Raw genomic sequence first — 60,948 nt, 5'->3', positions numbered from 1 at the left:
ATAGAATTTTTAAAATTTATTTTTGGTGGCATTAGATCCTCATTGCTGCCCCCAGCCTGTCCTCTAGAGGCGGCACACGGGGGCCCCTCTCCAGCTGCGGCGCACAGGCTTCTCACTGCAGGGGCTTCTCCTGCGGAGCGCAGGCTCTCGGGTGTCTGGGCGTCAGTAGTTGCAGCTCATAGGCCCTAGAGCATAGGCTCAGTAATCGCGGTGCATGGGCTTAGTTGCTCTGTGGCATGGGGTACCTTCTCGGACCAGGGGCAGAACCGGTGACTCCTGCATTGCAAGGTGAATTCTTAACATCGGTTAAGAACATTGGACCACCAGGGAAGCCCAAAAGATAGAATTTTAAATATTCTCTGAGTGAGGAAGATCTTTCCAAGTCATAAAGAAACCATTTAAGAAAAGATTGATAATTTTACTTTATAAAAACAAAAAAGGTCTGCATGCACGAAGGAAAAAATCATAAAGCCAAAACTAAGGAGCATTGGATATGGAGTCAGGAGACCTGGAAAGTCCATCTCTCAGCTCAGCTGTGGCAGCCGCTAAGCCTCTGTTTTCTTCTCCATAATGCGGCAGAATCTCCCTGAAGAGTTTGACATGAAGATCCAAGGAGGATGGATACAAAGAAAGCACTTTGCCATCTCCCGAGTCATGGAATCCAATCATTCATTCTACAAATATCTGTTAAGGGATTTTCCCAGCAGTCCAATGGTTAAGACTCTGCCGTCCAAAGCAGGGGAAGCGGGTTTGATCCCTGGCTGAGGAACTAAGGCCCCGCATGCCACTAGGTGCAGCCAAAACTTAAAGACAAAAACCCCAAATGTGTGTTAAGTGCCTCCTGGGTGCTGGGCCTGTTGTCACTGGGATACAGCAATGAGCAAAACAGACAAAAAGCTCTGTCTTTGTGGAACTTCTATTTTAATGGGAGGAGAATATCAATAAACAAAATCATTAACTAAATTATGTAATATTTGAGAGGTATTAGTACTTTAGGAAAGTAAAAACAGTAAAGGATATTTGGGGTGCAGAGGTTGTTGGACTTTAAAATAGGGGATTACGGTAGGCTATCCTCAGGAGGTGATACTTGAACAAAGATTTCAAGGGAAAGAAGAAATGACCAAGTGGATATTTTGGTAAAGAACATTCCAGACAGGGGCCTTCCCTGGCAGTCCAGTGGTTGAGACTTTACACTCCCACGGCAGGGAGCATGAGTTCCATCCCCTGTCTGATCTGGGAACCAAGATATCCACACGCCTAAAGGTGCAGCATGTGGAATAAATAAATAAATGGCTATTTTTAAATAAAGGAATGTTCCAGACAGAGGAAATAGCCAGTGAAAAGATCTGAGGCAGGAGTATACTTTAAATTTTTTAAATTTATTTGGCTGAAGCAGGAGTATACTTTAAATTATTTTATTTTTTTTATTTGGCTATACTGGGCCTTAGTTGGAGCACATGAGATTTTTGGTTGTGGCATGTGCAATCCAGTTCCCTGACCAGAGATCTATCCAGAAATGGGCCCCCTGTGTTGGGATCATGAAGTTTTAGCCACTGGACCACCAGAGAAGTTCCCAGCAGTATGCTCGATTGGTATGGGAAAAGCAAGGATGAGCGCAAAGAGGTCCCAGAATGGACAGGGATAGATCATACAGGGCTTTGTAGGCTCTTGTAAAAACTTTGGCTTTTAATCTGAAGGAGATAAAGAGCTGTTGGAGGGTTTTGTTTGTTTGTTGGGGGGTTTGTATGTTTGTTTGTTATTTTTAGAGCAGTTTTAGGTTCACAGAAAAACTGAGCAGACAGTGCAGAGATGTCCTGTATACTGCTCTCCTCCACATGCACGGCCTCTCCCGTCTCCCACACCCTCCACCAGAGCGCGGTTATTGATTACAACTGATGGAGTTACATTGATACAGAATTATCACCCAGAGTCCACAGTTTACATTAGGGTTGCTCTTGGTGTCACACATCCTATGGGTCTGGGCCAGTGTATGATGGCAGGTATCCACCACTCTGGTATCATACAGGGTATTTTCACTGCTCTAAAAATCCTCTGTGCTATTTGGAGTATTTTGAGCAGAGCAATGTCATGGGATCTGTCCTTTTAGAATTCTGAGACCTACTGAATTTAAGGAAAGAGTTAAGAGGCCGCCCCCACCCCCCCAAAAAAGGGACTTCCCTGGTTGTCCAGTGGTTAATAATCTACCTTCCAATGCAGCGTATGTAGGTTCAATCCCTGGTCAGCCAACTAAGGTCCCACACGCCTCAAGGCAATTAAGCCCACCTGCCACAACTAAGACCTGATGCAGCCAAAAAAAAAAAAAAAAAGAAAGCAAGCCTCCAAATCCAAGCCTCACCTCTTGCACATTTTACCTGCAGGCCTCCTGATCGTCCTCGAGGCCGGTAGGAATCTCCTACACTGGCTCCTGGTCTGCGGCTCTTTGCACAGGAAGGCTGTAGAGTTCCAGAATTCCTGTAGGGGGCAGTGTTGCCTCACACACAGAGGTCACTTCATTACTTTGGTTTGTTCCCTGAACAGCCAGCTTTTCCCCTGGGACCTTGTCAGTGACATCGCTCGGGAGAAAAGTGGAGAGCCCCCAGTTGTCAGAGACACCCTCCGACCTGCTGCTCTTCTCTCACAAACCCTCCCTGCTTTGTCAGGACTGGCAGGGACCACCCAGTGAGGCTGACCCCTAGCCCCTGCCTTAGCCTCTCTCATCTCGCCTCTGGGAGGCAATGGGTGAGAGGACCACAGAGATGGGGTGGCCGCCTCCCTCCCCACTGGTGCGTTCCTGTCCTTGGCCTTCAGGTCTAGACTGATGTTCATTTTACCATTTAAAACCTTTGATAATATTTACTCCTGAATACAAATTGAAGGAAGAGAGGAAACAGGGTCACACACATTTATTCTGGTATCCCCGGCCCCCACCCTCCACCCTCCATGGGCGCCGGATGCTCTGCCTGGAACAGAGCCGTGATTCTCCCGTGTTCTTGGAACACGACTGGACCTGCTTCTCCTCCTGGAGTTGACCACTGTCTCCCTGGCCTTTCTAGCTAGAGACAATGTGCCGTCTTCACTTCCTCCCCTTCCCCTTTTGTCATCTCCCACTTCCGTCACGGAGAGCTGTCCTTTTAGCCTTAGCCCCACAAATCCACCCTGCCCCCGTCCACGCACAGCTTCACTGTGTTTGTGTATACACCCTACGGGTGGCGAATACTAAAGGCAAAGAGGGTCAAACATACTAAGAGAAAGGAGTGAAGAAGGCCGGTGTGTAAGGCAACAGGGAGGGGTGGAGACTGGTGAACTGGAGAGAATATCCATGAAACCTGAGCTCCAGCCAGGGGTTGTCTGTGAGAAGGCACCTCCGAGCGTGGCCAGGTTTTTCAAACTGTTGTTTCTAATGTGAAATGTACCGAGTTAATATTGGCAACTGACTTTTTAAAAGAAGTTCTACTTTAGTCATTCAAAACGCCCGAGAGAAGTGCAGCTGCCTTTAAAAAAAAATTGCTTTTTGGCTGAGCCAGGTCTTGGATGTGGCATGCAGAATCTCTAGTCGCAGCGTGTGGGCTCTGAGTTATGGCATGCGGGATCTAGTTCCCCAACCAAGGGTCCAACCTGGGCCCCCTGCATTGGGAGCACGGAATCTTAGCCACTGGACAAACAGGTAAGTCCCTTGGGATGATTAATACAGTTCCTTCTTTGGTCTCCTGAGTCTATCCTCTCTTACTTCCACGTACTTTGCTGGTACCCACGTCACATCAACTCCTTCCCCTGCCTGGCATCTCCCTTGTCACTGTCCCCTCTAAGTTCCCACAGGGTCAAGGGCAGATGATTTAGGAAGGCACCAGACTTATCACCCTCCAGTTGACTCCTAGGCCACTCCCCTCCCCGCTGTGCTGTCTCCTGGCAGACACATATCAGGCCTTGTCACCTCCCTTAAGGCCTTCCCCAGACATCAGCATTATCCTGTTTAACGTCTATTTGTGTGTTTCCCCCAGACTGTGACGGTCCTTGACACAGCAACTGCCTCTTCTTACTCACCTGTGTATATGGGGGCCATTTACTATTCAGAAGGTGGCTGGCAAATATTCATTTTTAATTAAAAAAAAAAAAAAGAATGAGACCTCCCCTGCTCTCTGCAACTAGAGAAAGCCCGCAGAGAGCAGTGAAGCCCCAGTGCAACCAAATAAATAACTTTTAAAAAATGAACGACAATGATTAGCCAAGTTGAACTGTCTAAAGGATGTTTATTTCCTTGTCCCATTTATGCACAATTAAGACTGAGCATCCTTTTGTTAAAGACCTTCTTTCCCCTCACTGGTCCCTCATATCCGCCTCCCCTCAAGGGCAAGTACTCTAGGATCCAGGGCAAGCTGGTCTCAGCCCCAGCTGGGTCTTCTACGGACGGGTCTCCGGAGTGTCTGGGGCTTCCTTAATCCTCCTTCTCTTAAGTTTCGGCTCTTGAGGAAGCTTAGAACCTGAAAAAGAGGAAGGTCAGAGACAGTGCTGATGACATCACAAATAGAGAATCTCAGCCTGTAACATTTGCCGGCTGTGGTGGGAAGAGCAGCAAAAGCACACCTTGCTTTCAACCTAAGTCCCTTACCCTTTTCTCACAGAAACCCTGTGGGGTAGGGAGATGGAATGACCCCAGTTTACAGCTGAGGGATCGCACGCAGGTGCAGAGTAAGGAAATGGGCTGCTCAAAGTCTAAGCCCGGGGCACAGTCAGGACAGACCTCCGGCTTCTGTGATTCGTCTCCACTCCTGTCTCCATTCACTCCCCGGTTTCCAGTACTTTGCTGCTGGGTTGTTTGCAAACATCATTGCCATCTTTTTACTTAAGAACTGACTCATGAAAAAAATAAAGAACTGATTCATGAACACAGTGCCCAAGGAACACCATGAAGGTCATATTTGGGGGGATGGTGTCAATTTCACTGATCTTTTCTTTTTTAAAAAAGAAATATTTATTTATTGTTGGCTGTGTCGCTTCGTTGAAGCATGTGGGATCTTGGTTGCCCCCTGTGGGTGTGAGAGTTTAGTTGCCCTGAGGCATGTGAAATCTTAGTTTCCCAACCAGGGATCGAACTTGCATCCCCTGCATTGGAAGGTGGATTCTTAACCACTGGACTGCAAGGGGAGCCCCTGCACAGGTCATGTTTAATTTCATGATAGACTCAGTGATTCACCCGGTCGTGGTGGCCCCACCTGGTAGTATGCGTTTTCTCATGTAACACAGTATGAAGAATGGCACCTCGCCTGAAAAGTATGCCAGTCAGAAATGTGTTTAACACAAATCCATGGGGACCCTTGACCTACAATCCTGCTCCGAGAGAAACAAGCTTCAAAGATGCCAAATGGAAGCAACAAGAAAAAAGCAGGAAGTGGAACAGTCTGCAGAACAGTAGCCTGACCTCTTCAACACGTCGGGGTGGAAGAAAAGGGAGACTCAGGTTAAAAGAGACTTAAGAGACATAACCAGGTGAAATGCACAGTTTGGGAAATTAAGTGCAAAAGGTATCTTTGACTACTGGGACAATTTGAAAATGGAGTATTTAATTCAGTGAAGATGTTGACATGGAAGGTTTCTATAATTATCTGAAAAAAGCAAGTTCAAGTCAAAACCACACATATAGCATGGTCTCATTTTGGTTTAATACAGGTGTTTATATACATGAAAAGCATCTGGAAAGTGGTAACTGTGGATGACAATGTGATGTTTATATTTTCTTATTTTTTGTTAATCTGTATTATCTAATTTTCTAGGATATGCTTGTGTTTGTAATCAAATGTTATTTTAAGAATTACAATTTCAGGGGCATCCCTGGTGGCCCAGTGGCTAGAACTGGGCACTCCCAATGGTGGAGGCCAGGGTTCCATTTCTGGTCAGGGAACTAGATTCCTCTTGCAGCCCACAAGCCTCTACAGAGTTCGCATGCTGTAACTAAAGGTCCCGCATGCTGCAACAAAGTCTGAGGGTCCCGAGTGCCGAAACGAAGACCCAAATAAAGAAGTTTTTTTAAAAACACTTAAAAAAAAAAAGAATCAGAGTTTCAAGCCCAACTTAACACGCCATCTGCAGCTTTTCCCTGTTACCTGCCACTCTACCCTCTCTCTCCACCCTTCACCTCCAAGCCCAGCCTGTGTGCTCACTGCCTCACCTCCACACAGAACTCCCTTCCACCTCTTTGTCTCCCCCATCTCTCTCCTTTTTCCTTTCTCTAAAGCCTGTCCCAAACCTACCTCCTTCCAAACCTCCGGATCTACCCTTTGCCCTATGACCTGAGATTGATCATTAGTGAAAGGGGGATGGTCATGCCCAGCTCTTCCGGGTGCTGCAGGGATGGGTGAAATTAAGAGACACGATGCTCCTGGTACAGGGAGATGCTGGCTCCAAAGCCTGAACCACACGTTGCTCATCTGATTCATGGACTGCCTGATCCAAATCATCTTAATGATACTGACTGCCCTTCATTCCATTGTATGTTTCACTTCCTCAATCTAAGCAGTAGGCCCCAGAGCCACGGGCCCCCACAGAGCCCAGGCACAGGTCTGGGTCTGGGGCTCCGGGCCCTCTTCACTGACCCATCCTCACTTCCCTGCTCCCTCTGGTCCAGCTGTGGCCACTGAAAAGGCCCTGAGCGCGGCCCCGGCTGGCCCGGCCTTCAGAGAAACACCCTGGGTCCAGTTTAGGACCACGCTGCGGGGTCCTAGGTTTCCCTGTGTGCCTTCATTTTCTCCCACAGGAGCTAAGCAAGAACAGCTACACGTGGCCCCAGAAGCCAGTTCCAGAAGGGTGAGAGGTAGGAGGTCTAACATCTCTCTGATCCTTAGTGCCCGGAATGGGCCTTCACAGACTCCAGCCTTGCTGGGCCCCCCTCACTGAAGACTCTGTCCTTTAAGCCCACAGCCTCAGTCCAGGGGCCGCGGTCACTGGACTGGCCTGGACTGGCTGGACGGCCTCCTTCCTGAGGGAGTGACCCCTTCCTTCCACCCGCAGCCCACCCAACACCAGGAGGGCACAGCCTGCTGCTCAGCCACTTCCCGAGAGTCCCTGCTGTTGGCCACTAGAAATGGCTCTGCTTCTGATTGTACGGGAGCATGCCTTTGTTTACCTGTTAGCTGGAAAAGGCAGATTTCCAGAGACCTCCAGGGGGAAACTGAGACGGAACAGGAAGGAAACACACCTAAATATGATTATTAGTCCTGCCTGTGGGTGATGGGTGACTTTTCTGTTTTATCCTATCTGGCAAATCCCAGGGAGAGAGGCGCCTGGCAGGCGACAGTCTATGGGGTCAGACACGACTGAGCGTGCACGCACAAACATTTCAGATTTCCTACAGTGAGCCGACCTAAGAGAAGGAGGGAAAAAGAGAAAAGAAAAAGTGGAGAAGGGGAAGGAAAATGGACAAAGAGAAATGCAGGGCAGAAGGGAAGATGGGGCGGCCGGAAGAGGACCAGGTCGGGCGCTCCCAGAGGCAGACGGGCCGCTCCTCCGGGCATACCTTTCCTGTGGGGGTCCCTGGCTCTCAGCTCCTTCAGCAGGCAGGCCGGGTGGCCCGGGGCCTGCAGCTTGGACAGCCTCTCCTTCATGCCACTGAGGTGGCTGCGGAGCCCCCAGGCAGTGCAGAGCTTGGGCAGACTGTCCTCCTGGTCAGCCAGCAAGGAGCTCTCCGGCGCATCCAAGGGGTAGAAGGCCACCTGCAAGGGGACCAGAGTGTTGAGGAGGAGAGAGGGGCCCACCTGCCAGAACCTGAGCCCTGCCCGCGTCAGGAAGCTGCTGCGGCCGGGCTGCGCCTCACGCTTGGGCAGCCAGGATGGAGTGAGGACCACAGATGTTGGGGGGCAGGGGGGGACCATGGGGATCTTGAGGCCAGGCTGCCAACTCTGTCTTCTTGGGTGGTTCTTTCCTTTGCAGTATCTCCTCCCTCTCGTTTTTGAGCATAGTGTCTTACATGTTTGTAATGAAACAATGGGACTTAAAAAAAATATTTGGCTGTGCTAGAGGAAGATCCCCTGAGGGAGGGCATGGCAACCCATTCCAGTATTCCTGCCTGGAGAACCCCATGGATGCTGGAGCCTGACGGGCTGCAGTCCGTGGGGTCGCAAAGAATCAGACACGAACAACTGAAGAAACTAAGCAGGCATGGCTGTGCTGGGTTTTAGTTGTAGCGTGGGATCTTTAGTTGTGGCATGAGAACTCTTAGCTGCTGCATGTGGGATGTAATTCCCTGACCAGGGATTGAACCCGGCTCCCCTGCACTGGGCAGAGTCTTAGCCACTGGACCCCCAGGGAAATCCTGGTGCTTATTTTCTAAAGTCCTTTGCAAAATTAAAATCGAGAGCCTGGAAACATCTTCAGAAAGGTCCTTGGCTGCTGAAACCTAGGAATGACTAAAATGGCAGCTCCTCATATTCTTAAAAGGAATCACTGAATCTATCCCCACATTCATGTTCAGAGAATGAAATAAAGACCCACAGAGAAAGTGAAAGTCACATCCAACTCTTTGTGACCCCATCGACCATACAGTCCGTGGAATTCTCCTGGCCAGAATACTGGTGTGGGTAGCCTTTCTCTTCTCCAGGGGATCTTCCCAACCCAGGGATTGAACCCAGGTCTCCTGCATTGTAGGCAGTTCTTTCCCAGCTGAGCCACAAGGGAAACCCAAGAATACTGGAGTGGGTAGCCTATCCCTTCTCCAGGGGATCTTCCTAACCCAGGAATTGAACTGGCGTCTCCTCCATTAGAGGAGGATTCTTTACCAACTGAGTGATCAGAGGATGCCATTATAGTTGCCCAGCTAGAGCAACGGGCAGGATAAGGTCAGAGCAGGGCTCTCCTTTGAATGAGATTATGTTCTATCCTTCCCATTTGCTGCATGGTCTGGATCAAGTTCCTTCACCTCCCTAGATTAGGCACCCTCCTTTATACACTGTGGACAATAATTCTAATTACCACCTAGGGTTACTTTTGAAGAATGACATGGGGACTTCCCTGGTGGTCCAGTGGCTAAGACTCTGAGCTCCCAGTGCAGGGGGCCCGGGTTCGATCCCTGGTCAGGGAGCTAGATCCCACATGCTACAACTAAGACCCAGAGCAGCCAAATAAATAAATAAAATTTAAAAAAAAAAAAGAAGAATGACATGACATGAAGGAACATAGAGTCTCCTAGTACATAAAAACTATTCCCTGTAATTATCCTTTTGGATAGTGCTTCTCAAAGGGTGCTCTGTGAAATATTCTAACCTCACAAACCGCCTGAAAAGTGGGATCCACTCAGAGTGCAGGAGAGAAATCAATGGATTCTAATGTAACCCAGTGTGAAAAGTTCATTGATAACAAATCTGAAAAGGCTACATACTGTATGATTCCAACTATACCTTCCAATTATACAGTCCAGAAAAGGAAAAACTATGGAGACAGTTAAAAGATCAGTGGTTGCCAAGGGCCTTGAGGGGAGAAGGAGGGGATGAATAGGGAGAGCACTGGGGATTTTTAGGGCAATGAAACTTCCTTTTTCCACTGTAATGATGGATACATGTTACTGTATATTTGTCAAAACCTACAGAATGTACAAAACAAGGAATACACCTTAATGTAAACTATGGACATTATTTATTAACAGTGTACCCATATTGGCTCATCAAAGATATGAATGTACCTCTCCAATACAAGGTGTTAATAATAAGGAAAACAGGAAAGAGTAAGCATGGGAACTCTGTGCTTTACCCCCAGTTATTCTATAAACCTAAAACTGCTTTTTTTAAAAAAGTCTATTTTAAAACATTCATTGAAGGAATTCCCTGATGGTCTAGTGGTTAGGACTCTGCACTTGCTCTGCAGGAAGCATGGATTCAGTCCTGGTCAAGGAACTAAGATCCTGCTGTGTGATGTGGTAAAAAAACGAAAACAAACAGCTTAATAAACAAACATTCACTGATATGGTTTCAGATTCAACATTGCAGTTAAGTAACTGCCACTTGCTGAGTTTTGGTGTCAAAAAAATATTCACCTTTATCCGAAAATGCCAATAAAATACTCCTCTCCTTTCTATTAATAATTATATATATATATATGTGTGTGTGTGTGTGTGTAAGAGGCTGGATTTTCTTATGTACCAAATCATTATATCATAAGAGACTGAGCAAAAGCAGATATGAGAAGCCAACTGTCTTCTATTAAGCCAGACACTAAAGAGATCTGCAAAAATAGAAAGCAATGTCACTCCTCTCACTAAATTTGTTTTGGAAAATACAGTTATCTCTCATAAAAATTATGTTAACATATAATGGGCTCCTTGATTTTAAATGATTAGCAGGTACGTATTTTGAATTTTTTCTTTAGCTTTAATTTCTAGTAGGGCAAATATCAATAGATGTAACCTATACAAACACATTTCCAGTGGTCATGTATGGATGTGAGAGTTGGACTGTGAAGAAGACTGAGCGCCGAAGAATTGATGCTTTTGAACTGTGGTGTTGGAGAAGACTCTTGAGAGTCCCTTGGACTGCAAGGAGATCCAACCAGTCCATTCTGAAGGAGATCAGCCCTGGGATTTCTTTGGAAGGACTGATGCTGAAGCTGAAACTCCAGTACTTTGGCCACCTCATGCGAAGAGTTGACTCATTGGAAAAGACTTTGATGCTGGGAGGGATTGGGGGCAGGAGGAGAAGGGGAGAGGATGAGATGGCTGGATGGATGTGAGTCTAAGTGAACTCCGGGAGTTGGTGAGGGACAGGGAGGCCTGGCATGCTGTGATTCATGGGGTCGCAAAGAGTCAGACATGACTGAGCGACTGAACTGAACTGAACTGATACAAACACATTTTGTGGGGTTATGGGATTCCCTAGTGGCTCAGAGGTAAAGAACATGCATGCCAATGCAGGAGACACAGGTTTGATTCGTGGGTCGGAAAGATCCCCTGGAGAAGGCAATGGCAACCCACTCCAGCATTCCTTCCTGGGAAATCCCATGGACCAAGGAGTCTGTCAGGCTACAGTCCACGGAGTTGCAAAGAGTCAGATGCAACTTAGCAACAAAGCACCACAAAAATTAAGACGGGAGAAGTGATCTGAGACTAAAATGTTTGCGAATCACTGTTTCGGAACAAAGCCTACCCGAGATATTTATCCTCTGGCCTTTGCTATGGTCTCCATAGCCTCCCCCAAGCTGGCTATGCCTCTCTGCCTGGCCTGGGTCGTCCCCACCTACGGCTCCTCAGGAACATCCCTGCTCCTGCTCAGGGTGTGGTGGTGGAAGGTGAAGCTGTCTCTGGCCTCATGAGCCCACTTTGTGCCCACCGGAGGCAGTGGAGTTTTCCTCAGGCAATGAGCATGGGAAGGAATAAAGAGTACTTGTTCCATCAGAGGGCTCTTCAGGAAATTTCCTGCCAGTCCAGTGTTGAGGATTCCGCACTTTCACCCCTGGGGGCCCAGATTCCATCCCTGGTCGGGTAACTAAGATCCCTCATGCCACATGCTGTGGCCAAAAAAAAAAAAAAAAAAGCACAGCCCTTCAGGCTCAGACCTCCCCCTACAATTCAGGAACGCGCCACCCAGCCCTCTGCCGGCCAGGGAGGAGCCTCACCAGGAACTTGGCGGTCTGGTTGTTCTTGGTATACTTGTAGAGTTTGCGAAGCTGCTTCGCCTCCAGCTCTGAGAAGAGGGAGACAAACCGCCAGAGCATCCTGAAAGGGAGGGGAAACGAGGCTGAGGGGGCGGGGCCGAGGCCGAAGGAGGAGGGACCAAGGCTGAGAGGGCAGGAGCCCAGCCCCTCTCGCTCCCGCACGTGCCTTAGGGCCAGGACCACCCGGGGAGATATGGACCACCCCTGCCCCCTGAATTTTTGGTTGGGCGCATGGAGGGCAGGATTCTCCAGGCCTTGAATCCCCTGTATTTGGTGATGAGCCCCACGGCACACAGCAGTTATTCTTTCAGAGTTCTTTCCCCGACTCCTCCCACCCCGATTCCAAATACGGAAAGGAGTACGTCAAGCCTGTATATTGTCACCCTGCTTATTTAACTTCTATGTAGAGTACATCATTAGAAACGCTGGGCGGGAGGAAGCACAAGCTGGAATCAAGATTGCCTGGAGAAATATCAATAACCTCAGATATGCAGATGACACCACCCTTATGGCAGAAAGCCAAGAACTAAAGAGCTTCTTGATGAAAGTGAAAGAGGAGAGTGAAAAAGTTGGCTTAAAGCTCAACATTCAGAAAATTAAGATCTTGGCATCCAGTCCCATCCTTTCATGGCAAATAGATGGGAAAACAGTGGAAACAGTGTCAGACTTTATTTTGGGGGGCTCCAAAATCACTGTGGATGATGACTGCAGCCATGAAATTAAAAGACGCTTTCTCTTTGGAAGAAAAGTTATGACCAACCTAGATAGCATATTCAAAAGCAGAGACATTACTTTGCCAACAAAGGTCCATCTAGTCAAGGCTATGGTTTTTCCAGTAGTCATGTATGGATAGGACAATTGGACCATAAAGAAAGCTGAGTGCTGAAGAATTGATGCTTTTGAACTGCTGTGTTGGAGAAGATTCTTGAGAGTCCGTTGGACTGCAAGGAGATCCAACCAGTCCATTTTAAAGGAGATCAGTCCTGAATGTTTATTGGAAGGACTGATGCTGAAGCTGAAACTCCAATACTTTGGCCACGTGATGCAAAGAGCTGACTCCTTTGAAAAGACCCTGATGCTCGGAGGGATTGAAGGCAGGAGGAGAAGGGGATGACAGAGGATGAGATGGTTGGATGGCATCACCGACTCAATGTACATGAGTTTGACTAAACTCCAGGTGTTGGTGATGGACAGGGAGGCCTGGCGTGCAGCAGTCCATGGGGTCACAAAGAGACCACTGAGCAACCGAACTGAACTGAACTCCTATCCCGGGGTGAGGAGTCCTTTATCCACTCAGTGCTGCCCTGAGTCACTAGAGGGTGCTGTTCTCCCCACCCCTCTTCAGCACACTCACTCCAGGATCCTGACCCTTCCATACTAAGGTGAAGGACTTAGGAGATTTGCACTAAGGAGTGACCTCGATTCTGGAGGGAGTGGCCCAGGAGAGAGGGTCGTGGTCTGGGTAGGGAGGCTGTCCTACTTCTTCCAGTGCTTGATTTCCCAGGCTCGGCAGTAGTGCTGCAGAAAGGTGTTGATGTGGTCCCCTAGGATCACCAGGCTCTGCTTCATGTACTTCAGTTTTTTCTTCTGGGGAAGGTCATTTGGCAGGTGCAGCTTTCGCAGGAACTTCTTCAGTGGCCTTAGATATTCTTTACACTGAGGAGGCAACAGGGGAAGTGAGGGGCCATAGGAGAAAGAAGAGACAGTTGGACAGCCCCACATAGCCAGCAGGTGGCCCAGCTGCAGCCCTTCCGACCCATTGTTATGAGAGAAGGCCACTTCCTTCCCAGGAGGGTATCCAGTGGGGCCATGAACTATGGATCCGAGGCCTGCCAGCTTCTGACCCAGGTCTCCTGACCTGTGGGGAACAGGGTACAGGCCCCAGGCTGGCCCCTTACTCACAATTTTGAAGGTGTCCTGGTCGAGGCCCTTGGCATGGCGCACAAGGGAGTCTTTGGCTGGGGCGGTACTGGAGCTCCTCTCTAAGCTGAGTGCGTTCGTCCCCTGGAGGAGGCAGGGGCAGCATTCAGCTGGGGCCTAGGGCTACTGCTCCTGAGAGGCAGAGCTGGGCAAGCACTGATCCAGACCCCAGCCAAAGCCCTTCTCCATTTTCCCAGTGACCTCCTCTTTGACCCAGCTCTCAGGCCAGTGAGCCCTGGGCAAAGGAAACCCATCTCTGAGAATCCCTGCTTAGAAAACCAAGAACACCTAATCCATTTCTTTTATAATATTATAGCTCTGTATACTAACTAACTTTGCAAAGTACTTGACAAACATTAACTCTTTTTTTTGGGTCATAAAGAAAGCTGAGCACCAAAGAATTGCTGCTTTTGAACTGTGGTGCTGGAGAAGACTCTTGAGAGAGTCTCTTGGACTGCAAGGATATCCAACCAGTCCATCCTAAAGGAGATCAGTCCTGAATACTCATTAGAAGGACTCATGCTGAAGCTGGGCACCAGATGGGAAAAAGTTAGCTGGGCACTCATGCTAACTTTGGCCACCTGATGGGAAAAACTGACTCATTGGAAAAGACCCTGATGCTGGGAAAGATTGAAGGCAGGAGGAGAAGGGGACGACAGAGGATGAGATGGTTGGATGGCATCACCGACTCAATGGACATGGATTTGGGTGGACTCCGGCAGTTGGTGATGGACAGGGAAGCCTGGTGTGCTGCAGTGCTTGGGGTCGCAAAGAGTTGGACACAACTTAGCAACTGAACTGAACTCTTTCTGTGTATGGTTAACTTCTTTTTTTTTTTTGAGGAGAAGACTGCACTGGGTCTTCACTGTGGCTTGTGGGCTTTATCTCTAGTTGCAGAGCTTGCTCTCTAGTTGCCGTGAGCATGCTTAGTTACTTCACAGCATATGCAATCTTAGTTCCCAAACCAGAGATGGAACCTGGGTCCCCTGCATTGGAGGGTGGATTCTATTTTAAAAAAATTTTTTTATTTATTTACTTTTTGACCATAGTAGGTCTTCATTCTGCATGTGGGCTTTGTTTAGTTGTGGCAAGCAGGAGCCACTCTTTGTTGTGGTATGAAGGCTTCTCTTTGCAATGGCTTCCCTTGAGGAGCATGGCTCTAGGGCTTGCAGGCTTCATAGGCTCAGGGGCTTAGTTGCTCTGAGGCAGGTGGGATATTCTTGGACCAAGGATGGAACCTATGTCCCCTGATTTGCAAGGAGGATTCTTAACCACTGGACCATCAAGGAAGTACCAACATTAACTCATTTTATTCTCCCACAGATTTTGTAAGGCTAGAACTCTTTATTTTTGGTTACAGATGAGCGGAGGGTACCCGAGATGCTTAAGTAACTCCTTGGGGGAAATGATCATCATTCATTTACTCGCTCATTCAGCAAACACTTATTGAGTTCCTAAGTCCCAGGCCCACTTCTTTGTATCCCTAATTTTTAGCTTCTTGCCAGACTAAGAGGCACTCAGGAAAGTGGGTGACAGTAATGGTGATGATGAGAAGGATCTTTCTGGCAGCAAGCTGGAGCAAAAGAAGTTGAAAATGAATCACAATGAGGTGACTTCAGAATAACACTTGAAGTCAGAGCACAGGATTAGATTGACATGAGATTTACACCTGCCTTTTAAAAAGCCTCCCAGAAAAGGGAGAGTAGCGACTTCCCTGGTGGCGTAGTGGTTAAGACTGCAAGTTTCCACTGCAGGGGACACAGGTTCAATCCTTGGTCAAAGAACTAAGATCCTGCGTGCCTCACGGGGGAGCCGAAACAAGTCCTGCCTGTGTTCAGGGGACACAGGGAAGTCCCAGGGAAAGGGAGGGAGAAAGATGCAGAGAGAACAGGACACAGGCTCCGCCAGACTCCAGAGAGAGGGAACTCTGGCAGGTCAACTGGATAAACACTCCATACAAACCAGACAGACCATGACCCGTGTACACACACACACACACACATACACACACACACACACACCAGCCTGTGAGTGTTCATAACTGACAATCGTCTTGCCAGGAATCTCCCCCATCATCTTGCCAGGTATCTGTGTTCTGGATAAACATCTGTCTGGATGAGTTAACCTTCTCTTGTTCTTTCAGTCCCTTACTGGTGAACCTCACCATTTTCCCCGCCGTCTTCTTCCTTGACACTCATCTTCTCTGCCTTCCCAAGCCAGCCCCTGCAGGGTCCTCCTTTCCCTCCCCCCTCACACCCCTAGGCCCATTTCACCTGCTCTAGGGGCTCCTCCCTTTCGTCCGCCTGCCCATCAGAGGCTTCCATCTCAACAGGAGCGCTGATGGGCTCCACAGCGGCACTCCCCGGGTCCCTCAGGCTTCCCACCTCCTGCTTCTGGGCCCCGAGTGACTCAGGGAGTGGCACTCGGAACTCGGGGCAAAACCATGGCAACGGCCAACACAGAGCCCAGCGCCCCTCCCCCACGCGGCCCGGGTTCCTCCGGGCGCCCCGGAGCCCGTCCTGCAAGCCAGCAGCTCGGGCCAGGCACACCCCAGACTTCGTCCGGGGCTCACAGCTGCCCAGGAGGGGCGGGCACGCCTTCTCCCAAGAGCACTGTCGGGTGCTGTCGATTTTGAACTTGGGTAAAGCTTTAGGAATAATTCTCCTGCCTGCGTACCATTCAAGCCCCCTCGGTTACAGAGTGGGCTCGCCTGTGGGCTCCCCCCTCCCCGAGAGGAGAGCGAGAAGAGGTTTCGTAGCAGTCATTTTCAGACCGGGGAGTGGGGTAGAGGATGCAGGGAGAACGTAGCATCGTTAAGCTCTCCCGGGATGCATCTTCTCTTCCATCGTCCGTAGCCTCCAGGAGGGAAGGAACCCACTGTGTTGGGTTGTGGGTGGATGGTGGTGGTGTTTTTAGGGAGTATAGTTGAATACTAGCCACCCTTGTACCTCTTCCCCGGGGTAGGTCCCAGGGGTGGTGGTGGTTTAGTCTCTCAGTCGTGTCTGATACTTGTGACCTCACGGACTGTTGCCCAACAGGTTCCTTGTCCATGGGATTCTCCAGGCAAGAATACTGGAGTGGGTTGCCATTTCCTTCTGCAAGGGATCTTCCTGACCCAGGGATCGAACCCAGGTCTCGTACGTCTCCTGCACTGCAGCTGGATTCTTTACCGACCGTGCCACGAGGGATCACGGCTGGGAAGCCCCGGGTCTCAGTCGTGATCCCATTTTCTGGAACCACCAGCCGAGAAGCACAGAATTCCCGTTATTTGCCTTGGGTCGGCCGCCACGAGGGGCGGCGCCGAGGTTCGGGTAGGAGTCCGGCCGGCCTGGCTTTTCCCTCCTGCGTCGCCCTCGGGGGAAGCCAGGCCGCAGGCGTAGAGGGGGCTGGCGGCGTCCGCGCGTCTCCCCAGCCGGCTTGTCCTGGAGGCGCTCCGGGGCGCGGGGCCACGCCGCCCGCTCGTCCCTAACGCGGCCCCTTGCATCCCCCATCAGCTCGCCGGGCGGGTCAGGGCGGTGGTAAGACCTTGCCGCCCCGGTCCCCTCACCTAACCAGCATCTTCTTCTTTGGGTCGCTGGACACCCTCTCCTGGCCGGTCCCTTCCTGTTTTCTGGGCCCGGGTCCCGTTTTCTCCACCCGTTCGGTCCTCTCTCTCCCCCGCCTTCGACGGCAGGGGTCAGCGTGCAGCCTGCCGACACTTGCTGCCGCTCGGTCTTCCCAGGCCTCTCTATCGCCATCTGGCGGCGGTACCTGCGACTGACAGGAATATTTAACAACGTTGTAGGCTTCCGGGGTGGCTCAGATGGTCAAGAATCCGCCTGCAATGAGGGAGTCCCAGGCTCGATCCCTGGGTCGGGAAGATCCCCTGGAGAAGGGAAATGGCAACCCACTCTAATATTCTTTGCCTGGAGCATCCCATAGACAGAGGAGCCTGGTGGGCCACAGTCCATGGGGTTGCAAAGAGTCGGACGCAACTGAGCGACTGCACTTTGACTTTCCTAGAGGACAAGGTAGGTTTGTTTCCAAACTGGAAAGTGTGCTCTCTGAACCTTAATTCAAGATTATCTTTCGGCTGTTTTAAGAAGGGTGATTATATTGGCAAGAGTGAGAGGAGAGGAACTCTTTGGCACACTTCTATTGGGAGTGGTAATTAGTTTTTTAAAAAATGTATTACAAATTTTTAAATAGGCATTTGCTTTGACCCATAAGTTCTGAAAGTGTAGGCGATCGGCCATGTCTGACTCTTTGAGACTCCATGGACTGTACCCTGCCAGGCTCCTCTGTCCATGGAATTCTCTCCAGGCAAGAATATTGGAGTGGATTGTCATTTCCTTCTCCAGGAGATCTTCCCAACCCAGGGGTCAAGCCTGTGTCTCTCCCATTGCAGGCAGATTCTTTCCCATATCTACTTAGAGGAATTAGCTCTATGGAGAAAAGATGTAGGAGAAGGAAGTGGCAACCCACTCCAGTATTCTTGCCTAGAGAATCCTGTGGACAGAGGAGCCTGGAGGGCTGCTGTCCATAGGGTCACACAGAGTCAGACATGACTGAAGCGACTTAGCAGCAGCAGCAGAGATGTAAATGAGGAAAGTTACAGTGGTAACAGTTTGGAAACAGCTGTCATGGATAGGAAAGGGTAAATAAACTGTGGCACATCTATACTTTAAAAAATACTACTCTAATATTAAAGTTAAAGTTACTTTTTCGCAACGGGTTTGCCGCCAGGACACAGGTGTCGTGAAAACCACCGTTAGACCTAAGCCAAAATGGGAAAGGAGAAGACCCACATCAACATCGTTGTCATTGGGCACGTAGATTCAGGGAAGTCTACCATGACTGGCCATCTGATCTATAAATGTGGCGAGATCGACAAGAGAACAATTGAAAAGTTCGAGAAGGAGGCTGCCGAGATGGGAAAGGGCTCCTTCAAATATGCCTGGGACAAACTGAAAGCTGAACGTGAGCGTGGTATCACCATTGATATCTCCCTGTGGAAATTTGAGACCAGCAAGTACTATGTTACCATCATTGATGCCCCAGGACACAGAGACTTCATCAAAAACATGATTACAGGCACATCCCAGGCTGACTGTGCTGTCCTGATTGTTGCTGCTGGTGTTGGTGAATTTGAAGCCGGTATCGCCAAGAACGGGCAGACCCGTGAGCATGCCCTTCTGGCTTATACCCTGGGTGTGAAACAACTAATTGTTGGTGTTAACAAAATGGATTCCACTGAGCCACCTTATAGCCAGAAGAGATACGAGGAAATTGTTAAGGAAGTCAGCACCTACATTAAGACAATTGGCTACAACCCCGACACAGTAGCATTTGTGCCAATTTCTGGCTGGAATGGTGACAACATGCTGGAGCCAAGTGCTAATATGCCATGGTTCAAGGGATGGAAAGTCACCCGTAAGGATGGCAATGCCAGTGGAACCACCCTGCTTGAAGCTCTGGATTGCATCCTGCCACCAACTCGCCCAACTGACAAACCCTTGCGTTTGCCTCTCCAGGATGTCTATAAAATTGGTGGTATTGGTACTGTCCCTGTGGGTTGTGTGGAGACTGGTGTTCTCAAACCTGGCATGGTGGTCACCTTTGCTCCAGTCAATGTAACAACTGAGGTGAGGTCTGTAGAAATGCACCATGAAGCATTGAGTGAAGCCCTTCCTGGGGACAGTGTGGGCTTCAATGTCAAGAACGTGTCTGTCAAAGATGTCCATCGTGGCAATGTGGCTGGTGACCGCAAAAATGATCCACCCATGGAAGCTGCTGGCTTCACAGCTCAGGTGATTGTTTTGAACCATCCGGGCCAAATCAGTGCTGGATATGCACCTGTGCTGGATTGTCACACAGCTCACATTGCTTGCAAGTTTGCTGAGCTGAAGGAAAAGATTGATCGTCGTTCTGGGAAACAGCTAGAAGATGGCCCTAAGTTCTTGAAATCTGGTGACGCTGCCATCGTTGATATGGTTCCTGGCAAGCCTATGTGTGTCGAGAGCTTCTCTGATTATCCTCCCCTGGGCCGTTTTGCTGTGCGTGACATGAGACAGACCGTCGCTGTGGGTGTCATCAAAGCAGTGGACAAGAAGGCAGCTGGAGCTGGCAAGGTCACCAAGTCTGCCCAGAAAGCTCAGAAGGCTAAATGAATATTATCCCCAATACCTGCCACCCCAGTCTTAATCAGTGGTGGAAGAACGGTCTCAGAACTGTTTGTCTCAATTGGCCATTTAAGTTTAATAGTAAAAGACTGGTTAATGATAACAATGCATCGTAAAACCTTCAGAAGGAAAGGAGAATGTTTTCGTGGACCATATGTTTTGTGTGTGGCAGTTTAAGTTATTAGTTTTTAAAATCAGTACTTTTTAATGAAAACAACTTGACCAAAAATCTGTCACAGAATTTGAGACCCATTTAAAAAAGTTTAATGAGAAAAAAAAATAAAATAAAATAAAAAAAAATAAAGTTAAAGTCAATGTAAAAAATACTTCACTACTAAAATAGTACTGATTATTAAAATACATGTCTGATTCTGCGACCCCATGGACTATAGCCCGCCAGCCTCCTCTGTCCATGGAATTCTCCAGGCAAAAATACTGGAATGGGTTGCGATCTTCTCCAGGGGATCTTCCCCACCCAGGGATCCAATGCGAGTCTCCTGCATTGCTGGCAGATTCTTGGCCATGTGAGCTGCGAAGGAAGCCCGGCTATTAAGATAAGACTGACTTTCACTATACAAATTAAATTTATATGAATAATTTAGATTAAGTATGAATTGAATTTTTAAATTACTACTCTATATTTAATGACGATGAAAACAAACTAAAACACCATGTATGGTATGATCCCATTTATTTTAAAATTTATTTTATTGGTGTATGTATTTACAATGTTGTGCTGATTTTTACTGTACAATAAAGTGATCAGTTATACATAGATATACATTCTTTCTCTTATTCTTTTCTCTTATGGTTTATCACAGGATATGGATGATAGCTCCCTATTTACCATGCTCTGTGTAATAGCTTGCATCTATTAATCCCAAACCCCTAGGCCACCCTTCCCCCACAGCCTCTCTCTGATGGCAGCAAGTCTGTTCTGTCTGTGAGCCTTTTTCTGTTTCGTAGATAAGTTCATTTGTGTCATATTTTATAATTAAAATTTTTTATTGTATCTATTTTTAGCTTAGTTTTTTCTTTTTTTGGCTGTGCTGAACCTTTGTTGTCGCACAGGCTTCTCTCTAGTTGCGGAGAGTGGGGCTTCTCTCTAGTTGCTGTACCCGGGCTTCTCATTTTGGTGGCTTTTCCTGTTTTAGAGCATGGGCTCTAGGGTGCTCAGGCTTCAAGAGCAGCAGCACGTGAGCTCAGTATTTCCGGCTCGCAGGCTCTAGAACACAGACTCGATAGCTGTGGCACCCGGGCTTAATGGCTCCGTGGCATGTGGGATCTTCCCAGACCCGGGACCGAACCCATGTCTCCTGCACTGGCAGGTGGATTCTTTACTTGAGCACCAGCGAAGCCCCTGTGCCGTATTTTAGATTCCACGTATAAGCAATATTCTATGGCATTTGTCTTACTGTTTCTGGCTTACTTCGCTTAGGATGATACTCTCTAGGTCCATCCATATTGCTGCAAATGGCGTTCTTCCCTTTTCATGGCTGAGTAGTATTCCATTGTGTAAGTATGTGGCACAGCTTCTTTAACCACTCACCTGCCAACTGACATTTGGGTTGGTCCATGCCTTGGCTTTCTGAATTCTGCGGCTATAAACGTAAGGGTGCATGTGTCTTTTTGAATTATGGTTTTTGTTTGGTATACGCCCAGCAGTCGGACTGCTGAAACATGTGGCTACTCTATTTTTAGTGTTTGAGGACCTCCATACTGTTTTCCATTTCCACCAATTTACATCCCCACCAATGCTCAAAATTCTCCAAGCCAGGCTTCAGCAATACGTGAACCGCGAACTCCCTGATGTTCAACCTGGTTTTAGAAAAGGCAGAGGAACCAGAGATCAAACTGCCAACATCCGCTGGATCATGGAAAAAGCAAGAGAGTTCCAGAAAAACATCTATTTCTGCTTTATTGACTATGCCAAAGCCTTTGACTGTGTGGATCACAATAAACTGAGGAAAATTCTGAAAGAGATGGGAATACCAGACCACCTAACCTGTCTCGAGAAATCTGTATGCAGGTCAGGAAGCAACAGTTCGAACTGGACATGGAACAACAGACTGGTTCCGAATAGGAAAAGGAGTACGTCAAGGCTGTATATTGTCATCCTGCTTATTTAACTTCTATGCAAAGTACATCATGAGAAACGCTGGACTGGAAGAAACACAAGCTGGAATCAAGGTTGCCGGGAGAAATATCAATAACCTCAGATATGCAGATGACACCACCCTTATGGCAGAAAGTGAAGAGGAGCTAAAAAGCCTCTTGATGAAAGTGAACGAGGAGAGCGAAAAAGTTGGCTTAAAGCTCAACATTCAGAAAACGAAGATCATGGCATCTGGTCCCATCACTTCATGGGAAATAGATGGGGAAACAGTAGAAATAGTGTCAGACTTTATTTTTGGGGGCTCCAAAATCACTGCAGATGGTGACTGCAGCCATGAAATTAAAAGATGCTTACTCCTTGGAAGGAAAGTTATGACCAATCTAGATAGTATATTCAAAAGCAGAGACATTACTTTGCCAACTAAGGTCCATCTCCTCAAGGCTATGGTTTTTCCTGTGGTCATGTATGGATGTGACAGTTGGACTGTGAAGAAGGCAGAGCACTGAAGAATTGATGCTTTCGAACTGTGGTGTTGGAGAAGACTCTTGAGAGTCCCTTGGACTGCAAGGAGATCCAACCAGTCCATTCTGAAGGAGATCAGCCCTGGGATTTCTTTGGAAGGAATGATGCTAAAGCTGAAGCTCCAGTACTTTGGCCACCTCATGCGAAGAGTTGACTTATTGGAAAAGACTCTGATGCTGGGAGGGATTGGGGGCAGGCGGAGAAGGGGACGACAGAAGATGAGATGGCTGGATGGCATCACGGACTCGATGGACGTGAGTCTGAGTGAATTTTGGGAAATGGTGATGGACAGGGAGGCCTGGTGTGCTGCGATTCATGGGGTCGCAAAGAGTCGGACACGACTGAGCGACTGAACTGAACTGAACTGAACAGTGTAGGAGGGTTCCCTTTTCTCCACATCCTGCCCAGCACTTTTTATTTGTAGATTAAAAAAAAAAAATAATAATGACCATTCTGACCAGCGTGAGGTGGCAGCTGCTTGTGATTTTGATTTGCATTTCTATAATAATTAGTGATGCTGAGTATCTTTTCACGTGCCCCTTGGCCATCTGTATGTCTTCTTTGGAGAAATGTCTATTTAGGTTTTCTGCCCCTTTTTTGATTGAGTTGTTTGTTATTTTCTTATCGAGTTGTATGAGCTGTTTGTTTATTTTGGACATTAAGCCCTTGCTGGTCACAGTATTTGCAAATATTTTCTCCCAGTTCATGGCTGCCTTTTCATTTTCTTTATAGTTTCCTTTGCTGTGTAAAAGCTTCTAAGTTTGATTAGGTTCCATTTGTTTATTTTTGCTTTTATTTCTATTGCCTTGGGAGACAGATCTAAGAAAATATTGGTACAATTTATGTCAGAGAATGCTTTGCTTATATTCTCTTCTAGAGGTTTTTACAGTGTCGTGTCTTATATTTAAGTCTTCAAGCCATTTTGAGTTTATTTTTGTGTACAGCGTGAGAGTGTGTTCTAACTTCATTGGTTTGCTTGTGGCTCTCCAGCTTTCCCAGCACCACTTGGAGAAAGACTTTTTTTTCCATTTGTATATTCTTACCTCCTTTGTTGAAGACTAATTGGCTTAGGTGTGTGGGTTTATTTCTCTATTCTCTTCTATTGATCCGTATGTCAGTTTTTGTGCTAATACCATGCTATTCTGATACTGTAGCTTTGTAGTATCATCTTAAGTCTGGGAGGGTTAGGCCTCCTACTTTTTTCTTTTTCCTCATGATTGCTTTGGCAATTTGGATCTTTTATGATTCCATATAAATTTTAGGATTGTTTGTTCTAGTTCTGTGAAAAATGTCATGGGTAATTTGGCAAGGTGGTATGATCCCATTTTTGTATGTATTTATATATAGAGAAAAAAGTTTTGAAGGATATACTTCAAAATATTGAGGGTGATTTTTCACTTTCTTTGCATATTGTCTGCATTTTTAAGAATGATGAATATACTTTACAATTGCAGTCAGAAAGAAAGGAAAGCTGTGTATGTTTTTAAAAACTACTCATAAGGGATAAGGAAACTTCCCTAGTGCTTCAATGGTAAAGAATCTGCCTGCAATGCAGGAGACGCAAGGAGGCGCAGGTTCAATCCCTGGGTTGGGATGATCCCCTGGAGGAGGAAATGGCAACCTGCTCCAGTATTCTTGCCTGGAAAATCCCAGGGACAGAGGAGCCTGACAGACTACAGTCCATGGAGTGGCAAAGAGTAGGACATGTCTGAGGACACAGCACATAGCACAGCATAAGGGATAAGTAACATCATTAAAAATGTAATATAATGCCAAGCTTACAAACAGAACGTGGGAACTTCACTGGCAGTCTGCTGGTTAAGACTCTGTGCTTCCAATGCAGGGGATGTAGGTTTGATTTCTGGTTGGGTGACTATTAAATCTCACATGCGACATGGCGTGGCCAAAAAAAAAAGAAAAAGTACACAAAAGATTGTCACATTATAACTCAGACTTAGGTAAGTGGATGTGAATATGGACCAAGGCTGGTAGAAAACACACACACACACACAAAGAAACAAAGAATATTTGTACATTTATTCCTCCACCAGCCCCAAACAATATCTAAAATTCAGAAGCGGGAAGTAATTATCAGAACCCCAAAGCTTGTTTGGCTCTACCTGCTCTCTACTCTTACCCTCCTCTTCCCTCCCACAGCCTCCAGCAAATCCTATACTCTGGATGACTGCCCTATTTTCTTAATGGTTTTATTATAAACCATTATGAAGTAGGAAGTAGCCTGAAGAGACAATTAAATCTAACAGCAGCCACGAATGCTCAATGCTCAGCATTAACTAAGACAAAGCAAAACTCCATTACCTTTGGGAGACACTCTTTAAAATCCAATTGGTCAGCATAAAATGACGGAGCGGGACAACTCTTTCAATAGAGTCATTCCTCCAATATTTAATTAAAAAAAAAAATGCTTAGTGCCACATACTTTAAGCAGGAGGGGCTGGGTGTGGAGAAGGGTGGAAGCGAGCATGTTAATTTGTCCACCCTTTACTTTCAGCAGGCTGGCATGTTCCTTGATTATATGGATCAGGGGTTAGAGAGGAATTCAGCATAGAATTGGGGCAAAGGTCGACAGAGTCCATGCTTCCGTTGATTGATGTTGTGGAGGGTCATAATGAAAAAACAGAATGGGAAAAACTAGTAATCTCTTCAAGAAAATTAGAGATACCAAGGGAACATTTTATGCAAAGATGGGCACAATAGAGAACAGAAATGGTATGGACTTAACAGAAGCAGAAGATATTAAGAAGGGGTGGCAAGAATACACAGAACTATACAAAAACAGATCTTCATGACCCGGATTACCACGATGGTGTGACTACTCACCTAGAGCTAGATATCCTGGAGTGTGAAGTCAAGTGGGCCTTAGGAAGCATCACTACGAACAAAGCTAGTGGAGCCGATGGAATTCCAGCTGAGTTACTTCAAATGCTAAAAGATGATGCTGTGAAAGTGCTGCACTCAATATGCCAGCAAATTTGGAAAACTCAGCAGTGGCCACAGTGTTAGGGGAAGCACGCTGACTGAAACCGCCCTCCCTGGCCAGGCACCATAGTAACCATTTGCATGAGCTGTTTTACGACAGGAGGTCCTGGTAAGGAACACGGAACTAATAAGCTGCCACCAACTGGAAGAGTTCAGGAAAGGTCAAAAGGAGACACCACATGTCCGACCACCTCCCAGAATCCTTCTCTCTGGCATCCATCTTGGCTGAACAAGGCGTGCACCACCAGGAAGGACCCTGAGTCAGAATGATTGACTAAAGACAACCTGGAAACTAATCCCATCACCATAAAACCCGAGACTGAGAGCACGTGGCAGAGCAGTTCTCCTGGGTTCCCTTCCCCTCCTGCTTTCCACCCAGAGCCCCTTCCTGATAAAGTCCCTTGCTTTGTCAGCAGATGTGTCTCCTCAAACATTTCTTTTCCAAGTGTTAGACAAGAGCCCACTTTTGGGCCCTGGAAGGGGTCCCCCTTCCTGCAACATCAAGACTGGAAAAGGTCAGTTTTCATTCCAATCCCAAAGAAGGGCAATGCCAAAAATGTTCAAATAAGTTAGCCACACAGTCATGTCCAGCTCTTTGCGATCCCATGGACTGTAGCCTGCCTGGCTCCTCTGTCCATGGAATTCTCCAGGCAAGAATACTGGAGTGGGTTGTCATTTCCTTCTCCAGTTCTGACCCAGGTCTCCTGCATTGCACAGATTCTTTACCATCTGAGCCACTAGGGAACTCTAAGAATGTTTGAACTACCTCACAATTGCACTTATTTCACATACTAGCGAAGTAATGCTCAAAATTCTCCAAGCCAGGCTTCAATAGTACGGGAACTGAGAACTTCCAGATGTTCAAGCTGAATTTAGAAAAGGCAGAGGAACCAGAGATCAAATTGCCAATATCCACTGGGTCATAGGAAAAGCAAGAGAGTTCCAAAAAAACATCTACTTCTGCTTCATTGACTAGGCTAAAGCCTTTGACTGTGTGGATCACAACAAACTGTGGAAAATTCTTAAAGAGGTGGGAATACCAGACCACCTTACCTGCCTCTTGAGAAACCTGTATGCAGGTCAAGAGGTAACAGTTAGAACTGGACATGAAACGATGGACTGGTTCAACATTGGGAAAGGAGTAGGTCAAGGCTGTATATTGTCACCCTGCTTATTTAACTGACATGCAGAGTACATCATGAGAAATGCTAGGCTGGATGAAGCACAAGCTGGAATCAAGATTACTGGGTGAAATATCAATAACCTCAGATATGCAGATGACACCACCCTTATGGCAGAAAATGAAGAGGAACTAAAAATCCTCTTGATGAAGTTGAAAGAGGAGAGTGAAAAAGCTGGCTTAAAACTTAACATTAAAAAAACTAAGATCATGGCATCTGATCCCAGCACTTCATGGCAAATAGAAGGGGAAACAATGGAAACAGTTCAGACTTCTTGGACTCCAAAATCACTGCAGATAGTGACTGCAGCCATGAAATTAAAAGATGCTTGCTCCTTGGAAGGAGAGCTATGAAAACAGTGTATTAAAAAGCAGAGACATTACTTTGCTGACAAATGTCCATCTAGTCAAAGCTATGGTTTTTCCAGCAGTCATGTATGGATGTGACATTTGGACCATAAAGAAGGCTGAGCACCGAAGAATCAATGTTTTTCAACTGTGGTGTTGGAGAAGACTCTTGAGAAGCCCTTGGACTGCAAGGAGATCAAACCGGTCAATGCTAAAGGAAATCAGTCTTGAATACTCACTGGAAGGACTGATGCTGAAACTGAAACTCCAATACTTTCGCCACCTGATGGGCAGAGCCAACTCACTGGAAAAGACCCTGATGCTAGGAAAGATTGAAGGCGGGGGGAGAAGGGGACGACAGAGGATGAGATGGTTGGATGGCATCTCTGACTCGACGGACATGAGTTTGAGCAAGCCCCAGGAGATGGTGATGGACAGGGAGGCCTGCTGTGCTGCAGTCCATAGTGTCTCAAAGAGTTGGAGGTGACTGAGCAACTAAACAACAGCAGCATGAGGATCATTAAGGTCAACATCATCATTTTGATTTCTGCTTGGGTAGGGGCTTTAGATTCTGTGGAACTCAAGGATGATTATCAGCTTGTTCTGTGCTTCCCTTGAGGGGGAACCAGGACTCTGCTTTATCGCTGCCCTGGGTCTTCGTTGCTGCACATGGGCTTTCTCTAGTTGCAGAGAGAGGGGGCTGCTTTTCTTTCCAATGTGTGATCTTCTCTTGTTGCAGAGCACAGGCGCTGGGCATGTGGCCTCAGTCGCTGTGGTGCACGGGCTTAGTTGCCCCGAGGCATGTGGAATCTTCCTGGACCAGGAATTGAACTCATGTCCTCTGCATTGCCAGGCAGATTCTTAGCCCCTGGGCCACCAGGGAAGTCCAGGCTATTGTTTCTTGACTGCGTTTCCTTTATCCTTGATTTCTCTCTCCTGTTTTAAGATCATTAATTACTGAGACCTGATAAAGGGCAAGCGCAGCCAGGCTTAGATGACAAAATACCTTAAGCCTAACTGGTTTCTTTTATGTCAAGAAAATCATGACTGGTTCTTTTTCTCCAGGGACCCCCTGCCCTATCTGCTTTTTCCATCCCCACCCCTTCACCCCAGGAGCACATGCTAGAGCTCACAAAATTCTATGCTGTGAATTCAGTAGACATGGAAAATGACTTGGGCATCTACTGCCTACATTTCCTCTCAAAGACTTGAAGATTTTCCCATCACTCTCTGTGCATTAAACAGTGACTCAGAGCCTTCTTATTCCCCCAAAGAACTCTGCTCTATTCCTCTCTTTGATAAGAACCCAAGAGCATCTGAGCATTGCCAGAAGAAGCCTCTTGATCTTGCTCTGAATAACCAATTATCCGATTAGAATTCTATCAAGACTTCAAGAAAAAGAGGGCCACTCAAATTCCTGTCATAGCTGAGGTGCTGAGTCTGCAAGGCTTGAGACAGTTCCCAGCTGAGGACCACAGCATCAGTACTCCAAGGCTACCAGGGTCTGAGTCACCACCAAAGACACAGTCTTTTTTAAATTTTATTGGAATATAGTTGGTTTACAATATTGTGTTAGTTTCATGTGTACAGCAGAGTGATTCATATATATGAATTCATATATGTTAATCATTTATATGTATATACATATATCCATTCTTTTTTTACATTCTCTTTCATTATAGGATATTACAAGATACTGAGTATAGTTCCCTGTGCTATACAGTCGGTCCTTGTGGGTTATCTATTTTATAGATAGTAGCGTGCATATTTTAATGCCCAAAAGAGTATCTTAAAAAATTATTTATTTATTTGTTTGGCTGTGCCAGATCTTAGTTGCGGCATGCAAACTCTTTGCTTGCTGCATGTGGGATCTCCCTGATGGGAGCCCATAGTTTTAGCCTCTAGATTACCACGGAAGTCTCCCGAAAGAGTATCTTGACATGGATTCACTGACAGTCTTGAGAGAGTCAACAAGTCCTTTGAAACTCTAATGAAGGACTTCCCTCGTGGTCTAGTAGCTAAGCGTCCATGCTCCCAAGGCAGGGGGCCTGGGGTTAATCCCTGGTCAGGGAACTAGAGCCCACATTCTGCAACTAAGAATTCACATGCTGCAACTAAAGTCTTGCAAGCCACACCTAAGACCCAGCGCAGTCAAATGAATAAATATAAAAAGAAAGAAAGAAATTCTAACTAGCAAAATATATGTGAGGCTCCACAGCCTTCATCAAGCAATCAGAGACATCTGTAGCCCCCAGAAAGTTAGGAACCAGTGATCTAAGAGGTCTATCCTAAGCGTATGGACCTATTTCTCAGCAGTAGTTTTTCAGATGGGTCTTTAAATCTGAGCTCATGGAAACACTCACATACTGAGAAATGCTAGAAACACAGTCTGGAGAGAAACAGAATGGAGGAAGAAGGCAAGGGATTTTTAGGACTGAAAAAAAAAGGAAAGTATTAGTTGCTCAGTCGTGTCTGACTCTGCAGTCCCAGGGACTGTAGCCCTCCCCGCTCCTCTGTCCATGGGATTCTCCAGGCAAGAACACTGGAGTGGGTAGCCATTCCCTTCTCCAGGGGATTTTCCTGACCCACGGATCGAACACGCATCTCCTGAACTTCAGGCAGGTTCTTTACCGCTGAGCCACCAGGGAAGTCCATTTTAGGCCTAACTAATCAATTCCAGGGAGAAGGCAATGGCACCCCACTCCAGTACTCTTGCCTGGAAAATCCCATGGACGGAGGAGCCTGGTAGGCTGCAGTCCATGGGGTCGCAAAGAGTAGGAGACAACTGAGCGACTTCACTTTCACTTTTTACTTTCATGCATTGGAGAAGGAAATGGCAACCCACTCCAGTGTTCTTGCCTGGAGAATCCCAGGGACGGGGGAGCCTGTTGGGCTGCCATCTCTGGGGTCACACAGAGTCGGATACGACTGAAGTGACTTAGACTTAGCAGCAATCAATTCCAGACCCAACCCAAGAAACCAGGGATGAAGCAGAAGGCTTGACCAAGTCCAGTAAAGCTGAAACTCTGTGTCCCCTGCCCGGGGCCTACATCCAGACATTAGCAGTGGGAAGGAAGCACCTGTTACACTAATATAAGGGTGACAGCCAGTCAGTACAGGCTGTGCGAAGCCTTCCTCACTGGGAAGACCCAGACACCTCTGCATCTCTCCATTGCCTCTCTTTTCAGAAAAATAGATCTCAGAAATATTTGGTACTTTTTTTTTTCATCCCTTCTATCTGATATTTACTATAGATTTCCATTTAATTTCACTTTTATTTTTTTGTAGCAATGTTTTAATTTGGGTTTTATGCGCTCTAAGAATATCTTATCAGGGCATCAAAATAACACTGCAGAATGGCACCCTGAGAACTTCAGAGCACTTTCTAAAGCATTGAATGGTATGTAGCCTTCTGTGGTCATGTCAAATTGCTGGGCCTGGACTTCCCTGGGGGCCCAATGGATAAGCATCCGCCTGCCAGCGCAGGGTTTGATCCCCGTTCCAGGAAGATTCTACATGCTGTGAAGCAACCAAACCCCTGAGCCACCACTACTGAGCCCAAGAGCTGAAACTACTGAAGCCGGCGTTCCTGGAGCCCGTACTCCACAACAAGAGAAGCCACCGCAAGAAGGCCGAGCATCGCAACTGGAGTAGCCCCTGCTCACTGCAACTGCAGAAGAGCCTGCACAGCAAAAAGACCCAGCACAGCCAAACATTTAAATATTAATTAATTTTAAAAAATTTATAGAAAGGAAAATAAATTGCTGAGCCTGATGATTTCCACTTGGCTGTCTCTGGAAGCTGTTCTTTCCTAAGATGGGATTCGGGGAAATGAGCAGGAGAGAATTGTGTGGTCAGTGAATATTAGAGTTGGGAAGGATTTGGGGAAAGAAACAAATGACACCCCCAAATTTCCAGCAAGTTCCCCCCAGACAACTTGCTCTCACCTTCTCTTTTTTTAGAGTACTGTATTTGTACCGCTCAGTTTCAGGACTGGAGGTTCATATCAGGTTTTCCTATCATGGTACTAGAAGTTCCTATCAGGTTGTCCAGACTGAGACAAATTCTGACGAGTACTGTACTTCAGCTCAGAGCTTGGGAATCAGAATCTCCCTCGAGGGCCTGGGAATCAATATTGTAACAGATGTCCTGGGTGATTCTGATCATCAGGCACATTCAAAAGATGCCGGAGTTGAATCCCAAATTGACCCTTGCTGGGTCCAGTTTGTCAAATAATGGACTCTCCAGCATTGTTCTAGAACCAGCCCTGACAGACTCTAACAGGTTCACCAGAGCCGATCAATAAATTTTCAGGAATTTTGCCAGCCGTTTGTTCAACACAGACATTAAATGCAATTGACAGCAGGGACTCAAATACATACTTGTACGCAAAGCAGCATTATTATCAATAGCCACAAGGTGGAAACACTCAAGTGTCCATCAACAGATGAATGGACAAAGAAAATGTGGTAGACAGATAAAATAGAATTTCATTCAGCCATAAAAAGGAGTGGATTTTTAAAAATTGATTGACATATAGTTGATTTACAATGTTGCATTAATTTCTGCTTACAGCAAAGTGATTTAGTTATACATATATATATCATTTCTTAAATTTATTTTTTAAATGGAAGTGTAGTTGATTTACAGTGTTGTCCCAATCTCTGCTGTACTTAATTATACATATCTATACATCCTTTTTTTATTTTTCATTTTTCTTTTTCGCTGCTCTGGGTGCTCGTTGCTGAACAGGCTTTTCTCTCGTTGTGGCAAAGGGGGGTGCTCTGTAGTTTGAGCGCATGGGCTTCTCATTGCAGCGGCTTCTCTTGTGGAGCACAGGCTCCAGGGCTCATGGGCTCAGTAGCTGTGGTTCCTGGACCCTAGCTTGCTTGCTCAGTTGTGTCTGACTCTTTACAACACTTTGGACTATAGTCCACCAGGCTTCTCTGTGGAATTTTTCAGGAGGAGTCTTTCCTGCTGAGCCATCGGGGAAGATTTCTAGGGCTCTAGAACACCAGCTTAGCAGCTGTGGTCCAAGGGCTTAGTTGCTCTGAGGCCTACACATTCTTTTTTCATATTCTTTTCCATTATGGTTTATCCCAGGAGAGTGATATAGTTCCCTGTGCTATACAGTGGGAACTTGTTTTTTATCCATCCTATGTATAATGGTATATGCATATTATATGTATATGTATATTAAGAAGAGGTGGCAAGAATACACAGAAGAACTGTACAAAAAAGATCCTTATGACCAAGATAATCACAATGGTGTGATCACTCACCTAGAGCCAGACATCCTGGAATGTGAAGTCAAGTGGGCCTTAGGAAGCATCACTACGAACAAAGCTAGTGGAGGTGAGGGAATTCCAGTTGAACTATTTCAAATCTTAAAAGACGATGCTGTGAAAGTGTTGCACTCAATATGCCAGCAAATCTGGAAAACTCAGCAGCGGCCACAGGACTGGAAATGGTCAGTTTTCATTCCAGTCCCAAAGAAAGGCAATGCCAAAGAATGTTCAAACTACCACACAACTGCACTCATCTCACATGCTGGTCAAGTAATGCATAAAATTCTCCAAGCCAGGCTTCAGCTATACATGAACTGTGAACTTCCAGATGTTCAAGCTGGTTTTAGAAAAGGCAGAGGAATCAGAGATCAAACTGCCAACATCCTCTGGATCATCGAAAAAGCAAAAGACTTCCAGAAAAACATCTATTTCTGCTTTATTGACTATGCCAAACCCTTTGACTGTGTGGATCACTATAAACTGTGGAAAATTCTGAAAGAGATGGGAATACCAGACGACCTGACCTGCCTCTTGAGAAACTTGTATGCAGGTCAGGAAACAACAGTTAGAGCTGGACATGGAACAACAGACTGGCTCTAAATAGGCAAAAGAGTACGTCAAGGCTGTATATTGTCACCCTGCTTATTTAACTTCTATGCAGAGTACATCATGAGAAACACTGGGCTGGAGGAAGCACAAGCTGAAATCAACATTGCCGGGAGAAATATCAATAAACTTAGATATGCAGATGACACTACCCTTATGGCAGAAAGCCAAGAAAAACTAAAGAGCCTCTTGATGAAAGTGAAAGAGGAGAGTGAAAAAGTTGGCTTAAAGCTCAACAGTCAGAAAACGAAGATCATGGCATCTGGTCCCATCACTTCATGGCAAATAGATGGGGAAACAGTGGAAACAGTGGCTGACTTTATTTTGGGGGGCTTCAAAATCACTACAGATTGTGATTACAGCCATGAAATTAAAAGAGGCTTACTCCTTGGAAGAAAAGTTATGACCAACCTAGACAGCATATTCAAAAGCAGAGACATTACTTTGCCAACAAAGGTCCGTTTGGTCAAGGCAATGGTTTTTCCAGTGGTCATGTATGGATGTGAGAGCTGGACTATAAAGAAAGCTGAGCATCGAAGAATTTATGCTTTTGAACTGTGGTGTTGGAGAAGACTCTTGAGAGTCCCTTGGACTGCAAGGAGATCCAACCAGTCCATCCTTAAGGAGATCAGTCCTGAGTGTTTATTGGAGGGACTGATGTTGAAGCTGAAACTCCAATACTTTGGCCACCTGATGCGAAGAGCTGACTCATTGGTAAAGACCTTGATCCTGGGAAAGATTGAGGGCAGAAGGAGAAGGGGACAGAGGATGAGATGGCTGGATGGCATCACCTACTTGATGGACATGGGTTTGAGTAAACTCCGGGAGTTGGTGATGGACAGGGAGGCCTGGCGTGCTACAGTTCACGGGGTCACAAAGAGTCGGACACGACTGAGCAACTGAACTGAACTGAACTGATGTATAATGGTTTGCATCTGCCAATTCCAAACTCCCAATCCTTCCTTCCTTGGCAAGCACAGATTTGTTCTTTATCTGTGCTTGTTTGTCTCATAGCTCAGTTCATTTGTGTCATAGTTTAGATTTCACATACAAATAATATCACATGGTATTTGTCTTTCTGACTTACTTTGCTTAGTATGATAATCTCTAAGTCCATCCATGTTCCTGCAAATGCCATTATTTTATAAGGAATAAAATTGTTATACTTGCTACAGGGTGAATCTTAAAAGCATTATGCTAAATGAAATGTCAGACACAAAATAACAAATATTGTATAATTCTACTTATATTTAAAAAAAAAACAGAAAGTAAAATAAAAGTTACCAGCATCTGAGAAAAAGAAGGAATAGTTAGAATTTCTGTTTGGGCTGATGGAAAAGTTTATTGCAGGAAATAGATGGTGATAGGTATACAACATCGTGAATATACTTAATGCCACTGAATTGTATACTTGAAATGGTTAAAGTGCTAAGTTTTGTGTAATATATGTCTTACCACAATTAAAAAACTTAATTCTGTAAACATAAAATTATTAACTTACATAAATTATATTGGAAACAATAATACTCAAAACTCAGCACTTCTTGATTATCTTTTCTACATTTTAGAATGATTTTTACCTGGGAGGTTTTTATGTCTGATTGTTTCTATTTGGTTGTTGTCGGGGTTCAGTTGCTAAGTTGTATCTCACTCTTTGCAACCCCATGGACTGCAGCACGCCAGGCTCCCCTGTCCTTCACTGTCTCCTGGAGTTTGCTCAAATTCATGCCCATTGAGTCGATGATGCCATCCAACCAACTCCTGCTCTGCTGCCCTCTTCTTTTGCCTTCAATCTCTCCAAGCATCGGGGTCTTTTCAAATGAGTCAGCTCTTCCTATCAGGTGGCCAGAGTATTGGAGCGTCAACTCCAGCATCAGTCTTTCCAATGAATATTCAGGAATGATTTCTTTTAGGATGGACTGGTTGGATTTTAAATAGCTCAACTGAAATTCCATCACCTCCACTAGCTTTGTTCATAGTGATGCTTCCTAAGGCCCACTTGACTTCGCAATCCAGGATGTCTGGCTCCAGGTGAGTGGTCACACCATCGTGGTTATCTGGGTCATAATGTAACTTTTTTGTATAGTTCTTCTGTGTATTCTTGCCACCTCGTCTTAATATCTTTTGCTTCCGTTAGGGCCATACCATTTCTGTCCTTTATTGTGCCCATCTTTGCATGAAATGTTCCCTTGGTATCTCTAATTTTCTTGAAGAAATCTCTAGTCTTTCCCATTCTATTGTTTTCCTCTATTTCTTTGCATTGATGACTGAGGAAGTCTTTCGTAATCTTTCCTTGCTATTCTTTGGAACTCTTCATTCAGATGCTTATATCTTTCCTTTTCTCCTTTGCCTTTAGCTTCTCTCCTTTTCTAAGCTATTTTTAAGGCCTCCTCAGACAACCATTTTGTCTTTTTGCATTTCTGTTTCTTGGGGATGGTTTTGATCACTTCTTCCTGTACAACGTTACGAACCTCCCTCCATAGTTCTTCAGGCACTCTATCAGATCTAATCCCTTGAATCTATCTGTCTACTGTATAATCACAAGTGATTTGATGTAGGTCATACCTGAATGGTTTTCCCTACTTTCTTCAATTTAGGTCTGAATTTTGCAATGAGTTCATGATCTGAGCCACAGTCATCTCCTGGTCTTATTTTTGCTGACTGTATAGAGTTTCTCCATCTTCAGCTGCAAAGAATATAATCAATCTGATTTCTAGAAAAGAATACCTAGGGAATTTCCTGGCAGTCCAGTGGTTAAGACTCCACGCTTCCACTGCTGGCGTTCAATCCCTGGTCAGGAAACTAAGATGCCAAAAGCCTCATGGTGTGGCCAAAAATAAATGGATGAATAAATAGAATAAAATAAAAGAATGACAGAAGGGAGAGGAAGAAAACAAGGGACACTGTATAGAGAGAAGCCAGCAAAACAGATGATGAGAAGCTGGGTCCCTGTGGGGTGATTTGGAAGCTGGGGATGAATGGAGATTACACTTCAAGTGGGAAAGGGTGGCCAAAAGGATTGACATGGATTGTATTCGTCGGCTGTTATGAGCTGCAACCCTTCACTAAAACCCTTCATATCTACACTACTCAACAGCCTCAGATGTTTCTTTGAATGAAGAAATCAAAAAGAAGCTAGGCTGTCTTATTTTTATTTATTTGCTTATCTTTTGGCCTTGCTGCCTAGCATGTGAGATCTTAGTTCCCTGACCAGGGACAATCCCAGGCCTCCTGCATTGGCATGGTGTGGTCTTAACCACTGGAGCTCCAGGGAAGTCCCTAGGCCCCTTATTTTGGGCCCTGCTGACAGTGAGAGATAAAGGGATAACTCCAAGATAAGGCAAGAGGAGACAGAGGAACCAGAGATCAAATTGCCAACATTCGTAGAGAAAGCAAAAGAGTTGCAAAAAAAATCTACTTGTGTTTCATTGACTATGCAAAAGTCTTTGACTGTGTGGATCGTGATAAACTGGAAAATTCTTAAAGAGATGGGAGTACTAGACCACCTTACCTGTCTCCTGAGAAACTTGTATGTGGGTCAAGAAGCCACAGTTAGAACCCTACGTGTATCAACTGACTTGTTCAAAACTGCAAAAGGAGTATGACCAGGCTGTATATTGTCATCCTGTTTATTTAACTTCTGTGTAGAGTACATCATGTGAAATGCCTGGCTGGATGAATAACAAGCTGAAATCAAGACTGCTGGGAGAAATATCAACAACTTCAGATATGCAGATGATACCACTCTAATGGTAGAAAGTGACAAGGAACTACAGAGCCTCTTGAGAGTGAGAGTGAAAAAGCTGACTTGAAACCCAACATTCAAAAAACTGAGATCATGGCATCCAGTCCCATCACTTCATGGCAAATAGAAGGAGGAAAAGTGGAAGCAGTGACAGATTTTCTTCTCTTTGGTTCGCAAATCACTGCAGGTGGTGACTGCAGCCATGAAATTAAAAGACGCTTGCTACTTGGAAGGAAAGATCACAAACCTAGACAGCGTTTTGAAAAACAGAGACATCACTTTGCCCACAAAGGTCTGTATAGGCAAAGCTATGGTTTTTCCAGTAGTCACGTACGGATGTGAGGGTTGGACCATAAAGAAGGCTGAGTGCTGAAGAACTGATGCTTTCAAATTGTGGTGCTGGATGAAACTGTTGAGAGTCCCTTGGACAGCAAGGAGATCAAATCAGTCAATCCTAAAGAAATCAACCCTGAATATTCTTTGGAAGGACTGATGTTGAAACTGAAACTCCAATACTCTAGCCATCTGATGGGAAGAACCGACTCACTGGAAAAGACTCTGATGCTGGGAGAGATTAAAGGCCAAAGGAGAAGGGAGAGGATGAGGTGGTTAGATAACATCAGTGACTCAATGGATATGAATTTGAGCAAACTGCCAGAGATAGCGGAGGACAAAAGAGCCCGGCATGTTGCAGTCCTTGGGGCTGCGAAGAGTCAGACGTGACTTAGCAACTGAACAGCAACAACCAAGATAAGGCTCAAAGGAAATAAATCAATCAGAAGTTACCACCATGGTGACATAAATTCCTGGGAATTTGGAAAAACCTTGAGAAGCACTTTGGACTTCTATTCTCTACAGATTGAAGATCAGTTTCCTCTAGATTTTAAGGAGCTGGAAGATCTCAGCTATCACTAGATTGCATTCAATTTTGTTAAAAAATTTAGAGTTATGTTATATTGCATTGCTTGACAAGTGAACATTAATACATTTTGATTTTTTTCTATAGTTAGACTTTGATTTGGAGTCCTGAGATTAGGAATATTTTGAGTAAATCCATAAAACGTAAGGCCATTATAGTGTTAAATTACCCTGCTTTTTTTTACAAAATGGATTTTGATGCCCATCAAGATCCGAGCCATCCAAAGAGTAAAGTAGGAACAGGGCATGTTAGTAACTTACCAGGAGATGACTGGCAGCACTAAACCAACACAGTGACGAGAGTTAATATTACCAGTGATGCCGTGTGCTTGGTTGCTCAGTGGAGCCAGACTCTTTGTGACTCTATGGACCGTAGCCCGCCAGGCTCTTCAGTCCGTGGGATTCTCCAGGCAAGAACACTGGAGTGGGTTGCCATGCCCTCCTCCAGGGGATCTTCCCGACCCAGGGATCAAACCCGCGTCTACGGCATCTTCTGCATTGCAGGCGGATTCTTTACCACTTGAGCCACCAGGGAAGCCCTCAGTGACGTCATGGGTGGCATCATATCCCAGGTGTGACGTATGATGAGAAGGGCACTTCAACTCCACAGTGTTTTTCAAAAAACCCACAATCGTAGTCTAAGCATGAGAAAAACATCAGACAAAACAAGATCGTGAGACATTCTACAAGTTATCTGGCCAGTCTTCCTCAAGACTGTCAAGGCTGTGAAAATTAAGAAAAGACCAAGAAACTGTCACAGGTTAGAAAGAACCAGGGAAGGGCTTCCCTGGTGGCTCAGTGGTAAAGAATCCTCCTGCCAATGCAGGGGACACAGATTTGAATCCTGATCCGGGAAGATCTCACGTGCTGCAGAGCAACTAAGCCCTCGAGCTGCAGCTACTGAGGCTGTGCTCTGGGGCCCGGGAGCTACGGCCAACCAGCCCATGTTCTGTGCTTGCCGAAGCCGGTGTGGCCAAGAGCCTGTGCTCTGCAACAAGAGGCCACTGCAACGAGAGGCCACTGCAACGAGAAGCCTGCAGGCTGTAACTAGGGAGTAGCCCCCACTCTCCGAAACCAGACAAGGGCTGCCCAGCAGTGAAGACCCAGCACAGCCAAAAATAAATAAATTAAAAAAAGAAAGAACCAGGAGACATGATAACTAACCGTAACGTGGCACTCTTGAGTTAGATCCTAAAACAAAAATTGAGAATTAATGGAAAAACTGGTGAAATCCAAATAATGCCTTGAGTTTAGTTAATTACATAACAATGTCTGTTTCCTACCTTTCACAAACATATCATGATAATATAAGATATTAATAATGGTGGATTTTGACTAAGGAGTATATAGAAACTCTATATAGAGCTACTCTCTATAAAACCTTTGCAATTTCTCTGTAAATCTTAAAATATTTCCAAATAAAAATTATTTTTAAAAATTTATTGAAGTATTGTTGATTTACAATGTGTTAATTTCTGCTGGACAGTGAAGTGATGCATATATATATGTGTATATATATATATGCACATTCTTTTTTTATATTCTTTTCCATTATGATTTATAACAGGATACTGAATATAGTTCCCAGTGCTATACAGTAGGCTCTTGTTGTTGAAAGTTTATTTTTAAAAAAATCTGAGACCTCCCTGGCAGTCCAATGGTTAAGACTCTGTGCTTCCAATGAAGGGAGTAAGAATGGCAAAGAATCATCCTCTGGTCAGGGAACTAAGATCCCATAAGTTGTGTGGCATGGCCAAAAATAAATAAATAAAAATAAGACTTCCCTGGTGGTTCAGGGGCCAAGATTGTGCTCCCAATAAAAGAGGTTCGTGTTTGGTCCCTGGTAAGGGAACTAGATTCCACATGCCACAACAAAGACCTGGCTCAGCCTAATAAATAAATAAATAAATATTTTAAAAATAAAATAAGGAAGGGGTTTAAGTGACCAGTTCCCCATTTAAAAGAACATAAAATAAAAAATCTGAATTACATAGCCTTGGTCTGACCCAGGGAATCTTATTTCCTTAAGTTTGGAGTTTTTCTATTTAAGGAAATAGAATTATATGGTTTATTTGTGCTACCTACCAGAGTATGTTTCAAGGAATCTTTATTTATCCCCATTGACAAAAAATGGGATTCTCCTAGGCCACAGAAAAGAGATGCATTTAGGAACCTGAACTCAGAAAAGACATTCTCACTTAAGCTGTTTCAGTTGGATCAAACCTGGCTTTCTTTCCATGCCTGCACTTGGGATGAATTACCCACGGTGGGTGTTTCATTTGCTAAACTGTAATATATTGAGATGGAGTGCAACTCTGTGCAGAACTCTGTCCTGAATAGTTGCATAAGAAAGGAAAATCAGGACTTCCCTGGTGGTCTTAAAAAAGATTCTCAGAACAATAACAATTTTTTAAAAAGTAAAATTAAAATATTGGAGAGAAGAAAAAAAACAACACGGAGGAGCTTGCCTGGTGGCTCAGTGGTGAATAATCCATCTGCCAATGGAGGAGACATGGCTTCCTGCTCTGATCCAGGAAGATCCCCACGTGAGTGGAGCAACTAAGCCTACGTGCCACAACAGCTGAGCCCGTGCTCTAGAGCCCAGGAGCAAAAACAAGAGAAGTCACTTCGATGAGAAGCCCACGTACCGCACACTAGAGAGTTGTCCCCACTCGCCGCAACTAGAGAAAAGCATGAGCAGCAACAAAGACCCGGCACAGCCAAAAGTAAGTAAATAAATAAATAATTTTTTTAAAAAAAGGAAAACAGATACAAGGGAAAGAAGCAAGCACATGCCATTTGGAAGGCATTTATAGTTAGTGGAAAGTATCATAACTTCATACAAATCCATCATCATAGTACAAGTGGGTGACATTCCCATCAGTGCACAAGTCCCCGTATTTCAGGCTGAATCCAAAGGGCTGGTGAGAAGCAGAGCACAGAGATTGAGAAGTGTTAGGTAGGAATAATTTCCTGAAATAAAAAATTTACAGGCCAAATATGATGGACCGGCAAAGCGGGATTGGGATTTCTCAGCAGAAGGGATAGCATGGGCAAAGTTATGAAGATGGTGAAAAAGGAAGAATTGTGTGCAGGAAAAGGGTTCACATTAGCATGACTGGAGCGGAGAAGCCAGATTAGAGAGAAGAGACAAGATTGTTAAGGAGGACGGCCACCGAAACCGAGGGCAGCATCTCCAGTACCATCTACCAGTAGAGAAGCGAGCAAGTTGTAGAAGAGGGATGGGGGACTTCTCTGGTGGTCCAGCAGTGAAGACTCTGTGCTTCCCAAGAAGGAGGCACAGGTTCGATCCCTGCTCTGGGAACTAAGATCCTATATGTTGTATGGCACAGCTGAAAAACTAAAATTAAAAAAAAAAAAAAAAAAGAAGAAGAGAGATGAGATAGGCAAGGGGAGTGGGACGAGAAAGGGACAGGAGAGGAAACACTTATAAAGGCCTTGGCAGAGGTATCTGAGTGCCTAGTTTCTCTGCCTGTTGGATAAAAGGGTGAAAGAAAACAAGATGTTGTGTTTATAGGATGAGCGTGTGTACCTTGAATGAAGTAGGGAGTTAATGTATCAGATACATATTGAGTACTTACACTGTGCCAGCCACTATGCTAGACTCTGGGAATGCAGAAGTGAGTTAAACAGAGCCAGGCTCCACCCTTGGGGAGCTTAACTGTCTAAGGGGAGAGAAAGATGTCAGTTAAGTACTCCCAGAAATGTGTAATTGTAGTGATAATGAGAGGAAGAACAAGGGGACGTGCTGATGAAAAAAACTTCAGATTATTAATTTAGTTTCCCAGGTTCCTAGATGCTGGAAGGGGAAATTTTTCTTTTTGGTTTTGGCCACACCACACGGCTTGTGGGATCTTAGTTCCCCAACCAGTGGACTGAACCTGGGCCCTGGGCCCTTGGCAGTGAAGGCACCAAGTCTTAGCCACTGGACCGCCAGGGAAGTCCCTCAGGAAATTTTTTAAATTAATTAATTAATTTGGCTGTGCCAGGTCTTAGTTGCGGCATGTGGGATCTTTGATCTTTGTTGTGGTGTGCAAGATCTTTTAGTTATAGCACGCAAACTCTTAGTTGGGCGTATGGGAACTAGTTCCCTGACCACAGATTAAACCCTGGGGCCACTGCTTTGGAAGGGTAGTCTTAGCCACTGGACCACCAGGGAAGTCCCTCTCCCTGGGAAATTCTTAACAGAGACTAACATTATCATATATCCTGGAAGAAATTTATCCTATATAAAGGCACTAACCATTTAGGTATGTATATTTTCTTCATGGGATTTTTTTTTTCAGTTTAAAATTCAACTTTATTGAAGTAAACTTTATAAAATTATAATTCAGTTCAGTCACTCAGTTGTGTCCGACTCTTTGCTACCCCATGAATCTCAGTACGCCAGGCCTCCCTGTCCATCACCAACTCCCGGAGTTCACTCAGACTCACGTCCATCGAGTCAGTGATGCCATCCAGCCATCTCATCCTCTGTCGTCCCCTTCTTCTCCTGCCCCCAATCCCTCCCAGCATCAGAGTCTTTTCCAATGAGTCAACTCTTCGCATGAGGTGGCCAAAGTACTGGAGTTTCAGCTTTAGCACCATTCCTTCCAAAGAAATCCCAGGGCTGATCTCCTTCAGAATGGACTGGTTGGATCTCCTTGCAGTCCAGGGGACTCTCAAGAGTCTTAATTACATAACTGCAATTTATATAATGTGAACTCATTTCAAGTGTAGAGTTCAGTGAGTATCAACAAATACACCCTTAGAACCTATAGAGCTACAATCCAGGTATAGAACTTTTCCATCACACCAAAATTGCCTTTCATCTTTCCCAGCCAACCTTCACTCCCTCTCCTCCTTCAGCCCTCACCCCCAGCCCCAGGCAACTATTGGTCTGCTTTCCATCATCATCAATTTTCTTTACTGCAGTTTCACATGAATAAATCATACAGGATGTACTTTCCATGCCTGGCTTCTTTTGCTCAGCGGAACATTTTTGAGATTCTTCCATATTATCACATGGATCAAGAGTCCATTCCTTTTTATTGCTGAGTTGTATCCTATTGTATGACTATATCAGTTTAGGGAGAGTTTTGTTTGTTTTCCATATGGCTATCCAGTTGTCCCAGTAATATTTATTGAAGAGATTCTTGCATTATCTACTGCTGGAAAACACATTATCTTACATTTTAATAACTTAAAACAATCCTTATTATTTCACACAATTTCTGTGGGGGCAGAATCTAGCGGCTTAGCTTGGGGAGTCTGGCTTAATGTTTCTGATGACGTTGCAGTCAAGATATCAGCCAGGGCTGTGTCATCTGAAGACTTGACTGGGGCTGGAGGACTCACTTCCAAGGTGATTCACTTGCATGCTTGGCAACAGTCTGGGTGCTAGCAGAAGGTTTCAATCTCTCACTATCTGGACCTCTGCATAAGGCTTTTCAGGTATCCTCAAGATGACAGTCATGTCAGACCTCTGGACTACAGAACTGTAGAGGAATAAGTTTTGTATTGTTTTAAGCCACCAACTTTGTGTTAATTTATTACTTCCCTGGTGGCTGAGTCAATAAACACCCGCCTGCTAATGCAGGAGACCGAAGAGATGCAGGTTTGAGCCCTGGGTTGGGAAGATCCCCTGGAAGAAGAAATGGCAACCCACTCCAGTATTCTTGCCTGGAGAATCCCATGGACAGAGGAGCCTGGCAGGCTACAGTCCATGGGATTGCAGAGTCGGACACGACTGAGTGACTAAACCAACACAGATCAGATTACCGCAAATAGGAGAGGAATACACTAGGTCGTAAAAAGCATGTGCCCTCTTTTTGTTGCCATTTTTTTTCTCTCTGATCGCTTGCTTTGGGGGAAGCTAGCTGCCATGTTGAATTTTTCCTTTCAGATATTATATTTTTCACCTTTAGTAGTTTTATTTGGTCCTTATATCTTCCATTTCTTTTCTCATTATGTCTGTTTTCCTTTAAATACCTCAGTATATTTATCATAGTTGTTTTATCATTCTTGTCCGCCAGTTCCATCATCTCTATCATTTCTGTTTCTGTTGACTGTTCGGCTATTCTTTTTCCTGCTTCTTGGTACATATGGTCATTTTTTATCAGATGCTGGGATGTTACAGTCTTGAGTGCCTGAATTTTGTAGTCTTCCCTTGAAGACCTTGGGCATCTGTTTTACCAGACGGGTTAGGGTTACTTTCAAATTAGTTTGATGTTTTTGAAAGCTTGTTTTAAAGTTTTGTTAAACAAGTCTCAGTTCAGTTCAGTTCAGTTCAGTCGCTCAGTCGTGTCCGATTCTTTGCAACCCCATGAATTGCAGCACGCCAGGCCTCCCTGTCCATCACCAACTCCCGGAGTTCACTCAGACTCACGTCCATCGAGTCCGTGATGCCATCCAGCCATCTCATCCTCTGTTGTCCCCTTCTCCTCCTGCCCCCAATCCCTCCGAGCATCACAGTCTTTTCCAGTGAGTCAACTCTTCGCATGAGGTGGCCAAAGTACTGGAGTTTCAGCTTTAGCACCATTCCTTCCAAAGAAATCCTAGGGCTGAGCCCCTTCAGAATGGACTGGTTGGATCTCCTTGCAGTCCAAGGGACTCTCAAGAGTCTTCTCCAACACCACAGTTCAAAAGCATCAATTCTTTGGTGCTCAGCTTTCTTCACAGTCCAACTCTCACAGCCATACATGACCACAGGAAAAACCATAGCCTTGACTAGACAGACTTTAGTCAGCAAAGTAATGTCTCTGCTTTTGAATATGCTATCTAGGTTGGTCATAACTTTTCTTCCAAGGAGTAAGCGTCTTTTAATTTCATGGCTGCAGTCACCATCTGCAGTGATTTGGGGCATAGCTTACTATAGAGTTAATACAGATCAATTGGTAATGTTTGACATTTCTGAGGTCTCTCCTGACTGTCTTGAGTGGTCAATGAGGTCTTTCTTTTCTCACTGGTCAGAACATTTCCTAGCCTGGTATGAGCCCTGGGAATTGTTCAGTTATATCTCTTTGATTATTCCATGCTCATTCTCCTGGAATTTAACTCTATCATTCTGGACCACATTCATATCCAGCAAAGAATCAAAGCCCCGTGCAGACTTTCGGAGTTCTTTTAATACATCCCTTCTTTCATTTTGCTATTCAGTCTAGCAACATACAGCTACCACAGGGACCATGAACGCCAATCTCTGTCTCCTCAACTCGGTGGGACTGCTGTGTTCTGCCACATTCAGAATTTATGATCCAGAATGTGCCCGTGGGCATAAAGCCAGGGCAACGGTAGAACTCACAGCATTTGTTCTTCTCTCAACGATGTCAGTTCTGGACCGTCTATTGTCCAATGCCTAAAAATAATTGTTTTCTATATTTTGTTTAGTTTCCTAATTGTCTATGGCAGAAGGGTAAATCCGGCCCCTTTTATTCTATCATGGTCAGAAACAAAGGTCTTCTGTTTCATGGTCGTTTTACTAACATAAGCCAGTCTGTGAGAGGCTGATCAACGTGATAAAATGGAGTTTGTAAACTTAAAATTTCCTCAATTGAGGTGACTGCATTAAGATTAGTGTCAACCTGGGAAGCCTTTCATGGGCAGATAACAAATCTGAGGCAGTGTCATCACACACCCTGATTTCTTATACAAAATGATTATTTGACAAATGTTTGTTAAATAAATGAATTACTAAATGAACATAATTACCACTTAAGCGTGGTCTTTCTAGGACCCAAAAGAATGGTCAGACTGACTTGCTCCTATGAATCGACTAAGTCCTTGGTCTATGAGTCTAACAGTAAGATGTTATCTAAGCATACTCACCATGAGAAATAAGGCTAACTTATCAAAGAACAAATTGTTCAGCATATGTGCGGGCAAAGCTCACCAATGTTCTCACAAATAATAACTCACAAAGTAGCAACATGCTTCACTTCCCACTTTACCTTATTTTATAATCCATAGTGTAACTGGAGGTTATGGGCAAGATTTCAGATGTAGGTTTTTGTGTGTTGTTGTTCAGTCACTAAGTCGTGTCTGACTTTACAGCCACATGGACTGTAGCACTCTGGGCTCCCCTGTCCCTCACTGTCTCCCAGAGTTTGCTCAAATTCATGTCTATTGAATCAGTGATGCCATCTAACCATCTCATCCTCTGCCATCCCCTTCAATCTCCCAGCATCAGGGTCTCTTCCAGTGAGTCAACTCTTCCCATCAGGTGGCCAAAGTATTGGAGCTTCAGCATCAGTCCTTCCAATGAGTATTCAGGGCTGTTTTCCTTTAGGATTGACTGGTTTGATCTCCTTGCAGTCCGAGGGATTCTCAAGAGTCTTCTCTAGCACCACAATTCAAAAGCATCAATTCTTTGGCGCTCAGCCTTCTTTATGGCCCATCTCTCACTTCCATATATGACTACTGGAAAAAACCATAGCTTTGACTATACAGACTTTTTGTCAAAGATACGGTGGTGGCTCAGATGGTAAAGAATCTGCCTGCAATGCAGGAGATCTGTGTTCAATCCCCTGGAGAAGGGAATGGCAACCCACTTCAGCATTCTCGTTGGAGAATTCCATGAACAAAGGAGCCTGGTGGGCTATGGTCCAGGGGGTCACAAAAAGTCGGACACAACTGAGCAACTAGTTGTTTGACTTTGGGCAAATTATTTAAATTTGATTAACTTTTTCTTCTTCTGTAAAATGGAGATAATGATAACATATGCCTCATAGAGCTAGTGTGAAGATTAAATGATTTAACAATGTATGTAAATATTAATCCAGTATCTGACACATATTAGAACTCAATAAATGTTAGCAATTAATTTAAGAGGATGTTCCTTGATTACATATCTTATAAATGAACTCTCTATGTCTTTGCTATGGTGATAAAACATCTGATGTTGGTCCAAGGATTTCAGAATAATCAGTTCTTTTTTTTTTGGATGTGCCACATGGGTTTCACGATCTTAGTTCCCTGACTGAATCTGATTCCCTGATTCCCTAGTTCCCTGATTGAACCCGATGCAGTGGAAGCATGAAATCCTAACCACTGGACTGCCTGAGAGTTCCCAGCTTTTATTATTATTTTTTTTAGTTTTTAAATATTTTTTTCTTTGGCCATGCCACAGAGGTTTCAGGATCTTAGTCCCCCAATTGAACTGGTACCCTCTGCACTTGAAGCATAGACTCTTAACCGCTGGACAGCCAGAGAAGTCCCAGCTTTGAATGATAAAATTGTATACATGATGGCCATGAATAAATTTATTAAATGGCCTGCATGTGCTTCTTGGAGGTACTAACAGTTCCTAAACTGAGACTTTTACTAGTGATTATTCTTTGCTTGTTTGGGGATTATGACACTGGTGAAAAGCACCCAAGTTCTATTTAAGTGTCCTTTTCAAACTGGAAACATGAGAAAGCTGTTTCTCGGCAGCCAGTATTTTTAGAGCTTGTGCTCTGGGTGCACAATGATGGTTCTTCAAGAGAGTTAATCCCTGTATCTTTCTGGTTGAGGTGCACCCTTCAATAATTTCTCTGAGCCACAACTTACAGGTGCCTATAGTATGTAGGGAATGCAAAGACCATGGAAAAGCTGAGTTTCAACAAGGCCAAATCTCCCCTCTCAGATAGGGATCTTTCCAAAAATAACTCTTTAAAGAAATGAGATTTGAGGAATGTAGGTTAAAGTGTAGTAGGTGATGACATCTTCTTATAGACATCTGGGCAAAGGGAGAATTAAAGGATCTTTTCTTAATGCCCCCAACTTAATAGGTCAAGTCAGAACTTGCCCCTGGAATGAAATATATCAATATATTAATGCTCAGAACCTATTCTATGTGCATGATATTTTAAACAGCTTTTTATTTGGAATTAATTTCAAGCTTATAGAAAAGTTACAAAAATAAGACTAGCACAAAGGATACTTGTATGATTCATCTATTGCAAACATTTTACTCAGCTCGCCTTATCATTTGCATTCCTCTTTCTCCCCTTCTCTTTACATATATAAATACTTATATACATATATATACACGTGATACATATATATGTGCATACCCTACATTTATATGTGTGTGTGTGTGTGTGTGTGTGTGTGTGTGTATTCCATCTTCAGATGTAACACAGTCCCATTTCTGCTGCATTCCATTCATTGAAGCAATCACAAATTTATGTTCAGGCTCAAGGAGTGGGGAAACTGTTTCCGAAATGTTGTATGTATAAAAATAGTGTTTTCCTGAACTTTTTTTAATTGCATGGAGTCTTCTTTGCTGCTCACGGGCTTTCTCTAGTCACAGAGAGTGGGCTGCTCTTCACTGTGGTGCACTGGCTTCTCACTGCAGTGGCTTCTCTTGTTGAAGAGCATGGGCTCCAGAGCTTGGGTTTCAGTAGTTGTGGTGCACGGGCTTAATTGCTCCACAGCACGTAGAATCTTCCTGGGCCAGGTTTCGAAACTGTGCCCCCGGAATTGGGGGGGTTTCTATCCACTGCGCCACTAGGGAAGTCCTTCTTGAACCCTTTAAAAGTAAGGTTCATGTATCATGCTCCCTTTTCCCTAAATAACTTCAGTGTATATTTACAAAGAACAGGTGATCAAGTCAGAAGATACTGCATTAAGGAAAACACATTAGGGAGCCTCATTCACACCTGGATCTGACCTATATGATGCGATTCCAGACTCCAAGCCTGACCCTGATGTCATAATGGCGCTTTTGGAGAAAGGGCTGAAGATATACTGCAATATAGGGAGGAGGTAAATTGTTTGGCCAGAAGTCACACTGGGGCACAGCAATATTTCCAGAGACTATTTCCCCTCCCTTTAAACCTGGCCAAAACTTTGTGACTGCTTCAGTGATGCGAATACCTTAGAAGTGACACTGTGGGACTTCCCTGACGGTCTAGTGGTTAAGAATCTGCCTACCAATGCAGGGGATACTGGTTCAATTCCTGGTCTGGGAAGATCCCACATGCTCTGTAGCAGCTAAGTCTGTGTACCCCAACTACTGAGCGTGCACTCTAGAGCCCTTGAGCTACAGCTACTGAAGCCCTTATACCCTAGAGACTGAATTTCTCAACAAGAGAAGCCACCCCAATAAGAACACTGCGCACCGCAGCGAAGAGTAACTCTCGCTCACCACAACTACAGAAAACCCACACAAAGAAATGAAGACCTAGCATAGCAAAAAAAAAAAAAAGTAACACTGCGTTGTTTTAGGCTACATCATGAAAGGTGATATAGCTTAGGGTGATTCCCTTTTTGTCTCTCTCTCTGTGTCTCTGCTCACCTTTGGAACCTAGCCACAGCATTGTGAGAAAAGAGGAAACACATTACACGTGTAATCGTTCCAACTGACAGTTCCAGCTATGGTCTCAGCCAACAACCAGCATCAACTGCCAGCGTGTGAGTGATCAAACCCTCAGAGGATTCCTACTTCCTAGCTTTCAAGCCACTGCAGCTGACACTAAATGGAACAGAGGTTAGTTATCCCCACTGAACCTTGCCCAAATTGCAGATTCATGAACAAAATAAATGGCATTGTTTCACGCCAGTAAGTTTTGGGGGGTAATTTCTTGTGCAGGAGTAATAACCAGATTCACATATGGTAGCACAGGGATACTCACTCGTGTAAACGAAGACATATGTACCAGAATGTAATTCCAATCAGCACTCTAGTGTTTCAGAAGAATGAAAATGTAAATTTAAGATCAATGAGGGATGGAGTATTGAGGATAGAAAAAGTCCTTATATTAGTGTTTGTACAATGCTAAGTTGAACAGAGTTAATAAATGCACACAGAGGCCTACTAACTAGAATTTAACTCTACCTACCTTTGTTTTCATTACATATCCACAGAAACTAGAAGATTTGGGTTAATTTCGCACCCTTTCTTGGAAGGTTGCCCTAGAGTGCAGGGCATGATCTGAGTACTAATTAAGAGAGTGTGTCTGAGTATATTGCAATATGGGAGGGAAACCTGAACCATTTCCCTATGGATTTTCAGGGAACAATTTTTATATTTATTAGCTACTCTCTTAGATTTTTGCATATGGGTCTCAGCAATATCTTCTAAGTTATATCCAGGCTAATGTTCATACATTGGTAGAGATCTACTTTCAACCACTAATTATTATACTTTAGCCCAATTCATTCTTTTAAATCAATTTTTAAGGGTGCCTGTTGTCCCCAGAACCTCCTGTCCATTGCCCATTGACAGCTCAAAGAGATCATAGAAAAGTAGATATGTAACAAAACCCAACCAAGCTCCTAAACATTTATAACATAAAATTTACTATTTAAACTATTTTAAAGTGTATATTTCAGTGGCAATAATTTCATTGACTATGTTGTGTGCAGTCATTACTACTATTTCTAAAGTATTTTTCATCACTCCCAAACTCTATTCATTAAGAAATAATTTCTGGAACTTTCTTGGTGGTCCAGTGGTTAGGACTCTGTGTTTCCACTGCAGAGGGCAGGGGTTCGATCCCTTGTCAGGGAACTAAGATCCCACATTCCACAAGCTGAGTGGCATGGCCAAAAAAAAAAAATCTACCTGAAAGCACTCCTCAAACACTTATAGTTCTTACCAAGTGTTAGGAGTGAGAAAGTTATCTTGCTGGTTAATAATGGATTTTGATTTTTCAGTTGTTTTAGTAGCTAGAGTTGATTTTGTTGGTACAAAAGGCATTTCTGAGAAAGCAAAGCTTCTTTGGAGTTTCACTTTGGAGTTCTTGGCATGCCTCTCCCTTTATTTATTTATTTTAAAATATTTATTTATTTATTTGGCTGCATCGGGTCTTAGTTGCGGCACTCAGAATCTTCGATCTTCATTTCAGCATGTGCTATCTTTTAACTGTGGCATGTGAGATCTAGTTCCCTGATCAGGGATTGAACCCCAGCCGCCTGCATTGGGAAGGCAGAGTCTTGGGACTGAACCCCAGCCGCCTGCATTGGGAAGGCAGAGTCTTAGCCATTGGACCACCAGGGAAGTCCCCCCTCCCTTTATTTGCTTCCGTATCTCCCTGGCTTCACTTTCTCAGTCTTCTTGCTTGTTCTCCATCTCTGAACGTTTAATGCTGGAAGCCCTCTGGTGGGGGAGGAACATGTTCTTGGAGATCTCATGCAGTCTTGAGTCTTTATATGCTGTCAATCTCTAATGACTCCTCAGTTTATATCTCCAGCCTGGACTCTTTCTAATGTCAGACAGATATTTAACTCTCTCTTCACTTGGGGTTCCAACAGGCAACTCAAACACAACAGGTCCAAAGCTGAGCTCCTGATCTTGCCCCACAAACCTGTTCTACTCTTTCTCATCTCAGTGAATGGCAATTCTATCCTTTTAATTACTAAGGCCAACTTGGAGTTACCCTTGAATATTCTCTCAGACATCCCAATCCCATCTATCAATACATCCTGTTGGCTCTTCCTTCAAATTACTATCTTGGGCCCAACATCTCACCCTTCAACCTCACTGCCTGGATACCTGTAATTGCCTCTTAACTGGTCTCCTTGTGTTTACCCTCTCATCTCTTCTCTCACCCAAGCCCATTTTCAACACAGCAGTCTAAGAGATCTTTTAAAAATTCATGTTTGGCATGTCCCTGGTGGTCCAGTGGGTGAGAATCTGCCTGCCAGTGCAGGGGACACAGGTTCAATCCCTAGTCCAGGAGGCTTCCACATGCCGTAGAGCAACTAAGCCTGTGTGTCCCCATTACTGAGCCCAAGTGCCGCAACTACGGAAGCCTGTGTATGTAGAGCCTGTGCTCTGCAACAGAAGCTACTGCAACGAGAAGCTGGTGAATCACGTGGAAGAGGAGCCCCCATTTACTGCAACTGGAGAAAGCCCGTGAGCAGCAGTGAAGACCCAGCAATTAAAAAAAAAAAAAAAAAAAAAGCATGCCTAGGACTTCCCTGGCGGTCCAGTAGTTACAACTGGGCACTTTTACTTCTGGGTCCAGGTTCAATCCCTAGTCAGGGAACTAAGATCCCACAAGATGTGCAACATGGACAAAGAAGGAAAAAGAAGAAGAAAATATGCCAAACCTCTTCTTCCTTGAAAAAGCAGCAATAGCATCTTTTTTTTTTGCCTCACCACACTGCCTGTGGGATCTCAGTTCTCTGACCAGGCATTGAACCTGTGTGCCCTGTAGCAGAAGTGCAGAGTCTTCACCACTGCCCCACCAGGGAAGTCTCAGCATTCCCTTCTGCAAAGAGTAAGAGCTGAAATCTTTAAGCAGGACCTGCCTCTATCCATTTCCCTCAGTGTCACAGTCACATTTGCTCCTTGCTGGTCCTCACACCTGCCAGGGTGCTCTTGCCTTAGTGTCTAGAACAATTTTCCCTTGGGTATCCATGAGATTTACTCTGTCATCTCCTTCAGATTTTGGCTCAAATACCATCTTTTTGCTTCTCTCTGACCATTCTATTTTATTTTTCTTTTCTTTTTTAAAAAATGTAGACCATTTTTAAAGTCTTTATTGCATTTGTTACAATATTGCTTCTGTTTTATGTTTTGTTCTTTTGGCTACAAGGTGGGATCTTAGCTACCCACCAGGCATGCACCCTCTGCATTCGAATGTCCACCCACTGGACCGCCAGGGAAGTCCCTGGCCATTCTATTTTATTTACTTATGACTGTGCTGGGTCTTTGTTGCTACTTGAGGGCTTTGTCTGGTTGTGGTTTGAGGGCTTTTCACTACAGTGTCTTCTCTTGTTGGGGAGCACTGGCTCTGGAGTGTGTGGCTTCAGGAGCTGCAGCACATAGGTGCAGTAGTTGAGGTTCACACGCTCTGGAGCACCAGCTCAGTAGCTGGGCAAGGGCTTAGTTGCTCTGTGACATGTGGCATCTACCTGGACCAGGGATCCAACCGTGTCCCCTGCAATAGTAGGTGGATTCTTAAACCCTGGACCACATCGAAGTCCCTCATTCTATTTTAAATGACAACCTTCATCTCAAGACTTCCTGTCTCCTCTTTTGGCCATAGAGCTTGTAACCAATCGGTTGTTATTTTGCTTATTTTGTTTATTGTCTTTTCCCACTAAAATGTAAATTTCACAAGAGCTGGAACTTTAATTAAATGTCTTCAATATGCAATTAAGTGTCTTCAATGCCTAGGACAGCACCTGCCACAGAGCAGGCACTTTACATTTGTTGAATGAGCGAATGAATGGCTGATTTCTTACTTAATCTTCAAGACTCCCACACCCCTAGACTTCCCTCCCTCCCCACTCTTTCAGTTTGGACTAATGCCTGTCCCTACTTTCAGTTCCTGTAACATAATTTATCCTGATCAAAGTGACTTTAAAATATTCAACTTTGGTTCCCTAAGATTTAGCACAGTCCCTTGCACAAGAAAAATGCTTAATGTGAAAATGAATTATTAGCAACATTCATATCAAATGATGGGGCAGTGGGAAAATGTTAGCTAAGCAACAGTGAGGGACTTGTCAACTTCCTGTTTTTCTATACGAGTTTCCTTCCTCTTTCAAAGAAATCCAGATTTGATTCTGCCTCCTGCCATGGAGTGAAGGTGGAGGGGCAGTAGTTAAACACAATTGTCAGAAAAACTTTTGACCAAATACTATTGTATAGCTTTCCAACCCTTTTGGAAGAAAATATTGGGACTTGTTTTTAATGATATTAATTGTCAAATCAGTAATACCAAGCAAAGATTTTACCTAAACCTATAATCACAACTCACGTACTGGTTAGCTAGCTTCACCTCCTAATTCCTTTTAAGACTCCAGTGATTTACTCCATCCTCACTTCCACTGTGAATTCCTATGAGTTTTCAACTTAAACCACAATTGTGTGTGTGCGTGCTCAGTTGCTAAGTCGTGTCCAACTCTGTACAACCCCATAGACTGTAGCCCACCAGGCCCCTCTGTCCATGGAAATTCCCAGGCAAGAATACTGGCGTGGACTGCCATTTTCTTCTCTAGGGGAATCTTCCTGACCTAGGGATCAAACCTGCATCTCCTGCTTGGCAGGCAGATTCTTTACCACTGAGCCACCAGGGAAGCCCTATGTCACAATTATTAGCCATTAAATACCTAAATGTAGACAGGTACATCCTGCATCAGAATTTTTAAAGATATATATTTATTTATATATTTGGCTGCACTAGGTCTTAGTTGCGGCACTTGGAATCTTTAATCTTCATTACGGCATGTATAATCTTTAGTTGCAGCATGCAGGATCTTTAGTTCGGGTATGCAAACTCTTAGCTGTGGCATACGGTATCAAGTACCCTGACCAGGGAACGAACCTGGGCCCCCTGCATTGGGAGTGTGGTGTCTTGGCCACTGGACCACTAGGGAAATCCCTCTATACCAGAATTTTTGATCATTCAAATTTTTTTTTTAAGCAGTTTTAGGTTCACAGCAAAATTGAGCAGAAGGTACACTTCCCACTTGCCCCTGTCCCAAAAATGCATAGCCTCCCCATCAAAATGATAGTTACTGATGGAAAGGAAGCCCCAAGAGATGTCAGACAATTAGACAAACAGCAGACTGGGAGTTCACTAAAAGGTGGGAAATAGAATAGAAGCATTGTGTTAATTAGCCAGGTGACAAAACAACAACAACAACAAAAAAAACCAAAAAACTCAGCCTGAACTAAAAATAAAAACAGATTTGAGCTGGCAAGAGATTGTATATTTCAAGAGATAATAAGATAATAGAATTTAAGATCTGAAAAAAAGCCTGATTGTGTTTAAATCACTCATCTACTAGCTGAAGAAATCAAAGGTCAGAGGTACCTTTGGTATTTCTCAGATATCTAAGAAAGCATATTAGACTGATAAGCTGGACTTTGGATGACTTGACAAAGCTATTTAGAATAAATTGAAGTAAGGTATATCCTATCTGTTCAGAGCTGGATTCTGTATTATTCTATGTTTTCATTGCTGAGTGGAATTCAATTAATGGACGTAATCTCAAACTTGAAGTTTCTATTTTGCTGGAAAAGGCTGGCCTAAGAGTACAATGGAGTTGTCACAATATAAAGAATAAGAAGATCAGAAACTACAAAGAAGCTGCTTGATTTTTCAGGACTGGTGGTCCTTGTATGAGACCTATTTCCTAACTGATATAAATTATTAATTAAAAAAAAGACACAAGTACAACTTCATTGCAGTTGGATTGGAGGAAAACAGTAGAGGAGCACTATCAAGTGTAAATACTTAGACAGGCTTGGTGAGTAACATGAAATGTTTGCCCAGCGTGGATTGTGGTAAGACTGAAAAGAGAACTTCTAAAGTAGGTCTAAGTTAAAGGTCCTCACTGAACATTTTCTTTCCCATTCTTAGTTTCAGTTTAGGTATCTGAAGAGTTGGAAGCCCTTAGGGGAAGGCCCTGTGGAAATCTTGCCAATTTTAGGCATCTTTTTAAGAACGGTAAGTAGGAAAGAGAAATATCTCTAACTGCTGAGTAGAGAATGGTATCTTTTTAGTCATTCTTCAAATATTTTGTCCAGGTTTAAAATGAAAGTGAATTTCATGTCTACAAAAGCAGCGAGTCAATTCTTTGTTCCTTGGCTTTGTAATAGGTAAATGATAACAAAACTCAGCTTAAACTGATATTAATGTTAAAAGGATGAGGGGAAATTGACTTTCTCAGATAATCTTGATTAGAACATAATTTTTTTTTTTTAGTTTTTGTTTTTTAAATTAGAATGTAAATTGATCCAACTTTTTTTCATTTTAAGAATTTAAGTGAAATAATATACACACCACTTACCCTTTGGGGGCTTCTCTTGTGGCTCAGTTGGTAAAGAATACACCTGCGATGTGGAAGACCTGGCTTTGACCCCTGGGTTGGAAAGATCCCCTGGAAAAGGGAAAAGCTACCGACTCTAGGATTCTGGCCTGGAGAATTCCGTGGACTGTATAGTCCATGGGGTCGCAAAGAGTTGGACACGACTGAGTGACTTTCACTTTCACTTACCCTTTACCATCATCACCAATTTAAGTGATTGTTTCTGAAGAATCAGATATATTCTCCTTCTCAGAGAGCCATCACCACCATCCCAAGTTTGTGTCTTGTAAGACCAAAATTCCACAGCCATGAAAGTCTCACTCCCCATTCCCTCCCACAGCCCCTGACACTGATGTCCACTTTGGTCCATGAGTTGTCCACCCCAGGATCCCCACTGGAGTGGAAACCTACAGTGCCTGCTGATGGGTTGTTTTAGAAGAGTTGAGTTTCAGTTTGAATCTCTTCCTATTTGCATCTGAAGAATCTGCATTTAGGGAGAGAAAGTATGAAGAAGTGGGTGTACAAGGGACAGGGTGCCTGGGGCACAGATGAGCTAGGACCTGACCAGCTGCCTCTTGGGCCCTCCTGTCCCATTTCTTGGCTCACCTCATCTGCTTGATCTAACTTTTTAGGCAGGCAACCTGGCAACATCTATTAAAACTTAAAGAATAGCAAGGAGAGACAAGAAGGCCTTCTTCAATGAATAATGCATAAAAAATAGAGGAAAACAATGGAAGGGGAAAGACTAGAGTTCTCTTCAGGAAAATTGGAAATATCAAGGGAACATTTCACCCAAAGATGGGCACAATAAAGGACATAAATGGTAGAGACCTAGTAGATGAAGAAGAAATCAAGAACAGATGGAAAGAATACACGGAGGAACTGTACCAAAAAGATCCTAATGAATTGGTTAACTACGATGGTGTGGTCAGTCACCCAGAGCCAGACATTCAGTAGGGGTAAGTCAAGTGAGCCTTAGGAACAAGGCCCACTGCTGTGAACAAAGTTTTTGTATGTAATGGAATTCCAGTAGAGCTATTCAAAACCCTAAAAGATGATGCTATCAAAGTGTTGCACTCATTATTTCAGCAAATCTGGAAGACCCAGCAGTGACCAAGGACTGGACAACATCAATCCTCATCCCAATTCCCAAGAAGGGTAGTACTAAAGAATGTTCAAACCATTGGACAATTGCACTCATCTCCCATGCTACTAAGGTCATGCTTAAAACCTTGCATGCTAGGCTTCAGAATTACGTGAACCAAGAACTTCCAGATGTCCAAGCTGGGTTTAGAAAAGGCAGAGGAACCAGAGATCTAAATTCACTGGATCATAGAGAAAGCTAGGGAATTCCAGAAAACATCTACCTCTGTTTCATCAACTACGCTAAAGCCTTTGACTGCGTGGATCATAACAAACTGTGGAAACTCTTACAGCAAACTCTTAAAGAGATGGGAATACCAGACCATCTTACCTGTCTCCTGAGAAACCTGGTCAAGAAGCAACATTTAGAACCCTGTATGGAACAATTAATTGGTTCAGGATTGGGAAAGGAGTATGACAGGGCTGTCTGTTGTCACCCTGTTTATTTAACCTATACACTGAGCACATCATGAGAAATTCCTGGCTGGATGAGTTACAAGCTGGAATCAAGATAGGAAGGAGGAACATCAACAACCTCAGATATGTGGATATCACTCTAATGGCAGAAAGCAAAGAGGAACTAAAGAATCTCTTGATAAGGGTGAAAGAGGAGAGTGAGAAAGCTGGTTTAAAACTATATATTAAAAAACTAAGATCATGGCATCTGGCCCCATTCAGTTCAGTTCAGTCGCTCAGTCGTGTCCAACTCTTTGTGACCCCGTGAATCCCAGCACGCCAGGCCTCCCTGTCCATCACCGACTCCCGGCGTTCACTCAAACTCATGTCCATCGAGTCGGTAATGCCATCCAGCTATCTCATTCTCTGTTGTCCCCTTCTCCTCCTGCCCCCAATCCCTCCCAGCATCAGAGTCTTTTCCAAAGAGTCAACTCTTCACAAAGTACTGGAGTTTCAGCGTTAGCATCATTCCTTCCAAAGAAATTCCAGGGCTGATCTCCTTCAGAATGGACTGGTTGGATCTCCTTGCAGTCCAAGGGACTCTCAAGAGTCTTCTCCAACACCACAGTTCAAAAGCATCAATTCTTTGGCGCTCAATTACTTCATGGCAAATAGAAGGGGAGAAGCTGGAAGTAGTGACAGATTTCCTCTTCTTGGACTCTAAAATCACTGCAGCTGGTGACTGTAGCCATGAAATCAGAAGATGATTGCTTCTTGGCAGGAAAACTATGACAAATCTAGACAGCGTGTTGAAAAGCAGAGATGTTACTCTGCTGACAAAGGTCCATATAGTCAAGGCTATGGTCTTCCCAGTGGTCATGTATGGTTGTGAGAGCTGGACCATAAAGAGGGCAGAATGCCAAAGAATTGATGCCTTCGAACTGTGGTGCTGGAGAAGACACCCGAGAGTCCCTTGGATAGCAAGGAGATCAAAGCAGTCAATCTTAAAGGAAATCAACCCTGAACATTCATTGGAAGGACTGATGCTGAAGCTCCAGTATTTTGGTCACCTGATGCAAACAGCCAACTCATTGGAAAAGTCCCTGATGCTGGGAAAGATTAAGGGCAGAAAGAGGAGAGGGCATCAGAAGATGAGATGGCTGGATGGGATGACTGATGCAATGAACATGAACTTGGGAAAACTTTGGAAGATGGTGAGGGACAGGGCAGCCTGGCATGCTGCAGTCCATGGGATCACAAAGAGTCTGCCATGACTGGGTGACTGAACAACAACAACAATTAAAACTTAAAAGGTTCATATTCATACTCTACCATTGCATTTCTGAGAATTCCATCTACAGATACACTGACACATGTAAAAAGGAATATATTTAATAGGGTGTTTATTGCAACAGTACTTGTAATATTGAAACACTCAAAACAATCTAATGTTCATCAATAGGTAATTGGTTAATTATACATTAAATACACAAAATTGGCATCTTTAAAAAGATTAAGATTAGAGTTGCATTCTGAGATAAAAAAGCAGTCTGGAATATTCAGCTGAATGAAAAAAGAAACTTCAGATCAGTATGTAGACTATGAATAATATGAGCAAAAATAAAAGGAGTGTAGATGCAAATGTTATATGCATGAAAAATATGGTGGGTGTAGTCCCAGAAAACTGGAAAGATTATACACTTCTCCTGTGAAACAGTGAGTGTGACCTTTTGCTTTAGATATACTTTTGTACTGATGGAAATTTTTTTTTTACAATGACTGATAGTACTTTCATTGAAAATAGCTTAGGGACTTCTCTGGCAGTCCAATAGTTAAGACTCGGTGCTCCTAATGCAGGGGTCACAGATTTGATCCCTGGTTGGTTGGGAAACTAAGATCCTCCAGGCCCGGAAGCATGTGGCCAGGAAAAAAATTTTTTAAAGGTTAACTGCTTTAAATAGAAGTATAATACAAGTAGGGAATTCCCTGGCTGTCCAGTGGTTAGGATTTGGTGCTTTCACTGCTGTAACCTCAGAGAACTAAGATCTTGCAAGCTGTGAGGAGAAGCCCCCCCAAAATACACACACACACACACACACACACACACACACACATACAATCACAACCCCCTATTGTGTCACCATGGGTAACAAGTCCCTAATTCTTTTAATTTTAAAGTATTTATTTGTTTGCACCAGGTTTTAGCTGCAGCATGTTGGATCAGGTTTGTTGACCAGGGATTCAACCCAGGACCCTTGCATTGGACCACCAGAGAAGTCTAAGTCCCTAATTCTGGAAAATCAATTCTCTTATTGTGCAGTCATATTTCATACAGTGTGGGCCTCACTTTGTGGTAATCCAGATAAACATAAGTCAGGTGCTGCTCCACCCTTTCTTTATTATATTGACCTCCTTGTCTGTGACATACACTTCTTTGGCAATTACTAGAATGACTCTGCCCTATTTCTGTGCCAATTTTCTGGGAGTATAATCTGAGGAACACTGTCATTTAGATCGCCCAACTGGAAGAATAAATTACATACCAATCTCTCATGAATCTTCCTTTGGTTAACTCTTTCACAGACATATAGTCATAGGTAAAGCAATGGTTCCTCAAGTGCTATCTAATGCTTAAAGTCAGGGGCTGGCCAACTCTTCAGTGGATTAAGTGAAAGATAACAAAACAGAACAAACTAAATGATTAATAGAATTCTTTTCACCGTGACAGGTAGACTTTAGATTTTCTACACCATCAAACTTAAGTGCTATATCAATTTTAAGTTATAACAGAGGTTATGTTTAACATCTAACTGCCTGAGATGGTGTAATACAAACCAAAGAAAGAAAAGAGAGAGTGAAGTCGCTCAGTCGCGTCCGACTCTTTGCGACACCATGGACTATAGCCTATGAGGCTCTTCCATCCATGGGATCTTCCAGGAGTGGGTTGTCATTTCTTTCTCCAGGAGATCTTCCCAACCCAGGGACTGAACCTGGGCCTCCCTCATTGTAGGCAGATGGTTTACCATCTGAGCCACCAGGTAAGCCTAACAGAAACCAAAAGGCAGGTTTTAATCCCAGCTTAACATTTAAAATTCCCATCAGACATAACTATCTGCTTCACTGCCTTCAATAATGTTTAAATGACCTTGAACAACAGAGAAATAGTATTTCCTAATTTTCTATCTCAACCCATAATTTTGAGTACTACCTAATCCATGGTAAACCCTGTGATGAAGTGAACATTTTTATGACCCTAGGGGAAGCTGGGCCTAAACCCAAGGAAGAAATCTTAAAAGTTCCCGTGTATTAGTACTGCTCTAAATCTTTCATTATGTAGTTTATAGTCTATTCTTTCCTGAGTATTTTATAATAATTTACTATTTCATGAGATAGATTAATTCCAACCGAATCCCACCTTTCAAGTGGGGCAAGTACTAAAAAGAGATAAAACAATTTGCTTCCAGTTCTACTGTAATTCAAGTAGGTAGATAATCACACAGGGCTGTCCTTTCTACAGCAAGGTCGCCTTTAGGTACTGATTATTTAGGACAGTAATAAAGCCACGGTATGTGGTAATTAAACTCTTGAGGGTCTTTTCTCCCACAGCTGAGCCCTTTCTTAAGAGTCACTTCCTATTAATAATGATAATCTACCGCAGGCTGAAGATGACCGAGTTGTTTTTTCTGAAAACCTGCGTTTGAGCCGAACTAATCACCTGGAAATTAAAGGCTTTGAAGTACATTCCCAACCCCCTTATTCATGGCCTTTTAGTAGTGAAACTAATCTGAGGCCTTAAAATTAACTACCTCACAGTGAACTGGAAAGGGCAGCACTGTGACTAATGCCAGGCTGCTGATCTGGTCTGCCAGGAAAGATGAGTAGAGTTATTACCTTCTCTCTCTAGCAGGGCATATTATAATCTGTTGACTTTAGGAACTAAAATCCTTTTGCTGTCCCTGAATTACGTAAGTATCACCTTAAATCTAATCTAATTCAAATGATTATTTTTCAATGTATTTTCGTATCCGGACAAACTGAGTTTAAAAAAGCAAGGAACTGAATTTATTCCATTGTAGGCATATACTATATTTACTTATTCATCTGTCCAGCTGATGAGACACTTGAGTTGCTTCTACCTTTTGGTTATTTTCAATAATGTTCTATAAACACGGAGATGTAAATATCTGTTCCTGTCCGGGTTTTCAATTCTTTTGGGTATATAG

General features: G+C 44.3%; 2 protein-coding genes and 2 long non-coding RNA genes across 4 annotated transcripts; 3 read left to right on the top strand and 1 right to left on the bottom strand.

Annotated features, from left to right (window-relative positions):
* Positions 1 to 4,242: 4,242 nt before the first annotated feature.
* On the bottom strand, positions 4,243 to 15,872 carry CUNH17orf64 (chromosome unknown C17orf64 homolog). Its single transcript, XM_040244156.1, has 6 exons — positions 15,822 to 15,872; positions 13,531 to 13,632; positions 13,109 to 13,284; positions 11,590 to 11,689; positions 7,508 to 7,703; positions 4,243 to 4,478 (listed from the first exon to the last, which is right to left on the bottom strand). The coding sequence occupies exons 1-6, from the start codon at positions 15,870 to 15,872 to the stop codon at positions 4,399 to 4,401; spliced, it is 705 nt and encodes a 234-aa protein (XP_040100090.1). The 3' UTR covers positions 4,243 to 4,398.
* A 2,381-nt stretch (positions 15,873 to 18,253) lies between these two features.
* LOC120866426 (elongation factor 1-alpha 1-like) lies at positions 18,254 to 19,841 on the top strand. The gene has a single exon (XM_040244155.1). The coding sequence runs from the start codon at positions 18,315 to 18,317 to the stop codon at positions 19,695 to 19,697; it is 1,383 nt and encodes a 460-aa protein (XP_040100089.1). The 5' UTR covers positions 18,254 to 18,314; the 3' UTR covers positions 19,698 to 19,841.
* A 3,593-nt stretch (positions 19,842 to 23,434) lies between these two features.
* Positions 23,435 to 38,230, top strand: LOC120866423. Its single transcript, XR_005721656.1, has 3 exons — positions 23,435 to 23,508; positions 32,501 to 32,503; positions 38,213 to 38,230. It is a non-coding gene; the product is annotated as an uncharacterized LOC120866423 (long non-coding RNA).
* A 1,819-nt stretch (positions 38,231 to 40,049) lies between these two features.
* LOC120866422 lies at positions 40,050 to 48,977 on the top strand. The gene is made up of 2 exons (XR_005721655.1): positions 40,050 to 40,158; positions 48,727 to 48,977. It is a non-coding gene; the product is annotated as an uncharacterized LOC120866422 (long non-coding RNA).
* The last annotated feature ends 11,971 nt before the right edge of the window (positions 48,978 to 60,948 follow it).

Source organism: Oryx dammah, unplaced genomic scaffold (genome assembly GCF_014754425.2).
Source record: "Oryx dammah isolate SB20612 unplaced genomic scaffold, SCBI_Odam_1.1 HiC_scaffold_8, whole genome shotgun sequence".
Taxonomy (NCBI): domain Eukaryota; kingdom Metazoa; phylum Chordata; class Mammalia; order Artiodactyla; family Bovidae; genus Oryx; species Oryx dammah.
Note: the sequence above shows the minus strand (reverse complement) of the source record. Positions and strands in the feature narration are given on the sequence as shown.

Bases quoted from the DNA above. Each gene is read 5' to 3' on its own strand.
- CUNH17orf64 (XM_040244156.1), bottom strand. From the start codon at position 15,872: ATGGAAGCCTCTGATGGGCAGGCGGACGAAAGGGAGGAGCCCCTAGAG. The intron at 13,633-15,821 runs GTGAAATGGGCC...TGCCTCCTCCAG, and splicing joins GGGAGGAGCCCCTAGAGCAG to GGGACGAACGCACTCAGCTT. The intron at 4,479-7,507 runs GTATGCCCGGAG...CCTCTTTTTCAG, and splicing joins CAGGGACCCCCACAGGAAAG to GTTCTAAGCTTCCTCAAGAG.
- LOC120866426 (XM_040244155.1), top strand. From the start codon at position 18,315: ATGGGAAAGGAGAAGACCCACATCAACATCGTTGTCATTGGGCACGTA.